The sequence below is a fragment of the Cynocephalus volans genome, chromosome 2, assembly GCF_027409185.1.
Source record: "Cynocephalus volans isolate mCynVol1 chromosome 2, mCynVol1.pri, whole genome shotgun sequence".
In the NCBI taxonomy this organism is placed as follows: Eukaryota; Metazoa; Chordata; class Mammalia; order Dermoptera; family Cynocephalidae; genus Cynocephalus; species Cynocephalus volans.
The window spans coordinates 96,843,486-96,915,574 of NC_084461.1; the positions used below are offsets into that span (position 1 = coordinate 96,843,486).

At 35.5% G+C, this 72,089-nt stretch overlaps 1 protein-coding gene and 1 pseudogene across 1 annotated transcript; both read left to right on the forward strand.

Moving 5' to 3' along the window:
- Positions 1–8,412: 8,412 nt before the first annotated feature.
- Positions 8,413–33,171, forward strand: SLC25A46 (solute carrier family 25 member 46). Its single transcript, XM_063087446.1, has 8 exons — positions 8,413–8,824; positions 11,262–11,304; positions 12,562–12,619; positions 14,712–14,789; positions 17,139–17,239; positions 25,217–25,273; positions 26,567–26,624; positions 31,214–33,171. The coding sequence occupies exons 1-8, from the start codon at positions 8,524–8,526 to the stop codon at positions 31,790–31,792; spliced, it is 1,275 nt and encodes a 424-aa protein (XP_062943516.1). The 5' UTR covers positions 8,413–8,523; the 3' UTR covers positions 31,793–33,171.
- An 8,601-nt stretch (positions 33,172–41,772) lies between these two features.
- LOC134370546 (reticulocalbin-1-like) lies at positions 41,773–54,756 on the forward strand (annotated as a pseudogene).
- The last annotated feature ends 17,333 nt before the right edge of the window (positions 54,757–72,089 follow it).

Below are 72,089 nucleotides of genomic sequence, written 5' to 3' on the forward strand. Positions count from 1 at the left end.
GCTGGGCAGTGCTTTAGGGTCTCCTCAACGTCTTAATGTTTCCTCCAAAACCTGCCCCCTAGTCCTACAACCCCCAAATCTAAATTTAAAAAATAAAGCCAGCATGCTTGCTATACAAAGGTAGCTATGTCTTTGAATCAAATTGCTGTTCGTAGCCCTTAACAGTGGATAAACAAAGCATCCAGGGTGTTCTGCGTGTGCTAACCACCAGGGGGCAACTTTAAACTCAAAAGGAGTTTATTTTTAAAGAGAGAATCCAATAAAATTGTCTAATTTAAATCCTTATAAAATTCCTGTATCTACCAAAGAGCAACTTCATATATTTTACAAATGTTCACAAGTGTTTTAGTATATGGAAGAATGGGGAAGAGCATTTCCGATTAAATTCAAAGCTAATATTCAGGGGTTGTTTTGTGAAATAAATTACCTTAAAAAAAATTAAGAACTTCTGAAGAGAATTTAACTGATGTGAACTTGAAATACAACAATCCTGAATTAAGTTTCTGTACATAAAAAGCACCCAATAAGTCTTGCTGTTGGGGGGGGGGTGTTCTTTGTTTTTTGGTGTTTTCTTTTTTTTCTTTTTTAGTACGTTTTGATATTTAAAACCGAAATTACAATATCTGATCCCAGCCTTCTTTGAAACACACAGTCCTATTAGATCAGTAAGTTAAGGGTAATAACAAAAGTGAAATTGAAAAAGATCGTAAAAGATATATATATATATATATATATACACACACAGTATATATTACAGAGAAAATCCTAGAACACCAACCCACACAAAGTGTGTTTTAAAAAGAGAGAAAAAAATAATAAGTAAAGTTAAAACATTAGTAGGAGGGTAATCTTTTGATTAAAAAAAAAAAAAAAAACCCTGAGGCAGCAAATCAAGAGTATTTACCATATTCCAAATAAAATGAACATGGAAAGACTGCAACACTGAAAAATGGCTCGGTGTGTTGTTTGTTTTAATTTCAAAAGATCTAGGAAAAGTGTTAAAAAGCATAAAAATTACAAACTGCTAGCCAGGTTATTCCCAATGAACCAAAAAGGAAGGTTGACTAAAAAATTCTCCATAATATAAAAATCAGTTGACTCTACAGTGAAAGTAAAAAGGTTTTTTTTAGAGTAAAAAACAAACAAACAAACAAACAAAACCTGAATTCTATAGGGAAAACATCAGGACATGCTTATATAAGGAAGACTTCACAAATTATTCTCCCATTTCTGCTATACTTTAAAATTAAACCACTCAGCATAAATCACTCAAAAGGCAAGATCACTTAGAAATTAATCAAACTTAGGAATTCAAAAATGTAAAAGTTGTGACTGAAAAAAACTGATGTGAGCCATGAAACCAGATATACCTAAATAATTAATTTTCCCTTGGCAAAAATAAAATGGCAAAAAAAAAAAAAAGAGATGATACGTTTATAGCTTTTATAACCCAGGTTAAAATAATGAAGTGTGAGAATGGAGTGGGGGCATTCCTCAATTTTCATAAAGGAGAGTAAAATGAAGATGTTCCTCTATTGTGGAGTAGGGGTAAGGAATTAAGTTAGATCCTCCACTCACATTATACTAAATGATGGATCTCAAAAAATAGAAAAATATAATATTTTGTTTATGAGAACATTTAATGGAATAAATATGAGCCTTACCAAATATAAATTCTTGAAGGAAACACTTCATCAAATGAAAAACAAACCTAAACTCTTAATGTTAACATATAAATATTATGTGAATACACTTCAGATCACAAAATGTGTGCACATGTGTGTGTGTGTGTTTTAGGAGAGTGAGGGTGAAGAATGAAATAGTTTTACATATATTTAGAATAATTAATGGCAGATTAGCCAAGAAAATTATGAAAAAGAAGAAATTATAGGAGGGTTTGACTTACTATATATTAAAACGTACTGTAAAAACCTTTTAAGTTATAAGTCCATATGGGTATATGTCAGTAGAAGAAAACAGAATACAGAAAAAGCATAGAAATATATATATGATAAAATGGCCATTTTAATTCAGTGGGGAAAAACGATGAAGAGTTTCAGCACAATTCGGAAGAAAACAAATTTGAACCGCTATCTCACATGATAGCAAGAATAAATTTCAAAGACATTACAACTTAAAATGAGAAATAATAATTTTAAATAATTCTAAGATAATATTGATATGACTTTAGAGTCAAGATAATATTAAGCCAATAAAATCTAAAGAAGACACAAATATTTAGAAACTTTATTAGAAAAATAAAACTAATAAAGTCATACCTCTTTTTTCTCCTTTAATCAGTCATCCACATGAAGTTTTGAAAACTCAACTTTGATATTTCTGTTCCAAATTTAAAATCCTGAAATGGCCATTAATTCGCAATTAGGAAAATCAATATGTCAAAATAGTCCTAACCACTTAGTATAGCATTATTGTGATTTCAAAAACTGACCACTGCTTACTTGCCCGGTTTTGTGCTGTTTTTTTTTTTTTTTAACCAGTCTTTTTTTTTTTAACTCCACTCTTCTCTCATACCTATCTCATAAGTTTTCTGAACAAAGCATGAGCTCTCCCATCTTAGTAACTCATAAACACTTTCTCTGTCTGAAATTATACTTGCTCTCTCAACCCCCAATCGCTGCCACACACTCACACAAACACATACCACCCCCTGCTCACTAACACCAAGCACCAGGGAAACACTCTCGTATCAACACTGAGGTATTGGATATTTGTTATCTTTTTCGCAACACAGCATCCAGTTGTCCTTCCATGCTATCTGGGGAATCCCTTGTGTAATCTGAATGGGAAGTGGTATCCCATCTTCTACTACCGAAGCCAAAAGAGGAGATCATTCTCTCTCAGAATTCTGACAACCACTGTGCTGTAATATGATCTAGGCTTATCTAGGTGGATGATCTACCTTAGGACTTTAAATTTTGAGCAAATGACACAAGATGAAAGTAGCGATAACCATGCCCCCAGGCAATGACAATAGCATCCTTACCAGATTTTCCTGCCAAAAGACAGTTGTGGTACTTCCTACTTCTTGGTCCTCTAAAACAGCATTTGTTCCTAACCGTTTTCAAGCCTGGTCTTCCAGCCCTCCAAAACCTGATTATCTTTTCAGTAAATCCCCTATTTTAGAAGATTGTTTCTGTTATTTTCAACTGAAAGAATTTTCAAACCTAAATAACAGACAAAGAGAGAAGTTCTCTAAAAGAAAATGATATTTATTCAGGAGAAGCATTGCAATGGGAATACGGTGGGCATATTCAGGGAGATAAAGGAAGTCAAAGGTTTTTAAAGAAAAAATAAGGAGGGTTGCAGAATTGTTTTGGGACAATTATCCTTGGCCATAAGGACAAATAACAAGGGGGGCATCAATTCATGGTTGAACAGAGAGTTGTTGGGCAGATGCCCTCTCAGAAGGTTTTTTTGTTTTGCTTTGTTTGTAAGGTGTGGTGGTTTTTACGTAAGGTTGTGGTTTTTGCAGTCTTTTGTGATAAATTTTTTTTATCAGCAATACATGTGTGAGAACCCTCTCTTCCTGGTCTTCAATGGCTCCATTTGACATAAGTAACTCCATTTTGATTCCGACAACTTTCATGGAATCTTAAGTGATTCATTCACCCTGGGAAGCTTTCCAATACAATGACCTTCCTCTCTCTCAGGATAACTTTGTTGCCATCCTCATATGCTTCCTTAGCATTCTGAATAAACCTCTTACATTAACACTTACCAAATTTTACCTAAGGTAATCTACATAGTGAGGGCTCACTAAAAAGTTATGAAAGAGATGAAACTATTAGAAAGTTAAATAATTTAAAATATCCATTATCTTTCCTTTAATGATATTTTTCAAGCCTTAAACTTCACCCCACCAGTTTATTTAGATCCCAAATTTCATTTTTTAAAATTTTTATTTATTTATTTATTTATTTATTTATTTATTTATTTATTTATTTATTTATTTTTGACCGTTAAGGGGATCACAACCCTTGGCACTGTGTGGTCTGCACCAAGCTCAGCCAGTGAGCACACCGGCCATCCCTGTATAAGATCCGAACCCATGGCCTCAGCGCTACCAGCGCTGCACTCTCCCAAGTGAGCCACGGGGCCGGCCCCCAAATTTCATTTTACTTTATTCTGCTTGCAATCAAGATTACTAGCATCTTCACTGCCATGTTTCACACTAGTCTGTAATTTTGCAATTAGCTTCCTAGATCAAAATTGATTTTCTAGGGAAAACAATCTGACATCAAAAATGAATCATTAAAAAAAGGATACAGCCATGAAAAAAAAATTATCAGTTTGAACTGCTACATTAAAATTAATATTGATTTTGTAATTTAACAATTTTCTAGATGACAATTTCTTACTATTTTTGAAATTCTGTGGTATCAGTTTAGGTTTACCAAGGAGTGCATAATTTCTAAGTAATTTATATTCTATATACTTTTCTTCATGCTGCCAAACATTTAGATTTCCTATTAGTATTTTTTAAATGCTCTTGGGAATAAACAGAACAGTACCTGAAATTTTTATCAGTCAAAAAGAGAAATGAAAGGTAATTAAAAGTAAAATGATTTTAACATTTGATGTGTAAAGGTACATTAGAGGCAAAAGCAGATAAAGCAAGATTTTAAGATATTTATATTGCACTTACCCAAATTATTTCTTGTGCCAATGGGTTACTTTTCACAGCATTTACAAACTTAAGAAATTTCTACTTTTATGCAAATTAGTTGACATATTTGTGATGATAGTATTTAATCCTACAATGGAAAAGTTTAACTCGAGATTCACCAATTAAGAATCTGCATAAGCATGTTAGTCAGTGACTGCCAGAATGATCTTAGTGGTTTAAAATTCAACTTTTTTTTTTTTTTTCATTCACTGTTTTGCAGGTTGGTTGGGGTTTGGTGATGCTGGCTGGGCTCACCTGGAATTAGCTTCAGACCTATGGCTGGGTTCAAGTCTGCTTCAAGTATCTTGTTCTGGACCCCAGGGAGAAGGAGCGGTGGTTACTCCTAAAGTGCTTCTCATGATGATGGCAGAGGCCCAAAAGGGCAAACCAACTGAGCAAAACCTCTGCTTGGCTTTCATCTGCTAACATCCTTTTACCAAAGAATGTCATCTGACCAAGCCCCAAATCAATGGGCAGGGAAGTCCACTCTGCCCATCATGAGGCCAAGACCAGAGTATGGATAGGATAATACTACTTCAGAGGAGTGAAAAAATGAGTCCAATAATTCAGCCCACCCTCATCTTCTCATCATAAATTGGTGTAGTCTATCAAGTGGAAAGATATTACACTGGCAATGAAAAAAAATTATACACAATTCACAACATAAATCATTCTTGGTCACTTCCAATTATTGTGTATGTCCAATTAAGTGTTTAGATATTAAATGCGTTGTTTCTAACTTCCTAACAAGGTAATCAGCATCAAATTTACTTTAACAGATTGTTACATCACATCGTTTATATATAAAAAAAATCGAAATTGCTTTATTGTTTAAAATATATTTTCTAATTTTCCCATTTCAACCTATTTTAAAAATAAAATATTTTAAATGTCATTAAGTTCCATCTTTATAGTTGCATACCCGTACATAATACAGTGACTTGTATGTAATAGACAATCAATATGGCTGGGTGAACTCTCGAACAAAAATGTAGGTGATTTTTATTTATCCTGTGAGCTGAATTAGTTCACTGTGAGTATTTGGGGGTAAAATGTTAACATAAATGAATGACTTCCTTTCTCTGTACTTTTGTTTGGCAGAGCTATAGCATTCTTTGCCACCTCTTGAAAACTATCAAAATAGTCTGCTATTCTTCATTTTTAATTTAACTGAAGTCTAACTGAATAATAATTGGACTTTCAAAAATATTTATTAAACTATTTTGGGATTGTAAGTATTTCTATCATATGATTAAAAAAAATACCTCAAATCTATTTACTAAAGAAAAAAGTAAAAAAAAACTATAATAACTGTTAATAATTGTACGAAAAGTTTTCTTATTAACTTTTGTTGCCTATAAACATCTTCTATTAATCGTTATATAATGATTTAATATTTTGGTTATTTTAAAATATGAACACAAATTTCTCGATAATCCTCCTTTCAAAAGATGGAATCATGTTCCCTTCTCTTTTAGTGTGGGGTTGGGCTTAATGACTCTCTTCCAAAGGATAGAATGTGGCCGAAGTGATGAGGTATGGTTAGGTCACAGAAGACATTGTGCTTCCTCCTTGCTCTCTTCCTGGGATAATTTGCTAGGGAAGAAGCCAGCTATCATGTCATAAGGACACTCAAACTGTTCTATGAAGAGCTCCATGTGGCAAGGAATTAAAATATCTGTGGGGAAAATAGAATAATTTGGTCAGGCTCCCTTGACCCAAGTCCAGTTGGGGATGGTGCAGCACATTTCTTTGTAAACAAGTTGTGTGTGGGTGGAGTTATGCACATATGCACCCATGTACCTTTTTAGTTTTGTTGCTATTGTGTGTTCTTGAGTTAGTGAAGCAGAGCTGGCCAGCAGAGCTCCCATCTAAATAAAAGCATGTTTACTCTGCCCACAGCTGCTCAGTTTTCCTGTGGACTTTGCAGGTAGCAGTTGGGTTTTCTCCTTGTACTGCTTAGCCCATAGTGTGTGTGCTGAATAAAGACTCCTCTTTCTTCAACCAAGGCTCCAAGGACCTTTTTGCCGGTTACCTAGCTCATAGACCTGTGTGTGAAAGATTTGTGGCCCAGTCTGGACAACAGGCTTGAGGGGTCTGTGAGCTCCAGCCCTCGCTCTACAACTACGTTTTTTTTTTTGTTTACCACACAAAAATTTAAATTTTATACGGTAAAATTGATTATAGTCTTTTGCTTATTCCTTAAAAGTTTTTTGACTTTGGGTCTCTCTTAGAAAGTTTTCCAAATTACTGTTTAGGAAATATTCACCTATTATTTCCTTCTAGTATTTTTTTGAAAAATAAAAAATACAATATATTACAGCTGGAATTTATTTACGAGTAAGCTGTGAGGTAGGGCTATTATTGCTTTTATTGCTTGACTGGCTACCCAGTTGTCCTCCTTTTAATTCATCTCTGATGTGGATTTGAAATTGTGAGATGCCACTGTTTTTATATTAAAAGTAAATACATACACACTTGCACACACAGAGGTCCATACACACACACTTAGACTTTCTTCCTCTTCTTCTTTCAAATAAAATGAGTTTAGGACCTGAGACAATCCCTTCCTAAATAGATCATTCCTAAGGAATAGACAATTATTATTTTTTTAATCTTATGCCCAGTAACTAACATTAGTGGTCCAGTAATTTGGTATTAGTATTCCAGTAATACTGGATACAATTATTGAGACTCAACACTTTTGCCCTAGCCACATCAAACCCAGTTGGATTTAAGAATGGATGCTCAAAACAAAGTTGATTATCCCCTTAAATAAAGGTTCGTGTCTGGAAGACTGAGAACTGTACGTCAGGGTTCTCTTCTGAAAGCCCTCAGAATCCTGGAAGTCCATAGGGGAAGAAAGTACACAGGAAGAACCCATGGAAGACTCGGTCAGATCTGGGGAGAGAGACTCAGCCCTAAAAGTCCATGGAGCTAATGGAAACAGGTAGTAGGGGACTCTTTACAGAAGTCTTCTCAATTGTTCAACTAGGGGTCCCGATTTTGAACGATATTGCTGGGATTTACATACCCTGAGTGGTTTAGATGCGTCAGAAAAAAATACGTCAGAGAACTATTTATAGTTGTTTGATGGACTTGGAAAAGTAAAATACTTAATTCTTAAATCCCAGAGGGCAATTTGTACCCGTGCGTCTGAATTCCTTTCTCTTTCGACATTCCCTTGAACTTTTCTAATGCTCGCTTTGGTGGTCCATAGCACCTTCACGTTCTCCGGGAGGACACATCTCCCGATAGATTTTATACAAAACCTGAGAGCAGGAGACAACGCTAGATGGAACTTCACTAACACCCCCCAGCTCTAACCTCTAGCTTGTAGCAGGCGAGGCACCAGCCCAGTGAGAGGAGAAAGTCGTAGAAGTGGGGCGTAACAGGAGGGCGGAGCATTTCCAGCAGCGATCTCAGCGGGTCAGCTCCACCCGCGCCTAGTCAACTCCCCGGAGAAACATCTTTATTTGACCTCCTCCCATCCAGGCCGCATCTCCTACACCAGTTCCCTTTCTGGTATCTCTTTGGTATTGTTTTTCATAAACTCCAGAATCATCTTTCAACCTCCTCCCTAACGACTACAAGTTTTAAGGTTTGACCCTAAGTTACAGTCGCGTCTCCCTAGCAACGTGCCTCTAACAGTCGCCGGAAAAGATTCCGATCACGTGCTCTCAGTACTTCCGGGTTTTCAAAGTGACTTCCGGTTGTCAGAATTCCCCCCGAGACAGCGGCGGCCAAGGAGGGGAAGCTGTCCGGTCCCAGGTCGCAGTGGCCCCGGGGGTGGTGCGCTCCCGGTGGGCTCGCCTCATCCTGCCCCGGCCGCTATGCATCCGCGGCGCCCGGATGGATTCGATGGCTTGGGCTACCGGGGTGGTGCCCGGGACGACCAAGGCTTCGGCGGCGCTTTCCCTGCAAGGTCCTTCAGCTCCGGGTCGGACCTGGGCCACTGGGTGACGACTCCGCCAGACATCCCGGGCAGCCGCAACCTGCACTGGGGCGAGAAGAGCCCGCCCTACGGCGTGCCTTCCACCTCCACCCCGTACGAGGGTCCCGCGGAGGAGCCCTTTCCCAGCGATAGCGGCGGCGGCGGCGGAGGCGGCGGTGGTGTGCAGGGGCAGAGCAGTGGTGAGGGCGTGGGGACCAAGGCAGGGGTGGGTAGGGTTGCGGAGCCGTGACTCGCGGCCTGCAGATCCCGGAAGCCGTGCGAAAGATCCCGCCTCCGGGTCCTTCTCGGCCTATCGCGCGCCACACCCTCTGCCCCCCTTTCGTCCTCTGCCCCTGCAGCGGGCCTCCCCCTTCCTCACACAGACGTATCCTCCAGGATCACCTCCAAAAGGGACATCTGCCTTAGCTATGGGGTGCATAGTAGGAATTTTTAGGGGGGTTGGCATGTTACAACCCATGGCCAGAGTCAAGAAAGAAGGAAATTGGATTATTTACTGTTCCCTAATTCGTTTTGGCAGCTATATTTTCTTGATTTAATCAATTTATTAGTTCATTTACCTGTAGCTTTGTGTTGTGGAAAGAAAAGCTTTTCAGCGTAGGAAGGTTTAGGTTCAAACCCAGCTCTACCACTTAAGCTGAACGACTTTTCTTGACCTCTGTGAGCCCTTAGTTTTCTCATCTTTAAGATGCGCAGAAGAATCATAAGCTTTTTACAAGAGTTAAATAAAATGAATTGTAACACCTAATATAGTATGGGACACATAGTAGGCTAAAAAATATTCGTTTCCTAACTTTTCTCTTTTAATCTTAGGAGTGGTATCTATCTTTTTAGATCTCTAGTCAAGAAATTTTCCTCCCTATAATTTTCCCTTTTCCTGCTTTCCTTCTTCTGACCGAAAAATAACACTTAAGAGCTAGAAACACTAATACAGTTTCGAGATTGGATTTTGGAATCAGTACAAAATTATTCTCTGTAGGATGTCAGAAGACCTTGTAACACTGCATGGTCTAGCTATTTTCAACATCCTTTTTATTTGTAAAATGTAAATAATGGCTGCCTCTTTCCACTCTCCCGGAATTGTTAGAATAATAGATTAGTTATATCATTAAATATTACATATATTCTAGACTGCCCTATTCTCATTTCCTTGATTTTGTCTTGGACGTACAATAATATTTGATTTAAGTTGACTGGGAGTTATAGACTTTTAATGATTACGTGATCAGCAAATGGAGATGTGACGGAGGGTTAGTGACTTATCCAGTGTCATACAGTTAGGTTTTTGACTCTCACCTAGTTTTCTTTCCATGTGTCATACTGGCCCCAGAAGAATATTGGAATGCTTTTATAAGTCATAAATTAAATAATTCAGAATGCATATATAATTGCTAAACAGTTAACTTCTTAGGAAGTAAAGTTTGTGATTTTATCTTTTCATAAATTAAGCTTTGATGATTATGGTGAGGAGGAACTCCTCAGCAAAACCAGAGGTTCATTGTAGCAGTTAACATGTAAGTGAATGTAACCTTGCAACGAGGATATAGACTCCTGAGAGATTTACACAGTTAAGAATAAACCTTCCTAACACCTTCCAGAAAATGTCAGTGGCATTTTCTGTTAATATTTGGGGATGGTCTGTACACACAAAGAGGGTAAAAGCTGACAGGAGGAATGTACATTAACTGGGCAAAAGAAGTTTTTTACTGTAAGGAAATAGTGAGGACATTTGCAAGAGTATGGTGTGAGGGGGAGTTATCCTTGTGAATATTGTATTATAGCTGAAATTTAATGTCTAGTCCCTTGGGGTGGTGATAGTTCACCATTATGATTTTTGGTTCTTTAGTCAAGGAGAAAGGCTTTTTTTTATCTTTTGACACATGCATAGAAATGTTTGCAGCTATAAACTTTTCCAGTAACATTACAGAATTGTCATCAGTAGTAGCACATATATGTACCTACTAACCGATCACAGAGACTGAATTAAACAGCTACTCTAGAACTGTTTAAAACTTGAGAAAATATGGAAGAAGAAAGCTGCTTTTACCCATTTTGGTTACCTTGAATACTCATTCAAGTTAATAATTTAAAGGTGCTTTTCTTGCAACTATTGTTTTAACAATGTGCTCTCCATCAATAACAGTGGATTACAGCATGGAGGGTAAAGCTGTTTGTGGAAGTATCATGATGGCAGGGCCATCCATGGAAAAGTTTTTTAGTTGATTACAATCAGAAGTTGAAAACTGGTAACCCTTATCTGCATACTTGTTTGATTTGGCCCATACAGTGTTTTCACACTTTTTGAAATAGTTGCTGATACTTAAAATATGAAGATTTTATACACAAATGAATTTGAAAATCACAGCTTAGAAAACCTGGGCCCTGAGCATAAATAAACTGGAGCTAAAAAGCAGTTGCATCCTTAAGAAGTCTACATTGGAACTTGCCACATAGGCCCCAGCAGAGTCCTTCAGTCATTCAGGTTAACTCCCTGGTCCTTATCAGAATTTGACTTAGGACTTTAAATGAACAGCATGTTAATAAAAGAAATTTTTGTTCGTTCTTTTTAAAAGTAAACCTAAATATTGGTTATGAGTAATTTTATTCCTTTTATTTTAGAACAGTTGAATAGATTTGCTGGATTTGGTATTGGACTTGCAAGGTAACGTTTTTATCTAAAGGTTTTTAAATTTAAGTTTTTATTTAGTGTTTTTTCTTTAATAATATTAATTTAAATTCCTTTAAGTTGCTATCTTCATGTTGTTTCTTTGGAACACCACATTAAATATTGAATAATATTTTACAGAAAAAAAGAGCGTTATTTAAAATCTATAAATTGATTTTCTTTTTCCAGTAAAGTTAGAGACTATTCATTTGATTCTAAACACAAAGTAATTTGCAACGAATATTTTAACAACTTTCATGGGTCTATCCAAAGAATAAAGTCAAATGTAATTGTATCTCCTTCCCCATCAAGAAAAGAGTAATTGTGTGTTGAAGCTTCTCTCTAAGCATTCAAATGCTAACAAGATATTTAGCTGCATAGCATCTAGATTTTGCTTATATTCAGCGTTTGGTGATCAGCATTACATTTTTTTATTTCTAATGATAATTTTATTTTAGAAAATTGTTCAGTCTCGATTATTGTCATCTTTAGTGAATACCAGTTTCAAAAACATTGAAATTGCACAGGCTTACATTTCATGCCAGAATGACCATCATCATTTTAAACATTTTAACCAAGAAAAAAGACTTTATTTGCATAATTAAACCTGAGGATGTTAATGTCAGTATAACTAAAATCTGTGTTTTTCATTCTGCTCCTGTCAATTTTTTTAGCCTCACTGTTTATACTTAAATCTTTTGTTCATTTGACACAATATTAATATTTGTGTGAATGTATGTATATGTCACTGTTAGAGATTAAACCCACAGCTGTAATTATTTCCTGGGGAATGTTTTCAAAAAAATATTACATGGTTGTTAAAAATCCTGTAAAAATCCTATAACTTAGTGCAAAAGTACATCAAAACCAAAATTTGCTGATAGGAACTTTGTTCATAGGGCATTTTCTGGGAAAAAAAAAAAATAGCATTCAGTGGTGCCATTTAATTGAAGTGACGTTTCCCACATCAAACATACAGAGATGTAATTTTATCTTTATGCTATAGTTATTAATATTACGTATTATTTTCCTTATTTACCAGTTTGCAGATCTGATATTCATTCTTTTTGTATTGAATTTTGTTATTGGTGGAATCATTTGCAAACATGTCTAGACATTTTAAAAATTTCCTTTAAGAATACAGAACATAAATTAATGCATGGTTCTTCAGGCAAGAATAATTCGAAAAACATATGTGGTAAGTTAAAGTTGTCTTTATATAGACACATATATACATAAATTATTTTTATACAGTCTCTTTACAGAAAATGTACTGGCCCATCCTTGCATTGTTTTACGCCGCCAATGTCAGGTAAGTGTAATTTCTGTTACCTTCTGAAATAATAATCCTGTCCCTTATTTGAAGTGCAGAACTCAGATAAGTGGCATGAGACCATGTAACTATTACTGTATGTTAAATGTTCCAAAATCGATACTTTACCAGTTTCAAACTTTTTGGTCTTTAAACTTCTTTAAAGTCTTAAAAATTGGTGATGATATTAAAGAACTCTGGTTTATGTTGGTCATATCTGTCAATATTTGCCATTTCAGAAACTAAAACTGGGAAAATGTTAATGTATCTATTAATTTAATTCATTAAAATAAACTCATTAGATATCAACAAAAATAACATTTTATTAAAAATAACATGTTTTTGCAAATGTTGTTAATGTCAGGCATAAGAGGAGAAAGTCAGATTCTCATATCTGCTTCTGCAGTCAGTCTGTTGTGATACATTGTTTTTGAAAGAAACAAGAAAATCCAGCCTTGTACACATATGTAGTTGAAAACAACAGTTTTTGATATTGTTTTTAGAGAATTCCAGGTATTCTTCTTTGAAATTAAACCAAAACTCACTAAATGGTAGTTTCTTAAAGGTTATTTACAATGTGAAATCTAAAACCACATCAATGAACTTTTTATCCTTGTTACGTAAAAATCCATTCATCCATACTGCATCATAGATGGATATTTTTATCCATGTATGATTCCATATCATCATGCACTGGTTATTTGAAAAATATTGATTCATGCATTATACAGATCTTCCAGATCTTAAAACATTTGATTATACACATCAAAAAATCATTTAAGTATTAGAAGTTTTTGATGGTGGATACAGATTTTCCAAAATTCTGAATTTTACTTGAAAACTCATATTTATCATTGACAGCAAATACTGTCAGCTGTTTTTTTTTTTTTTTTTTTTAATCAGCAGCTCACTTTTTTGATTTTCAAGACCATGTTTCAAGCAAAAATGGTGTTCCTTGAAAAAAGTGGCAAGTTCAACTTGCAGTTCCATTATACAGGTGCTTTTCCTCATGACAACCATCTTACTTCCTTATGCAACACACAGGATATTAATTAGAAAACTGATGTGTACTCAAAGGTCAGTGTTTTGTAAAATTAACATTTTTTACTGCTTCATCAAGGATATTCTTAAGTGAAGTTTGCTTTTTACTTCCTGTGAGTAAGTGGGGTGAAGAAAACAGTAAGTAATAAAGTATAGTTTCATGTCACTGCCTTAATTTCTGCTAAAGAGCTAGCATTTTGACCACCATTGCTTTTGCACTATTAGTGAAAATATCAACACAATGAAAAAGGCAACAATAATTTTAAATTTGATCCCCTAAAAGAGTAATGGGGCTTTTGGGGGTCAGTGGACCACACTTTGGCAAACAGTGTTATACTATAACTCACCTCCTTTGCAAAGTAATTATTCCCGTATTTATTTACTGTTAAAATTTGAAACAATATAATAAATCATTAGAAATTAATCTGTTCATATTTAGCACTGAAAAATTAGTATGCATAGAGAAATAACCACTTAAATAGCATAACAGTGAATATGCCCAGAACAGTATATTTCAGACATGTATTTTACATTGTGATCCAGTGTATACATAATGAGTAACAAATATGTTATTTTAAAAAATATTTTATTAAATAATACCATTAGAATGTATGATGCATTCTAATATTTTATTTTTTATTATTTCACTTAATGTATAGTTTTTTGATCCCCTTAGCTGATTTCATAATTTACCAATCAGTTGCAATCTATAGTTTGAAAAATGCTTGCCTAAAATGAGCATGAGTTGGGATATATAATTCTAGTGTTTAAGGAAACAAATATCAAACAATAAGACCCTCTTTATTATATAGTCTACATTACTGTGTATATTATGCACTGGTCTCCAGATTGTATTTATGTAACCATATATACTGTACTTTTAATAGGTTATTTAAAGTACTTTCAAGAATAATTTTGCTTATGTATAATTTATGTTGACTTTAGAATTTAACTTTTGTTAATGATGCAGCTGCCCTGTATATCTTTCATGGCCTTGTTATTTCTTGACGAAACAATAATAGAAAAAAATCATAAAATATCTTCTTTACAGGTTAATTACCATGCTCGGCATTACCATCTCACTCCATTTACAGTCATCAATATTATGTACAGTTTCAACAAAACGCAGGTGAGAATTAGTCTGTGAATTCTATTAAAGATGTATATACGTGTCATTTGGGCTTAGTAATCGTGAAAGTAAGAATAATACCTTTTAACTTGGTGAATAAAAATATCTTAAATCTTATAGTAAAACAAATATAGCATAGTAATGATATCTTTTTTGAATCTTTCAGTATTTCATTAATTCAGCAAAAACTACTAAGAACAGCACTAAGCTCTAAGAACACAGCAGCTAATAAGAGGCTTATAGTTCAGTCATGGAGACAAAAACTTAAACAGAAAATTGCAGTACAATAAGATAGATGCAATGTTAGAAGTATAAAATGCTGTCAGAGTTCTAAAGAGAAGTACCTTATCAAAACTAGGATTGGGCACAGGCTATCGCGTGGAAAAACTTTAGGAAAAGGGACACCTGCGTTGTATACTTATTGTCAAGAAGTCTACCTTTTAGTGATGAGGATAGAGAAAAGGTTTTTTAAGTTGATGTGCAAAGACAGAAGAGAATGAGAGGTTATAATGTTTGGGAATGCATTTAATGCAATACAGTGGGAGCTTGGAGCAGGGGTTGAAGAGTAAGAGAAATGAAAAAGTAGCTGGAGAAGTAAGCAGGATCCAGATCATAAAGGCTTTCTAATTGCACCCTTGATCTTAAAAGCTGCGAGAGTATCATTGAAGATGTTTTAACAGTGACCAAAGTATCTTGAGCAAACTTTGGTTGTCTGGCAATATCCATCAAAATTTAAAATATACATGTTCTTTGACTTAATAATTTCATTTCTAAGAACTTATGCCATGTAGATGTATACATAAATATACAAAAGTGTATATATACAAGGATATCATGGCATTGCATGTGTGTGTATGTATATATATGCAAAAATATATATGCAAGGATGTCATTGTGGCATTGCATATAATAATGAGATTGGAAATGATTACATGTCCATAAGTAGGGTACCAGTAAAATAATTACGGCATATCTATATGGTGAACACCAGTTAGCCTTTAAAAATAAGAAGATACCTTTGCGTGTACTGATACAGAATGATCTCTGGGATATTATGTTATGGCTCAAGATAGTACCGCCTGTTAAAAATGAGCAAAACAAAAACATTTCTCTATCTGTACATATACACAGAGATGTACTTGTATATGCATGGACAGTCTCTGGAGGATAAGTAAGAAATTGCTGCTAGGGGATGGGGTGAAAAGGAGACAGACTTTTTTACCTGATACCCTACTGCTTCTTTTTAATTGTACCATGTCTATATGGTATTTATTAATAGCATATAGATAAGTAATAAGAATAGGAATATCACTGATGGTATTGTGGAAAGGGGCAAGACTAGAGACAGTGAAACTTGTAATGTCAAATTGATAGAGTGTAATGGAGTAAGGATGGAACAAAGAGCATAGATTCGTAAGAGACTAGGAGTAGAATTTATAGAACTTGGTGACTAATTAGATAAGAAGAGTGAGAGAAAAATGTCTTCTGGATATACAATTTGGAAACTAAGATAATGAAGCTGCTATCTAGGGAGACAGGAAGTACAGCAGAGAAGTATTGATGTGATCTGAGTGCATATGATTGGGATAAGTTGTGGATATATAAATTTTGAGAGACATGTGGGTCATCCAAAGGGAAGGACTAGTAGGGACTTGAATATATAGATAGTAGGGGTATTTAATAAGATAAATTAACTAGTTAATCATTTGGGTTATTTAATTAATTGGAATGTTCATCTGTGCCTAAACCTAACAAACATTAACAAACATTAAACTAATGATAGGAAATTAATTTAGTTGTAGTTCTCTAGTAAGATTTCTGTTAGAATAATGCCTTATTGGATAAATATCAGTAAATATTCAATATTAAGTTCTATTAAGACCTTCTTTTGTGTTTCTTAATTAATTAATTAATTTGTTATTCAAATTATTTTAACATTTACTTGTACCTATTTTGGGGTACAGTGTATTGTTTCAATACAATGAATGTTCTGTGCAGTGATTCACTTAGGGTTGATAGCATAGTTTTGTACCCATTAGTCCACCATTTCTCCTCCCTCCCTTCCCTCACTTCTGGTAACCATTATTCTACTTTCTACTTCTATGAGAACCACTGTTTCGGTTTTTTTTAGATTCTACATATAAGTGATATCATGCAGTATTTGTCTTTCTGTGTCTGACTTACGTCACTTAACATGATGGTTTCTAGTTCCATCTATGTTACTGTAAATGATAGAATATCTTTTTTTTTTAAGAGCTGAATAGTATTTCATTGTGTATATATACCACAGGTTTTTTTCATATTTAGGTAGGCATTAACAGAAATAACAATATATTTTGTTTATTTTAGGGACCAAGAGCCCTGTGGAAAGGAATGGGAAGTACATTTATTGTCCAGGGAGTCACACTTGGAGCAGAAGGCATAATTAGTGAATTCACATCTTTGCCAAGGTACCTTTCTGGCATTTTCTAAATATTAGTTTTATATTAGATTTTAATAAAATATGATAGTTTCTAAAAATATCTAGAACCTGAAAATTTGTCTGAAGTAGATAAAAGAAGAAATAGGATAAAATTATATTATTACATCTTATGTAATTAGTATGTGATAAAGTGCTTCTTGGTCTAGCATATATTGAGATGTATCTTTTAGCTGTGACTGCTGTGTGTCAGCAACTGCCAACTAAGGAACAAGTATGAGTGAGCAATTCATAGTCTTTGAATAGCCAGTTTAGGGGAGGAGACTCATGTAAGCAAGTTATAGTAGATTGTGTGACTCGTGCTATAATTAAACTTTTTTGAGACCCCAAGGAACACATTCCCTCGAGTTATTGGCAAGGATTTCAAGAAATAACTGAAATCTGAGCTAGATTATGAATTATGAGAAAGAGTTGACTTGGCAGAGGATGTCATTCCAATAGGAGGTGACAGCATGCCCAGAGCTATGGAGGTTGGATGGTTTAGATAATAAAAAGAAGTGTCTTGTGCTTGGAATACTGGGTGTGTATGGGGTGGAATATTAGGAAAAGAAACTGAGGTGCTAGATTAATGTATGATTGTGCCTTTGTAAGGCTAAGGTTTCTTTTTTTTTCTTTTTTTAATATATGGGTGTTTTGATCAAGGATATACTCAAGTGGCATTGTTTAAAAAAATGGACTGGTATAGAGTTTGTGGAGAGTTATTGTGATAGTCCAGGCCAGACTGAGAAGGTTCTGAACTATGGAACAGAACAGAAAGGACTGAGCTGGATGGACATTTCTGAAGGATAATTGATGATAATTGATGTTGGTCTGGGATTGGGGGTATAGGAGAGTGAGTTGTCAGCAACTGCGTTTTCCAGATTGGAAAACGTTCACCAAGATGGAGAATTCACGAAGAAGAATAAGTTGGAGTGGGAACGAAGAAAACAAATTTAACTTTCAGGCAACGAAGGTTGAGATTCTTGCAAGACATCTGGGGGGACATGTCTAATAAGACATGTTGGAACTATCAGAGTCAGAGAAAATTTGAAGTACAGGCATAGCTTTGAGTGTTGTGGCATTAAAGTAGCAGTTAAAGCATTAGAATGGATGAAATCACCTAGGGAGAAAGTATAGATTAAACAACATAAAGTGGACCAAGGATGGAATCCTGGGCAACTTGTGTATGTACATGTGTGTGCCATGCATGTGTATGTATGTGTATATGTGTATGATGGGAAAGGTAGTTGAGGGAGGTAGTTAGAGATGTCCTCAAAACAAGTTGAAAATAGCAGAAAAGCAGTCAGATATAGGATAGTAGAGTTATAGAAGACAAAGATGGGAGAATTAGAATTGTAGATGCGCTGAGGCCGCAGGTTTGGATCCTATATAGGGATGGCTGGTGCACTCACTGGCTGAACGCGGTGCGGACGACACCAAGCCGAAGGTTATGATCCCCTTACTGGTCACAAAAAAAAAAAATTAAAAAACAAAAAAAAGAATTATAGATACACTTGGAGGTAAACGGTAGAGAAATTGGGAAAATTTGCTTCTGCATCTCTATTTTGTCTTTGAAACAAGATACAAGGTTATTTGGTGGGAGAAGGATAAGTATTGAAGTCATAGTAGAAAACCATGAGAAGAATGATATATGTTTGGGACAATCACAATGCTGAGTAACAAGGGAATCTTACAAAGAATATACTATATAAAAGGAATGTTAATAGATATCAGAAATCATAAATATCAGCCCGTGGATAGCATTAAAGGCTTTAAATGGTTTGTTAATCCAAAGTTAGCCCCTGGCAGGGTGAATTTTTTGAATTGTTAAGGAAGTGAAGATGTTGAAGGTATGGCCACTAGTATATTACATGTGATCAATCTTGAGATTTAGTCTTTGTAGGGAAGGAAATGAAGGCAAGAGAAACTGATACCAAGTTTTTTTCAATGTCATTGCTTTCAAAGGACCTCATAATTTTCAAGTTCCCTTAACACAGCTTTGCTAGAAGGTTAGAAACAAAACAGCGATTAGAAAGTTTAGAAACATTTAGCCAGCTAAAAGTTTCTTGTCTCATACTTAAAAATCTGAATGTCTGCACTTGGCTGACCCTATTGCTTTTTATATTACAAGACAAAATCAAAAGTTAGTACCTGTAGCGAAATATTCTTGTGGTTCTCCCACAAACATAATTCTATAAAAATTTAACAAACTGCAGGAAATTCCATTTGTTAGAGTGGGAAAAAATCAGTACTTGCAATCACAACACTATTGGTTCAGGTCCTGGCTACACCACTTTTAGTTTTGGAACTTTAGGCAAGTAATATTGCCACTCTAATGCAGAGATGGAGTAACATAAACTTCAGGTTATAGAGAAGGAAAAAAGAAACGGGAATGAGAAGGCATAGAATTTTATAAAATTTTATCATCTAATTTTCTTATTCAATAGACATAAAGACCTGTTAATTGTGTGGGAATGTGTTTTCTCTTCATCATTTTGAATCTCACTAAAGAAGACACAAAAGTTTATTTTTATTGCATTGTTCTACTTGGATAATTTTGGTGATAAATTCCACTCATTTATTCAATTATTTACTTAGGTTACATTTGTTTGAGTGCCTACTGTGTTCCAGGTCCTGTGCTAGAAATCAGGATTACAATGAGGAAAAGAAACAAAAGCTACCTGTTCCCACAAAGCTCAGAATCTAGTGTTAAGGACATACATTAAGTAAAATAATTCCATTAATGAATAAATAATTACAAATTGAAATTTGTTCTCTGAAGGAAAAGAATATGAGAGTTCTGTGAGAGTATTAAAGGGTTAGGAACAATGTCCTTAGTAATGACATTTAAGCTGACATCTGAGTGGCGAGTAAGAAGCACAAGCAAGTTTGTGGAAAAATGCTGCAGCAGTGGGGAGCCTAGAGAATTCAAGTAACAAAGAAGGATTGTGTGACTGGAGGCCAGAAGGCAAGGTGGAGAGTAGTGTGAGACAATGCTGAAGTACTAGATGAGAGCCAGACCATGCAGGGCCTGTGTATTAGTCTGTTTCTGTTGCTTATAACAAAATGTACAGAACTGGGTAATTTGTAAGAAAATGAAACTTATTCCTTATAGTTTCGAAGGCTAGGAAGTCCAAAGTCCAGGGAACACATCTGGTAAAGGTCTTGGTGGTGGCGACAGTGACCCAGGGATCTCATATGGCAGAAAATGGTGGAGAAGAGAAAGACTACCTCTCATGTGCTCTTCTTTTAAAGCCTTCAGAACCAAGCACATGGCCGCTGTATTAGTTCATTTTTGTGTTGCTATAACAGAACACGTGAAACTGAATAATTTATATAGAAAAAAGGTTTATTTGGCTCACAGTTCTGGGACAGCTACATCTGGCACGGGCCTCAAGCTGCTCCTACTCACTGTGGAAAATGGCAGGCAGCTGGTGGGTACAAGTAGATCATATGGCGAAAGGACGCAGAGAGAGGGGGCAACCAGCTCTCGTGGGACCTAGCAGAGCAAGAACTCACTCGTGACACCCCCTTCCCCCCAGGGTATTAATCTATTCATGAGGGATCTGCCCCTATAAGCCAAACCAATCCCAACATCGCCAAGTTGGGGATCAGATTTTGACATGAGCTTTGGAGGAATGACACATCCAAATTATCAGCCATCATTATTAATCCATTCACTAGGTCATGGTCCTAGAATCCAATCACCTCTTCAAGGCCCCACCTTTCAATTACCATAATAGGATTTCCCAACCTCAACAGTTACAGTGGGTATTAAGCTTCTAATATATGAACTTTGGGAACACAATTTAATCAATCCACAAAAGCCTGGTAGGGCACCTTAAGGATACTGAGGAGTTTTAAGCAAGGCCAATGACATCAGATTTATGTTTTCAAAGGGTTATTGTAACTGTAGATGAAAAGACTGCAGGAGATCCAAAGTGGATAAAAGGAGGCATCTTAGTAAGCTATAACAATAATTGAGGTGAGAAATGATGGTAGTAGCTAAGACCAGGGTAGCTTCTTTCGATATGGAGGTAAATGGACAGTTTTGAAATATACTTAGGTAAAATTGATGAAAGTTGGTGATGAATTAGGAGTGGTAGATAAAGGAGAAGGCAGTATCAAGGATGACTTCTAGGATTTGGGCTTGTATAACTGGGTTTCAAATGAAGCCATTTTCTGAAGTAGAGTGTAAATATCTTTTTTTTTTTTAAATTATTTATTCTTCATTGGGCAGAGTTGACCTTTCTTGAGGTAAAGCAGTCATGGCAAACAAGGCAGCGAAGTCATAACTCAAAGCAGTTCATACTAGAAACTACCACATGAAAAAGATGAGCTCTGAGGTCTCCTTGATTGGGCTTCTTAATTGCACAATGATTGCTAGGTAGAACAGGCACAACAGTATGGATTTGCTGATATTTACTTTTTTATACTGATTATCACATCAGAGAGAAAAACCACAGACATCTAGTGCCCATTAGGTCATCAAGCTTATAGTTTCTCAGTATTACTTTTTTTTAAAGAAAATGTATGTGACCCAGGACCAGCATCTGTGTGACCTCTTTGTCTACTGTTAGACCCTCTCCCAATCCTCTTCCTAACTTTCCACTGGTTGGAGTGAGTTAGACCCTGTGATGTTCTACTCCAAAATATGCTTTGCTTTATTTACATGTGGCTTTTCATGTGTCATTACCATGAGGTAGGAGCTCCCGTAACCAAGGCTACCTGTGTGGTTCAGTCTCTCACAAAACCCATTTGGTTAAACTCCAACTTAGTTTTGACTCATCTCACATTTGTGGTTGTACCAGTGTAAACAATCTGCAGTTTTCTCCCAGTGATTTCTCTGAATTCACTTACTTTATACACATGCTATTTTTAGGCTGGCCAGTTAGCTCAGTTGATAAGAGCATGATGTTTATAACACCAAGATCAAGGGTTCAGATCCCTTTATTGGCCCACTGCCAAAAATAAATAAATAAATAAATTCATGTTACTTTAAACACAGTGAAATCTTTCACTAATTCAATAGATTTCCTTTCTGATTCAACAGTTCCTAAGTAGGAAGCACTAAAAGAGTCTAATTAGGAAGAAAGATTTTTTATTGGATAAGTTCATTTTCGGGTCATTTATCATATCCAGGTTGAGTTGTCAGCAGGTAGATCATATGAGGCTGGCATAAAGAGGAAAAGTCTTAACTAAAGGTAAATAAATTTGGGAGATTTTGAAGCCATTATTTTGGATGAGAGTGCCTAGGGAAGGAGAATACCATATGCAGTAAGAAAAGAGGGCCTAAGACTTTCGGAACTCTAGCAATAGGTGGCTGGGTTAAGGTGATCCCGCAAAGGAGACAGAAGGAGAGACCGGAAGGGAGGATAAAAACCAAAAGAGTATGGGCTAGTGGAGTACCTTGTGCAAAGAGTTCTTCAAGAAGGAGGGAGGAACACAAGTGCACGCCTGATGGCTGCTGAAACGTCAAATAGGGTACAGACTTAAAAATGTCCATTGGATTTAGTGAAGTTATTGGGTATGTTGGCAAGAGCTGTTTTTATAAGATAATGGGGTAGGAGCCAATTTGGAGTGGGTTCATAGGTGAGTGGAAAGTTAGGATGTGGATATAGCAAGTTTACAAAGTTGGCTGTGAAGAGAGATGAAGACAGGGAACTGGAAGATGAAGAGTTTGGAGTGGGTTGAGGGAAGGTTTTTTTTGTTTGTTTTGTTTTAAAGAGGGAAACTATTGCACCATTTGGAAATTAAGACTAGTTATAGGGTACTTTTAGAATTCTGTTGCCTTTGTGTACAGATTATGCATAGGAGTATGTATTTTAATCTGTCAAATGGAAAACTAGACTATTTTGAGAAAAACAAGGTATTCTAATCAATTTTCTTCGTTTTGTTGCTCATTTACAAGGGCAGTTTTTGCTTGAAAATAGTGAATTAAAATATCTTCACACATATTTGGTATTTGATGATGAAATATAAAAAGATTTATTCACAAGTAAGTTTTTTACACTTACCCTCTTATTGAAGCATTCACATATGCTAATTCAATCTGTTTAATAGTTGTTTTAAATCTTTTTTTCTCCTCTTTTACCTTAATGAACTTAAGAATTGGAGTCGTAATTAGCACTGTATTTAAAGGGGTGGTGGTTCTGCCCTTACAGAAACTCGGGTCACAGACCCATCTGTCCATAGTGTTGATGATAGTTTCATGCTTAAAATCAATGTCATAATAACGTATAATATTACTTTCTGAGACCACAGTAAGAGTAATAGCAGTGCCAAGATGATTTACAAAGTATGTAGCATATTTTGTTTTATGATCATTAAGTAACTGTCAGTTAGATGCGAGGCCTAAACTGTTTTTTACATTTTTTGACTTAATCGTTGAATACCATTCCAGCTATATTTTGTGTTATCAAGCCAAATAAGTATCCTAGTATTAATTTCATCAGAGTTTGGCCCCGGAGGCTCTCTGAGGTCTTATAATCATGGGCGGTTGTTCTATTGGTCTCATAGAAAAGTGTAGGAACATTTGCATACTACCTGTGCTATAATTGTACTGAGTTTTTTTTTAGGGCATTTACCTTTTTAATAACTTCATTTAATATTATTCACCCTTTTAATATAAAAGGAAATTTTTTCTTTATCTCTTTATATTTTTCACATTCATTTATTTCAAATAGAAAGTGTTTTTTAGGTTTCTTCTGTGTCCAGGGTGAAATGGGTATCAGTTCCATCAGAGGAACTGGTGGCAGCAAGTCTCGTCTTTATTTTGCACTTCTCTTTTTCTCTTATTCTCCCCACTCCCTTTTCTTTTCTTTATTCTCTTCTTTATCTCCTCTCTCTGCCTTTTCACTTTTTTCTGCCCTCTTATTTACCTTCCTTTTTATTCTCCATATTCTCTCCTTTTTCACTTTTCTCTTGATAAAACTTTTTCCCTTTTATCACCCTTTTGTTCTATTTCAGCTTGCCTCTCTTCATTTTTCTTTCTTTCTCTTTCTTTCTTTCTTTTTTTTTTTCTGATTTCCAAAGGGAACCTAAATAGCAAGAAGCACATGGTCCTGGACCCTCGTTCCAGATCTGGCATTTTGCTTATTTCTTTTAAACATACTCTGTGATCTTTTTTACCTTTATTTTTCTCATCAGTAAATCAAACAGGACAATACCTGCTTTACTTATCTCACAGGATTTTTCTTTGTATCAAATAAGGTGAGAACAAGTGCAGCCAGGGTGCAGACTTATGTCATAGAGGCCAGGGTTTAGAACCCACTTCCACACTAACTAGCTGTATGGCTTTCAGTAAGTTATGAACCCTCTCTGATCCTATTTCCTCATCTACGAAATGGGGATAATAGGGTCATTGTGAGGATTAGAAATAATTCACGCAAAGCACTTTGCACAGTGCCTAGCATATACTGGGTGTTCAAAAAGATAATAGAATATAATAATGATCACAGAATTAATGTCATCATAATGAGTAAAGGCACTTTGGAAATTAGTTGCTGTACAAATGTAATGTGTATTTCTGCATTACAGTTACTTGATTTTGTTCTCTTTTTAAACCTTTATTCTTATATACTTTGTAAAGCCCTTTTTCCTTCCTTTATCTTGTTCCTTGTTTTCCTTTCCTTTCCCCATTCATTCTCTTTTTTCTAACCTATTATTTTTATATTTATTTCTTTAAAGTCTTATCATGTTCATTTTTATAGTTTGTTGTACCTCTTCCTCCTCAGTCAGCTCCTTCTGTTAGCATATACAGAAACACCTTGTGTGTTTTCACTCTCTTCAAACCACCATAATAGTTCGAAATGTGTTCCAGAAAGGAAAATGTTCACCATTAGAATATATTTCTCCTTCAGATTAAATGAAATATTAGAAATTGATTACCTTTTTGAAAATTGGGCTAAGTCAAGATGTTTTAAATAACATGGTTTTCGTTTTATTTAAATTTATCTTTACATTTTAGGGAGATTTCACACAAGTGGAATCCTAAACAAATAGGAGAACACCTTCTACTGAAATCGTAAGTGTCAAAAATGGAATTTTTATTGGAAATTTTTATAGTGTTAGAATTGAAAAAAATCTTATTAAATAAGTATAGTGAAGGAAATTATAGTAATGAAATATTTGTAGGAATAGAACTTCAAAAGACAAGTATCATAGAGTTTAGGAATAAAATTCTTAAATACATATTATCTTTAAAATAAATCTTACTAAATTTGAAAGACCGGCATCACAGCCTAATGTATTCCTATGGTCTTAGGAAGTTAGAAAAGTTCTTCAAATTGTTTAAGCCAAATTTTCAAGAAAATTATCATTTTATTATTAAGCAGAGATACAAATGTATTTGTATGGTAATGAAGAAAACCAAAACCTTAGTGACATTAAAATACAGTCCTAAAGGCACTTGGTGATTTTTACAACAGTAACAATTTTTGTATTAGGATTTTACTCTTCACTTTTTAATTTTTTTTGAAGATTGTGAATTGGAAATCCTCCAGCTTGCTGGCTCCCTCTATGGGACATTCCAGCATATTATTACTTAGTGATGTTCCATTCACCTTGAAAACCACTATTTGCCAGGACTTGGCCCATAAGGGTTAGGTAAGTCCCACCTTGATATTATTTTAACTAACTATACAAGGGTACTTCAGAAAGTTCATGAAAAAACATAATTAAAATATAATATGAATATTTCCATGAACTTATTGAAGACCCCTTGTATTTTGCAAGATTGCAGAGTTGTAATATTACTATGTCTAATTATTGGTGTTAAGAAACAACTTTGCAAAGCTATATAATATTGTTTTTGAAAATAAAAGGGGACTTCACTCACCACTGAAGTCTGGCTTTGCTCTGCTGTATGGGAAGTCTGGGAATAGATAATGATAACAGGGTAATAGCAGAAAAATGTACTTGTTCAAACATCACTAAATAGGCAAGCTAAGGAATGGATCCTTCATCCTAAATATTTAAGTATCATAGGCTTCATTTAGCTCTGTGCAGGTAGTTGTCCAAACAATGAATCACAAATGAGCCTACATTTTATTAGTTTAAAATAAAATCTGTTTTCTTTGCAGGCTGTCCCTGTATTATTATTAATACTTAATTTTTTTCATTTCCCTTGAATAAAACATCCTATGTTACAGGTCTCAGAAGTTAATATCTTTAGGCCATAGGTATTAATATTTGAAAACCTTAAAAACATCATTCTAGCTTGAATGTAAATTATGTTGATATATAAAAGCAGATATTAAAAAGTTTAGTGTAACCATCCTGTTTCACTGTACCGATAAATTTATTTTAATTTCTACAGCCTAACTTATGTGGTAGCAATGCCATTTTATTCAGCAAGTCTAATTGAAACTGTACAGGTGAGCTATTTTTTATTGTCTTTTTGTAGTTAAGAATATTTTTTTGGAATAATCAATATGTTATGTGTATCTGATTTTGTAGCAGGAAAAAGTAAGAAAGTATCCTTTTAAAATATTTATTTCAGAGGCACCACACATAAGTTCCACATTGCTGATATATATATTTCCATTGCAAATTTAGGTCACACTTCCAGTTTTAATTATTTTTATTCCTTCCATAGGCAACTATAATCTTCATTCAGATATTTCAGAACCCAGCCTATGACTCTCTCTGAATACAAAGAATCTATAAACTTTTTAAGGCCCTTATGTACAACTCAGATGGTTATGGCTTGTCATAGGACAAGACAGTAAATTAATATTTACTGGAGCATAAACATGATGAATAATCATCCTGACAGTGAGCAGGTGGTCCCCATAGGTAATTTACTAACAACATTCTTTTTAAATATGCCTTTTAAGGAATATTTGATATTATTGTTGTGGTAAGTACTAGAAAGCTAAAGCAATTCCTGCTAGCGTTTTAAATTCTGTGTGCTTGTTTTACTATTCCTAGGCACATGGTGGCGCTTCAAGTACATTGAATTAAATGACTCTCACTATACTGTTCTTACTTACACTTAAAACTGTAAGATGAGGTAGTTCTAACTTTACCTATACACAAAATCCAACTATTTGTACACCTTTTCTCTGTCTCCAGCATTAGATCCTCTAGCATATTTTTTCCCCCAGTATGTATAAGTGCCCTCTCTGTCTAAAAACCCCCAGTGGATCAGCCTTTCCTCTTCTACTTATTCTTTTCAACTTATTTTCTTTTCTGGCCCGGTCACTGATCTTTGAATTTTTTTGCTGCTGTTAAAGCTAACTTCAGTCAACTGAACTTAACATCTGGTGACCCAAATGTACTTTCCTTTTCCCTTGCATTTGTCATTGTGTTAATAAATGATGTAACCTTTGTATGGTGCTATAAAATTTACAGAGTTATTACTCTATACCATATTGTCATTTTAAAGATAAGGGAAACAAAAGTAGCAAGAAGGTAATTATATAAGGAAAAAAACTAAGCAGAGTGATGATTAATTTTCTCATTCATGAAATGGGAATAGTATTTTAATAACTGAGTTATAAAAATTAAATGGGTTATTTATGTAAGTGCCCAGCTCAATATATGATAAGGGTTTTTTTTTTTCCTGTGTTTTTTAACCTAATGTCCATCCTGCTCCAGATTCCATCTGCTAACTCTCTCCTTTTGACGCCTTTTGTCTGCTTTTCTAGAACTCTTTTTTCCTTCTGAGATTTCTACTTTACTCTACCATCCCTCTTTACTCTACCATCCCTTCTGTTGTACCTTAAGGCTCTCAATCCTTGACCCTTTTTGTTTTTTATCCTATATTCATTATCCTGGGAGAGCTCATTTACTCACATGAATAATTTTAACTCTACTCTTTTTGTAAATTAAATCTTCACCTCAAGCTCAACTTATAAAAACAATCTCATCTTGAACCTCTTCTCACTTTCTATATTAAAGGCAGTATTGTTATCTTTACCCTAAAGATTCAACACTGTAGTTCTAGTTTTAGGAAAGTTTTTGGTTTTTATGTTTCTTTCATCCTTCATAGCTAATGAGTCATCATGCCTTCTTAGTTCTAACTTGAATAAGTTCTAAGATTTGTCTGTTTCTCCACACCAATAAGCCTCCATTCTCATCCCTTCTTTACCACATACTCAGCTTATTACATTATCTTCTTTCCTCCTGCTTCACACTCAGTGGTTCTTTGCCCTATCGGGAGCTCAGATCTCTTTGAGACCTTTGTTTCCCTTGAAAACCACACATTTATTCATAGATCTCCTGAAGAACACCTACTGAAGCCCACGAGTAGAACTTTCTAGTGATCCATTTCTTCATTGAGGATCCTTGTTCCAGTCCCTTCATTTGTACACATGCAAGATTGGTGTTCTTAAGTTGCAGTGCTTATATCTTTGCTGATTAAGGATCCTTATTGACTCATATTCCCTAAGATCTTCTCAGCATAGTATTAAATCAAGGTTTTGATTGACTTCAATTTATCTTTTCAGCTTGTCTTCTCTACATGCTGAACATTTTTTTAATTCACTAAATATTTATTGAGTGCCAACCTGTGTCAAGCACTGTTCCAAACCCTGGGGATACAGCAGCAAACAAAACAGACAAAAACACTCTGCCCTCATAGCACTTATATTCTTGTGGGATGATAGACATCAATAAGATAAATATAAGGTATATTAGATGCTAATAAATGCTAAAGAAAGTGAAAATTAAGCAAGGAAGGTAGATAAGATGTGAAGTGGGTAGGAAGAGGCAGTTAATATGTTTTTAAGAATGTCAGGACAGGCTTCACTAAGAAGGTGACATTTGTGTAAAGGTCTGAGACTAAGAACAACACGGGTATTTGGGAGGACATTCTAAACAGAGGGAAAGCAAGTACAAAGGCCCTCAGTTGGGATTGTATCATGAGTGTGTGAGGTGTAGAAAGGAAACCAGTATGGTTTGTGCTACCTAAGCAAGGGGTAAAACAGGAGATGAGGCCTGAGTGGTAAGTGTGGACCAGATCATATAGGACATTGTAGATCATTGTAATAATTTGGCCTTTACTTGGGGAGAGGTGGAAAGTCTTTGGTGGGTTTGAGAAGAACAGTGAAATGATCTGACTTCTGTCTTTATTAGGATCTCTTTGACTGTTGTTTTAAAAATAGACTGGAGTTGGAAGGGTACTAGGGTCAGAAGTAGGGAAATGGATTAGTAGGCTCGGCAAGTTCATTTTAGTCTCATAGTTTTAAATATCATCTATGTTGGGAAGGTGGAACAGTTTGGTCAGGCCCCCCTCGCCTCGGAGCTGGTTCAGGGTCGTTCAGTAAACATTGTGTGGGTGGAGTGAGTGTGCCCGCATAGTGCTGCTTTGGCTGGTGTTTTACTGCCTTGGGTGCCCGCCCTGTGTGGCCGTGTTTTTCCATACCTGCAGCTTCCAAGGACTGTGTGGCCGTTTACCTAGCTCATAGACCTATGTGAAAGGGTCTAGTGACCCAGCCTGGCATAGAGGGGTCTGGTGACCCAGTCTGGCATGTGAAGGGTTTGTGACCCAGTCTGTGAATGGGCTTGAGGGATCTGGGAGCTCCAGATCCAGCCCTAGCTCAACCATCGGCCCAGTCGGTGCAGGATTACCAGCAGGTAAAAGAGCCGTGACAACTAGCATGGTCGCCTAGCTTTACAGTTGGTGTCATGAACAGGATTAAGAGCTAGACAATTGGTGCTGTGAGGATTCCAGACCTTAGCCATAGCTTAGCAGTAGCCAGACAATCTATTTACTGAAAACTCCCACAATTGCAAAATGTCCACTTAGACCTTTTTGTTATAATCTTGATTGTAAACTTCACTTGGAGTTTATATACTTAGCATTTCAGAACTCTTCATCTTCTCTCCAAATTGCTGCTCCAGCGATATTTCCCAGCTCAGTAAAAGTTAGTGCTCTTCCTTCATTTCCTCTGGACAACCAACTTGGGGTCACCTTTGACTCCTCTCTTTTATGTCTCCAGTGTAATCCACCACTAATTCTTGTTGACTGATTTTAGGATAAAAGCACAATTGAACCACTTTACTTCCTCCTAGTCCAAGCTACCATCTTCTCCTTACTGGATAATTGCAGTGACTTTTTAACTGATTTCTCAGCTTCTGCTCTCATCTTCCTCTGTACAATTGTCAGTATTATTTTAAAGTGTAAATTGTTTCATATCCATCTTCTACATAAAATCAATCAGTTATTTCCCATCTGACTAGAAGCCAGAGTCTGTACAGTGGTGTATGAGGCATGGTATGGCCCCTGGCTACCTTTATTACTTCATCTTCTACTCTTCTGCAGTCATTGCTACAGCTAAATTAGCCTTTTAGCTGTTTTTTTTTTTTTTTTCTTTTTTCTTTTCTGCCTTTTCGTATCTCTGTTATCTGTATCACAAACTTTTTTGTTCACATCTCCAAAATTATAAAAAGGCAGATGTTGGGGATGATGATAAGACTAACATTTATTGAGTGCCTACTGGGTACCAAGCCTTTTTTCATTCAACACTCACAACAATTCTGTACATAAAAGGTGGGTAGTACTAGTTTTTATTTTTATGGAATGGTAAACTAAGGCTTTGGAGAAGTTAAATAACTTGCCAATGGTTACATAAGCAGTAAGGAACGGAGGCAGGATTGAAACCCGTGTTTAAGAACTCCAAGCACTATACTGCCTCCTTAGCCATCATGGAGTTGTTGCTTGTTCAAATGAGTTCTAAGGAGCTTCTGAAGGTTGGGGAAAACTGATGTGTTCACCTCCACATCTCCCCGATCTCCTTTCCCCAATAGGAATAGCTCCTAACTTCATAGTACGTGTTTTATAAGATTTCATTTGAAAAAAGAATTGAATGCTTAGGTAACAGTTGAAGTATGCAAAACCGTTGATGTTTTCCCTCTTTAGTCAGAAAACTAGTATTTAAAAGGGACCAAGTAAGAGTCTCTTTTTTATGGCAAAATAAGCAAATTTTAAGTTTTACGTTTTTCATCATTTTTATTTCAGAGTGAGATAATTCGAGATAATACTGGCATTTTGGAATGTGTTAGAGAAGGAATTGGAAGAGTGATAGGCATGGGAGTGCCTCATAGCAAACGACTTCTTCCGCTTCTTTCCTTGGTCTTCCCTACGGTGCTGCATGGAGTTCTTCATTACATCATCAGCTCAGTCATTCAGAAGTTTGTCCTACTAATTCTAAAGAGAAAGACTTATAATAGCCACCTAGCTGAGAGCACTAGTCCTATGCAGAGTATGTTGGATGCTTATTTTCCAGAACTTATTGCTAACTTTGCTGCCAGTCTTTGCTCTGACGTTATACTTTACCCATTGGAAACAGTTTTGCACCGCCTTCACATTCAAGGAACACGCACAATCATTGACAATACAGACCTTGGCTATGAAGTGCTTCCAATTAATACACAGTATGAGGGAATGAGAGACTGTATAAATACCATAAAGCAAGAGGAAGGAATGCTTGGTTTTTATAAAGGGTTTGGTGCTGTTATAATTCAGTACACACTGCACGCAGCTGTTTTACAGATTACCAAAATTATTTACTCTACACTTCTTCAAAATAGCATTTGAAATTTAGGTTCTATCACTGGTTAGTATAGAAGACATAATTTGGATAATTTGCTATGAAATTATGAGGGATAAAAGTGAAATACTGGGGGGAAAAGTGGATTGGAAAGTGAAACTGGTAGAAAAAGCCCATGCTGATTATATTGACTCTTCATCATTTTTTAACGCATAGGTGTATATTTTGGATCAAAACTATTTCAAATCTGAAAACTCAGTAAAAATAACATATCAACTAAATTCTAACTAGTGTAGCACTCTATATGCTGAAGAAAGAGTGAACCTGGGCAGAAGCAAAAATTTATCATCAAATATAAAACAAAATTTCAGAGAGTCGAATCTATTCCATCTGACCTTAGTATTTATTACATGGTTTTTTTTACCTTCTAGATTGACATTGGTATATTATTCTTAATACAGTGTATAGCATCAGGAGGTTTCATCTCTAAGGAAATAAATTATGTCATCATTGAAAAAGACTAAAAGGGTTAGATTTGGCTATCTGTAAACAGGAGTTGAAGGGTTTTAAATTGCATTGTCCTTATATTGTCCTTATATAACTATTTTAATGGCTATATATATGTGTGTTATATAAAGCCATTTATGTACACACATGTAACTTGGAATTCCTTCATCCCTACAAATTCTGTACTCTTAGATAAGCTTATTAAATAAAATGAAGTAGTGCACTTTCTGCTTGAACATCAGAATAAAACATCAAAAGCCAACGTAACCCAAAAGATTTAAGTCAAATATAGCATACTTGTCCATATCCAAACCCAGTGTTTCAGTGCCATCAACTTAAAACTTGTCATATGTGTATAAAGTTTGGTTTGCTTATCTAGTTTTGTGAATTGTCAGGCTATTTTTAGAACCACACTTAAGAGAGAATATAAAATAATCATGGCAACTATAACTGTTTTCACATTTACAAATTGGGTACTTAAAGGAACTTCACTTGCCTTTCATATCTGAATGACTTGTCTTACAGGAGACAAAATTAAAATTTACCTGGGAATTTGTGCCTCTTGTTTACCATATAGTCATCATTGAATAATGGCTCCCATTTTTATTTTCTTTCAGTTTTTGCTTAAAGTTTTATTCTTCAAGCCAGATATACATAAAGGGAAAAGCAAGTTGTCTTTATCACTGTTTATTTAAACTGTTTGGTTGAATACTGAAGGAAAAATACAGACCCTAAAGGAAATTTGTTCTTGTGTTTTATGGATGAGGGGGGCAAAATTATATTTCAGCATATAGCAAGCAAAAACATTGTTTATCAGTTTAATAAAAAAATTCTGTTTCTAAATTTAATTTGGTGGATAGGCTCTATAGTAAAATGATATGCATTTGACTGATCCATCATTAAATATTTTAAAGCTTTATTTCTTTGCGTGGATGATCACAGTTTTACCACAAACCATTTAGCTATCTAAAGTGCAGCGACTTGGTACTGATTTTGTCCAACCTAGAATGCATACAAATTGAAATTTCTTGTTCTTGTTAAAAGTCACAGAAATGGTTACTTTTTGTGATTAATAGTGTTGGGACAAAAGTATGATATCCAAAAAGTGTGAAAAAATACATAAGTAGCAGCTCTCTACTGTTTTTGTGTGTGTTTGTATGTGTGCATGTGTGTGTTTTAATTACTGAAACACATAAGTTTTCCATTTTTTAATTCTGCCAAGGGGGGGAAATAAAATTAAAACACCATTATCACATTCTGTATTTTATGGTCAGTCTTTTAGATTATAATTTGCATTGTCCAACCTATGGCATTTAAATTGCTTTCATTGCATTTGACCTAAATAAATTTTTAGATGTTTATCTAAACTTCAACTTCCTAAAAACCCTTTATTTTTATTATAATCATGGCTATTTCAGATCAAAATAAACCAGAAAAGTTTAAATTTCAGAAATTTCTAGAACAGAATTTGAATGGAATCAAGTATTTACTAGTGAAAATCTATGGGGTCTTTTATCTAGCTAAAAATGAGATATTTCAAGATTATCTGTTAAAAGTTAGCATGAAAATAAAGTTACATAAATCTGTTTCACTGTGGAATCATAAGGATGATAGGCTGACATATAACCACACACAAGTTAGGTTGGTCTATTTTCTGTCTCTTTGGAGAAAGAATACAAATTAACATTAAAACTAAAATTGAAAATCAGAAAGTAAAATACTAATTATTTTTTAGTTCCATTCTGAATTAGTTGAAACATAAATCTTTAAAAGTCAAACACTTAAATTTAGGCTGGATGAATATGTTTCACTGTATTTAGAAAAAATAAGTAAAATTACCATCAGACACACTCTTCCTCTTTTTAAAATTGCTATTTTTCTTTAACCTATGGGTACCAAAATCAAATACCCATGGGTTACATCTCGTAAGATAATAATAGCTCAGAATAATACTTTTTAACTCATTATGACTAATAGCATTGTGAATAAGATTCTATTGAAATGTTCCAAAGGCCCAGTGGTCTCTCATATAAGCCATATTTTGGCCATGGAACTTGTGATATGCTTGCCTTAATTAAGCTAAGGGTTTCTTAATTTGAATTATATAGAATGAAAGTGATTGAATTAGAAAGTGGTAAATATTAGCATAGTATGTCAAATGAATTCTTAATTGATTTACTAGATATATGTATATAGACTTTACAGAGCTGCCCTTCTCAATTTTATTTTAAGGGCCCTTAAAAAAAACTCCCTAGGATAACAAGGTTATTTATTCAAGACCTCCCTCAAACTTAGAGCACTAGATGTTATAAATATGAGACAGTAGAAACAAGCTAATTTGAAAATTGTGGAATTAATACCTTAGCCAGTGTTTATAGAAACATAAAACTGAAGGAATAAGAGATCTTGCTCAATTTTGCACATGTGCCTGACTTTCACAACTATTTTTTTAGGACTGGCTATGTTATAACTGCTCAAAACATTGACTATTGGTTGGGTACAAATGCTTCAGTATTTCTATCCAGGTATTTATCAGTCTCCTCAGAAAATAAAAAACAAAACATAAAATCACTGTTTGGATGTTTGTTTTATCAACTGAGATTGTGGAAGATGTTTGCTTTCAGTTAGCTTACTAATCTGTCAGAGCAGAAAAGGCCACTCAGCCGGCTCTAAAAAACATCACCAGGTTTGAATTATTTTCAAAACTTACGTTGAGCAAATAAAATCTCTTGGTAGCAATTCACATTGCACTAGAATTTCAGTGATACTTAAAGTTGCCATTTCTGCTTTCTCTTCTCTTTCAAGTAGTTGTACATAATCTCTCTCTCACTTATATAAACTGAGTGTGTGATGTCTTACTTTTGAGTCATTGAGTATCATTGATATGGTACCAAGTTATGTCGCAGAGTAACAAAAACTTGTGATTTGACAATGAATCTTATACAATATTACCTCAGCTAAAAGAGGTGTTTGGTTTGTATGTCTTTTTTTTTTTTTTTTTTTTTTTTTAAGTTTGTCTTACTGGTATGTTAAATATTTTGGGTAAAGTGTGTAAGATAAAAAATTCAATAAAATGTTGAAATAAAACCAGTACTTTTCTCTAGTTGATTCTAGAGAACTGCTCCGGCTGGTAAAAGGTAAGGTATATTTTTTAGGAAGAAGTAAAAATCAAGAAAAACATGTATGTAAAATTAACTATTTTGCTCACCATTTAAAAGTCCTTCTCTAGCATCATAAAAGTGATATAACTGATGTAGTTCATAAAACAAGTAACATGTTTCCTAAAGTATGTTTTTTTGCTTTTTGTTTGCATTATATTTTGTAAAAGTCTTACATGTTACTGTATTTAATCCTCACTACAGCCATATTGCCATTTTTGTAGTTGTGCTGTTTAACTAAGGAGCAAATAGATACAGATAGGTTGTGACTTGTCCCACACTAAGCAACTGGGGAGTGATGACAGCAAAATGGCAAGTAGGAAGCTCTACATTCCTGTCCCTCCATAGAAACGGGGGAAAAAAACACAACAACAAATCTTCAGAACCAACTTTGTCAGAATTCTGGGAAACTGTCAAAAGTTCATGGCAAACAAGTGAGTGCTGAATCAAGAAAAAGGCAACTTGATGGTAGAAAACCTCTGTAGCTTCACTTGCCGTTGTTCCCATCCCCTTCTGGTATTAGTGGCAGTCTTAAAAACAGCAGTTTTTTGTCCTTGGTTCCAGAAGGAATAGAAAAGAAATTACTCAGCAGAAGGCAATGGAATGATATATATACACATATATATGTATATATATATATAAATAGTGCTGGAAATTAAAGACAAACAGCAACAAAAACTGTTAGGCGAGATTCTGTATCTAGCAAAACTATCCTTCAAGAGTGAAGGGGAAATTAAGACATTTCAGATAAATAAAAGCTAATGGAGCTTTTTACCGGTAGAACTTCCCTACAAGAAATATTAAAGGGACTATTTAAGGCTGCAAAGAAAGGAGAGTAGACTATAACCTGAAGCCATATAAAAAAATAAAGAATACTAGTAAAACTAACTATATAGGTAAGTATAAAAGCCAATATTACTGTAGTTTTGGTTTTTAACTCCTCTTCTGTATAATTCTAAAGACAAAAACATGCATCAAATTAATTGTAAATCTATTTTAATGGTCACACGATGTATAGAGATATAACCTGTGACAAGATCAACATAAAGGGAGAAGGAAATGTATAGGAGCACAGTGTTTGTATACTATTGAAATTAAAGTGGTATTATTTAGACGTAGTTGTTAACATGTTTAAGATGTTAATCGTAACCCCTGAGGTAAACACTAAGGAGATATTTTTTTAAATATACAGAAAAGGGATGAAGGTAATCAAAATTGTACAATACAAAAACATTACTTAATGCAAAAAAAAAAAAGTAGTGCAGGAATTTAATGAAAAGCATATAAGACATACAGAACTCAAATAGCTAAATGGCAGAAGTCTATACTTATCTGTAATTACTTTAAATGTAAATGAATTAAACTTCCTATTTAAAAGGCAGAGATTGTCAGAATGAATTAAAAAACATGATACATCTGTATGATGTCTCCAAGAGACTCAGTTTAGATACAAAGACACAAAGAGTTTGAAAGATAAAGATGGAAAAGTATATTCTATGTAAATAATGAAGAGGGTTGGGTGGCTATATTACTATCAGAGAAAATAGATTTTAAATCAGAAGGGGTTACAAGAGACAAAGAAGGACATTATATATTGATAACAGGTTCAATCTATCAAGAAGATAACACAATTATAAACCCATAGGCACCTAACAACAGAGCCCCAGAATATAGTAAGCAAAAGTTGACAGAATTGAAGGGAATAATAGACAATTATCCAATAACAGCTGGACATTCAATACCCAATAATGGATAAAACAGCCCAATAAAAAAGAATGAAAAAGATCAATTAAAAAAAAAGGACTTGAACAACTCTGTAAATCAATTAAGCCTATCAGACATATACAGAACACTTCATGCAACAAAAACAGCATACAAATTCTTCTCAAGTACACATGGAACATTCTCCAGAATAGAACATAGGTTAGGCCACAAAACAATTCTTAATAAATGTAAAAAGATTGAAATGATACAATGTATCTTTTCTGACCACTGTAGAATAAAACTAAAACTAATAGAAGAAAAACTGGAAAACTCAGAAGTTTGTGGAAACTACATGAAGTGCTTAACCTATGGGCAAAAGAAAAAGTCACAAGTGAAACTAAAAAATTCTTTTAAAAAAGATAAATGAAAGTGAAAACAGCATAACAAAATTTATGGGATGTAGTAAAACCAGTGCACAGAGGGAAATTTATAACTGTAAATGCCTACATTAAAAAGGACAAAATGTCTCAAATCAATAACTATACACCTTAAGGAACTAGAAAAAGAGCAAAGTAAACTAAAAGCAGAAGGAAGAAAATAATAAATATGAGAGCAGAGATAAATGAAAATAGAGAATAGAAAAACAATAGAGAAATCAAAAAACAAGTTGGTTTTATGGAAAGATCAATGAAATTGACATATAGCTAGACTGACTTAAAAAAGAGAAGATACAAATTACTAAAATCAGAAATGAAAAGGGGGCCCTTACTTCTGATTTTACATAAATAAAAAGAATTATAAGAGAATACTATGAACAACTGTATGCCAAAAATTACATAACCTAGATAAAATGGACGAATTTCTAAATACACACAAACTACCAAAACTGACTCAAAAAGAAATAGAAAATACAAATAAAAACCTCTCAACAAAGAAAAGCCCAAGACTAGATGGCTTTTCTGGTGAATTCTACCAAAAATTTAAAGAAGAATTAGCATCAATTCTTCTAGAACTTTTCCAAAAATTGAAGAGGAGAGAATGAGTTACTTTCTAACCCATTTTATGAGGACAGGATTGAACTGATACAGAAGACAAAGACACCATAAGAGAAGAAAACTACAGACTAATATCCCTTATGAATACACATGCAGAAATCTCCAACAAAAATACTAGCAAAATGCATTTAGCAACATATTAAAACATTTATACACCATAGCCCAGTGGGATTTATCACAGGAATACAAAGGTGGTTCAATACATGAAAATCAATTGGTGTAATCTACTACATTAAAGAATGAAGGGAAAAAATACACAATCATCTCAATTGATGCAGAAAAATTAGTTAACAAAATCCAACAGCTTTTCATGATAAAAACAACAAACTAGGAATCAGAATTTCTTCAACATGATAAAGCTCATACATGAAAAACCTACAGCTAACATCATACTTAATGGTGAAAGATTGAAAACTTTTTACCCAAGATCAAGAATAAGACAAGGATGCCCACTGTCACCACTTCCATTCAACATACTACTGGAAGTTCTAGCAAGAGCAATTGGCAAGATAAAAATAAAAGACATTCAAATTGTGAAGGAAAAAGTAAAACTATCTCTATTCACAGATGACACAATCTTATATCTAGAAAAATTTAAAGACTCCACAAAGTTTAGTGACTAATTAAATACAAAGCTCGAAATCCGAATTAGGTAGATAGAACTACCATATGATACAGCAATACCATTACTGGGTATATAATCAAAGGAATGGAAATCATCATGTCTAAGGAATCTCCACACTCCCGTGTTTATTGCAGCTCTATTTACAATAGCCAAGTTACAGAACCAACCCAAATGCCACCAATGGATGGCTGAATAAAAAAAAAAAAAAAAAAAAAAACGTGGTAAATATACACAATGGACTCCTACTCTGCCATTAAAAAGAATAAAATTCCGCCATTCTCAGCAACAGAAAGAGAAATATTGCATGTTCTCACTCATTAGTGGGAAGAAAGAAAGAGAGAGAAAGAAGGGAGGGAGGGAGAGAGGGAAAAGAGAGAGAGAAACAAACAACAAACACAATAATACACTGAACTCTCAGAAGGAGAGAAGAGAACTGTGGTTATTAGAAGTGGGGAAAGGGGGAAGAGAGGAAGGGAGGGAGAAATTGGTTAAATGCCTACAAAGAATAAATATGTTTTGCAATGACAAATATGCCAACTATCCTGATTTGATCATCATGTACTATAACAAATACTGATAGTCAATTCTGTATCCGACAAATATGTGTAATCGTTTCAATTAAAAAAGAAAAAGAAACATGAAGAATTAGTCAAAAATACTTAAAAAGTAGTCTTCTTTAGAGCTTAAAAGCATGGATTCTAGAGTCAAGTTATGCAGATTCAAATCTTAGATTTGCCACTTAATTTATGTGGCCTTGGAATAATTATCTGTCCTCAAGATGCTTAGTTTCCTCGTATGCAAAATGGAAATAATACTTATCACTTAGGGTGTTGTGAAAATTAAATGAGAAAATCCATGTGGTCTCATTGCATAAATGGTCTCTGAGGAGGGAGAGAGAGAGAGAGAAATAAAAAAGATGATAGATGATAGAAAGATAGATAAATAGATAGATTAATAAAAAGAAAAAGTAAAAGAAATCTAACCTAGTTCTCATAAGCTTGTTTAGTGTTCTATCATAATGGGACCTCTCAAAGTCAGGAATAAAAGGTCTAATAATATACAGTTCAGGAGAAGAATGATACTAACATTTAAAAGAACTTAGTACAATGCCCAGACCATTAAGAGCTTAAATACATTGTCTCTTATATTCCCTACAGTAAACTTGTGATGTACGTGTTAATAGTATCTTCATTTTACAAATGCAGGAACTAGAATTGGGAGGCTAAGAACTTTGCCCAAGATCATACAGTTAGTAAGTAGTATTGCTAGAATTTGACTTAGACCTTGCTCAAATATTGTACTACTAGGCTGGTGACATCCAACAGGACTAAAGGGTACCACTCTCCTCACTGAAAAACTGCTCCTCAGCTTAATCTATACTGGGGCCTACAATGGAAGGTTTCTGAGAGCTCTTTGGTAGGCACTCCCACAGTCCTCTCCGTTCCCTTCCCTTCTTCAAGTTAGAAACAACCTCTCTCTTAATTCTTTCTGTGACAAATGGGCCTTGTAGTTATCTGTGAGCATCTCTAAAGTTCTCTAAATTTTATATTAGGGATCATGTTTTCTCCCCACTTCCACTACACATGCAGAGACAGACAAGTAGATTACAGACGACAAATGTTGAATGAATAAATTATATAAAATTGTGCACCTGTCCTTGTCTACATATTTTGAAATTTGTTGCCACTAAACTTAGAATTTTAACACTTTTGAATGACAAATGAACTTTGAAAGTCATTTTGATTCAACCTCTCATTTCACAAATTTCTAAACTGAGTTTTAGAGAAATTTGACGATTTTGCTAAACTTACAGAATAACAGAGCTGGTGCTGCCGATCAGGTCTCCCCACACTCATACTAGTCTTTTCCCTACATAACCTGCCTCTTATCTTTCATCTACCACTGACACCTTTCTATTTCCATGCATCTATATGTATAAACACATGAAACTCTTTGAGCTCTGGGACTCTACTTTAAAACAAAATAAAACAAAACAAAAAAAGCTACTTGTAAATTTCTTATTTCATTTGCTAATTTATTTTTACTTTCCATCTTTTGTCTTCATTACTGGTTTCAGTATCTGATACTGTCCTTAGAATTTTCCAAACTCTTTTTTAAGTCTTTACTTTTTTGTACCTAGAACATATGTATCATCCACTACCATTGCTTCAACTGACTTGTGAATGTTTATCATCAGTCCCGATCTCTCCTCTAAGCTCCAGATCCACATCCCTAATTATTTTATACACATTGGCACTATGTTTGCCACTTTTGCCTCAAGTTCAATGTATTGAAAGCTAAATTCATTACCTTTTGTAAACTGATCTCCCTTCTCCATAGTGTCATCATTTTCCAATCATATACAATCAGAATTTAAAATCATCTTCAAGGTGGGGCAAAATGGCAGACTAGAAGTGCCCAGGAAGTAATCCTCCCAAAGAAAGAGACCAGAGCAAGGAAAGGACAGCTACATATAGGTGAGACATCAGTGGAAGAGCATAATGGGAGGGCAGCAAGAGCCTGGTGAAGACTCTGTGGAGCATGAAAACCAAGCAGGATGGTGTAGAGAGAAAGAGGCATGTGGCTTCAGTGGCTGACATATCTATGACACACTAAGATCAGTGCAGGAGGAATTCTCCTCTGTGGGAGAAAGAATCTGCTTGGCCCTGAACACTTCCCAGTGGTGACCCTCCTCTTGCTCCTGCCCCAGCTCTCTCCCCCCACCACCACCATAGTTACCTGTGCAGTTGTCTAGCCCAAGAGCCATGGCCATTCTCCCTACACAGGAGTTCACCCTATGCAGCATACTCCACTACACCCCTCATGCCACTCATGCAGCCCCAATCACCAACCACGTGGCCCAAGCACCCTGCATGGCTCCAACCTTCTACCTGCCTGCATAGATCCATCAGCCCACATGGGCCCTGCCATCTGGCCACCTATGTAGCCCAAGCCACTCCACCCACCCAGCTGCCCTCATGGCCCTGCACACCTGTGTGGGCCCCACCATCCAGCCACCCACAAGCCCCAGCTACCCCAGCTGCCTGTGTGGCCCTAGAAATCCAGCTGCCTGCATGGTCCCAGCTGCAACAGCTGTCCACACATCCCCACCCACATGCATGGGCCCAGCCATTGAGCTTCCTGTATGGCCCCACCTTCCAGCACAGCCTCAGCTACAGAAGTAGTTGCCAGTTTCCCCTGAAACTACTGAGTCTACCTAGAACTACTGAGTCTATCCAGAACAACTGAGTCTACCTGGAAATACTGAAACTTCTTGGTCTACCAAAATTAAAAGAATCCCACCCAGTGGGCAATATATATAAATCTATGAGAAAGAGTCTCTTTCCATTAAAGACACCTCAGAGCAATAGAAGGAGCAACTGCTCCACCAGATGGCCAAATGTCAACATTAGAATACTAGAAACATGAAAAAACAGGAAAACATGACACCACCAAAGGAATACAATAATTCTCAAATATCAGACCCCAAACAACAGTCAAATCCTTGAAATATCTGAAAAGGAATTCTAATTAACAATCTTAAAGAAACTCAGTGAGATACAGGAAGACTCAGATAAACAAAACAACAAAATGAGAAAAACAATCCAAGACATGAAGGAGAAAATTTAAAAAGAGATACATACCATAAAAAAGAGTGTAGCAGAACTCTTGGAATTGAAAGACTCATTGAATGAAATGAAAACTACAATTGAGAGCATGAGCAGCAGGCTATAGCAAGTGGAAGAAAGAATTTTTGATCTCAAAGACAGTCTTTTCAAAATAATCCAGGAGGACAAAAACAAAAACAAACAAAAAGATATTTTAAAATTAAGAAAATCTAAGAGCTAGCCGACAATTTAAGCACACAAACATCCAAGTCATGGGTGTTCCAGAAGGGGAGAAGAAAGGAAAAGACATTGAAAATATATTCAATGAAATAATAGGAGAAACTTCTCAAGTATTGGTAGAGATATGGACTTCCAGATCAAAGAGGATCAACAATCACCAAACAGATTCAATCCAAAAGGTCCTCTCCAAGAAACATTGTAGTCAAACTGTCAAAAGTCAAAGAAAAAGAGAGAATACTAAAAACAGCAAGAGAAAAGTATCTAGTCACCTGCAAGGGAGTCCCCATCAGAGTAACAGCAGACATCGCAGCAAAAATCCTACATGCTGGAAGAGAATAGGCTTATATATTCAAAGGACTAAAAGAAAAAACTGCCAGCCAAGAATATTAGGCTCAGCAAGGCTATCCTTCAGAAATGGAGGGGAAATAATGCACTTCTTAGACAAACAAATGCTGTGGAAGCTCACCACTACATGACCAGCTCTCAAAGAAATTTTTAAGTGAGTCCTGTACCTAGAACCCAAAAAACTATAATCACCACCATGAATTCATGAGAAAGAACATACAACACTGGTAAAACAGATATGCAAATGATAAAGAGAAAGAAACTATACCATACCACATCAAAGAAACAATGAGCACTGAAGACAAACAATAAAAGGAAAGAAAGGAACAAAAGATATCTAAATTGACTATACAAAGAGCAGTTAGATGACAGGAGAAAGATGATAGCTTTCAATAACAACCTTAATTGTAAATGGATTAAATTCACCACTCAAAAGACACAGACTGACTGATTGGATTAAAAAGCTAGACCCAACTATATATGTTCTTCAAGAGACTCACCTTACCTGTAAAGACTCATACAGACTAATAGTGAAGGGATGGAAAAGATATACCTTGCAAATAGAAATAAAAAATGAGCAAAGGTAACTATTCTCACATCAGACAAAACAGACTTTAAATCAGAAACCTTAAAAAAAATGACAAAGAAGGCAATGGCCTTCTATGATGATAAAGGGATCTATATAGCAGAAAGACATAACCATCATAAATATATATGCATCTAACATTGGAGAACCCAGATATGTAAAGCAACACTATTAGACCTAAAGAAAGAGATAGATCCCAATACAATAATAGTTGGGAATCTGAACACCCCTCTCTCAACGTTGTACAGGTAATCTAGGCAAAAAATCAACAAAAAACACAAGATTTAATATATACTTTAGACCAATTGGATTTGGCAATATCAACAGAACATTTCATCCAACAACCACGGAATATGCATTCTTCTCATCAGCACATGAAACTTTCTTCAGTATAGACCACATGTTAGACCACAAATCAAGTCTTAACAAATTTTCAAAATTGAAATCATTTCCAGTATCTTTTTAGACCACAAAAAATTAAAACCAGAAATCTATAGCAAGTGAAACTCTGGAAACCATACAAACACATGAAAATTAAACAGCATGTTCCTAAATGACCTATGGACCCAAGAAGAAATTGAACAGGAAATCAAAAAATTTCTTGAAAGTAATAAAAAAAAAAGGACACATCATAACAAAACCTGTGGGATACTGCAAAAGCAGTACTAACAGAGAAGTTTATAGTAATAAGCAATAAATACTTACTTAAAAGAACAGAAGTATTTCAAATAAAAAACCTAATGCTACAACTCAAAGGACTAGAAAAATGAGAACAATCCAATCCTAAAATAGTAGACAGAAAGAAATAATTAAAATCAGAGCAGAACTAAATGAAATATAGACCCCCCCAAAATGATACAAAAGATTAAAGGGGGAAAAAAGTTGGTCTTTCGAGGAGATAAAAAAAATAAACAAACCATTAGCTCAGCTAACTAAAAAAGAAAAGAGATAACCCAAATTTTAAAAAAATCAGAAATGTAAAAGGAGACATAACAACTGACACAAAAGAAATACAAAGCATTAAAGACTATTAAAAACAACTATATGCCAACATATTTGAAAACTTGGATAAAATGGATAAAATTCTGGATACATAGAAACACCGAGACTGGACTAAGAAGAAATAGAACACATGAATAAACCAATAACTAGCAACGAGATTGAAGCAGGAATCAGCAGTCTCCCAACAAAGAAAAACCCAGACCAGACAGCTTTACTGCTGAGTTCTACTAAACATTTAGAGAGGAATTAATACAAATTCTCATCAAATTATTTCAACAAATTGAAACAGAGGCCATTCTCCTGAACTCATTTTATGAGGTCAGCATTGCCCTGATGACAAAACCAGACAAAGACAGAACAAAAAAAGAAAACTATAGGCCAATATCTTTGATGAACACAGACACAAAAGTCCTCAACAAAAATATTAGCAAGCAGAACACAGCAACACACCAAAAAATTATACACAATGATACAGTGGGATTCATCTCATGGATGCAAGGATGGTTAGACATACACAAGTCAGTAAATGCAATACATAACATCGACAAAGTCAAGCAAAAAAAATATGTGATTATCTCAATAGACACAGAAAAAGCATTTGACAAAATTCAACATCTGTTCATGATAGAGACTCTCAGCAAATTAAGCGTATTAGTCCATTTTTGTGTTGCTATAACACAATACCTGAGACCAGGTCATTTATAGAGAACAGAAGTTTATTTGGCCTATGATTCTGGACCAGCTGCATTTGATGTAGGCCTCAGGCTGCTTCTACTCATGGTGGAAAGCAGCAGACAACTGGCGAGTACAAGCAGATCACACGGCAAGAGGAAGCAAGACAGTGAGAGATAGGGAAGTTCCAGGGTCTTTTAAACAACCCGCTCTTGTGAGAACTAATAGAGCAAGAACTTACTCACTCCTCCCCACTCCTCCAGGGAGAGCATTAATCCATTCATGAGGGATCCTCCCCTGTGACTCAAACAGCTTCCTGCACTGCCACTTTGGGGATCAGATTTCCACTTGAGTTCTGGGAGGACAATACATCCAAACTCCATCATTCTGCACCTGGCCCCCCAAAATTCATGTCACTCCCACATACAAAGTAGAATCATTCCATACCAACAGTCCCAAAAGTCTTAGCTTGTTCCAGCTGCAACTTAAAAGTCCAAAGAAGTCTCATCCGAGACCAAAGGCAAAACTCCTTCCAGCTGTGAAACTGTAAAAACCAAAACCAAATTTATCTACTGCCAAGATACAATGGTAGAATAGACATTGGGTACATATTCTCATTCCAAAAGGGAGGAATAGGACAGAAGAAAAGAGAAATGGGCCCCAAAGAAGTCCAAAACACAGCAGGACATACATTAAATCTTAAAGCTCCAAAATAATCTTTGACTCCAAGTCCTGTTTCCTGGTCACAATGGGGCATCTGAGTGCCCAAAGCATGGGGCAGCCTCACTCCCACTTGGCTGCACTGGTACCTGTGGCTTTTCGAGGCCAATGTTGCACATTGTCAGTGGCCCTACAGTTCTAGGGCCCTAGTGGAAACCCCGCTGCCTTGGCTCTACTAGAAATTTCCCTGATGGGGGCTCTCCGTGTGGGCTCCAACCCCATTTTTCTGCTCAGCATTGCTCTAGTAAATGGCCTCTGCAGCAGCTCCACCCCTGTGGCAGGTCTCTGCCTGGGCCCCCAGGCTTTTTCATATATCCTTTGAAATCTGAGTGGTGGCTGCCATGCCTCCAATGCTCTCATGTTCTTCTGGCCTGTAGACCTAATACAATGTAGACACCACCAGGGTTTCTGGCTTGTGCTCTCCAGAGATGCTGCAAGAACCACACTTGGGCTGCTTGAGGCAGGGCTGCTCCAGCCAGAGCAGCTGGCATGCAGGAAGCAGGTTCCTGAGGGAAGTCGTGCCCCAGGTCTGCCTCTGGAACAACTTGGGCCTCTAAGGCCTCCAGGTCTGTGATGGGAGGCTGTGCACTTCCAGACTTCTGAGATGCCTTTAGGGCCTTTTTCCCATTGTCTTGGCTATTAGCATCTGGCTTCCTCACTGCCAAGCTAATGTCTATAATAACTAGTCAATCAGCTTCACCCTTGCATTTTTCTCCTGCACTCTGCTTCTCTACCACATGGCCAGACTGCAAATTTTCCAAATCTTTATGCTCTGCTTCCCTTCATGCCTTTGCTGCCATAACTCAGCATAGGCTGTTACAAGTAGCCATGCAGCTTCCTTAATGCTTTGCTGCTTGGAAATTTCTTCCATCAAACATTCTTGTTCACAACTCTTAAGCCCCAACTTCCACAAAGTCCAAGGGCATGGACACAATGCAACCAAGTTCTTTGCTATGGCATAGCAAGGGTGATCTTTTGTCCAATTCCTGATAAGTTCCTCATTTCTGTCTGAGACCTCATCATCAGTGTGGCCTTTACTTCCACATTTCTATCAGCATTCTGGTCACAACCACTTAACCAATCTCTAAAATGTTCCAAATGTTCCCTCATCATTTTGTTTTCTCTAAGTCCTCCACACATCTGACTCTCAATGAAATTTAGCCATTATTATGATGGAGTTACAGTTCTGTTGGAAAAATAATAAACATAGTTGTTAAATAAGAAACCCATGACACTTACCAAAAAGCAATTGTTTCTATGAGACTTCAAAGAAAGAAAGATAGATGTGAATAGAAGCAGCGGGGGAAAACTTGGCTAAAAATTCCTTGTGTATATGATAGTGTCTTCTTCATAGCTCCCCTCCTGCTATGTTGTCCATGTACTTAGCATATAAAAAATGCTCAAGAACATTTGCCCTTTGAGTGACTTAGGATTTGAGTAAGGAACCCCAAAGATGGATATAGCATTTGTATACATAAGATGAGAGTATACATTCCTGGTGGGAGCAAAAATTTAGCAAAGATGCAATAGCAGGAATAAGAGTGTCATGAATACTGAGGTAACATTGATTAAACTAGCCACTGCTCATGAAGAGTGTCAGTGAGAGTAATCAGATAAAGACATAAGCACCTGGATGAATATTATGAACTTAATAACTTAATTTATGGTCACTGAGAGTAACTGAGCAGGGAAGCAATGTTAACAAAATGACAATTAAGAATTCATAGCAGTGTAAAATTATAAAAAAAAAATAAAAGGTAAGGCTATGGGGAAAAACTATAAATCACATATGAAACAATAAGAACTTGAATTCCAGTGGTAAAAAGGAGATTAGAAAGGGAGAAACTTTCAATATTATAGATTATTTACAGACACTATTTTACTTCAGTGAGGTAGGCCTTATCCTCATTTACACATGAGAAAACTGAGGTTGAGAGAGATTATTAGTGTGCCATGTAACCAGAATTCAAAACCAGGTTTTCCAGGCTTCAAAAGCATAGTCTTTTTGAAAGTCTTTGATAATTGACTGACTATGAAAGACCTGACAAAGAACTAAAGAAGACTTTATTTTATTTATTGAAACATAATTGATTGTACATATCTGTGGGGGTACAGTGATTTATTATTTGCAAATTTTATAAATATTATTATTATATAATTAAATATACTAATCCCTTCATGGGATCCCATGAGGTAAGTGTTATTATCCTCATTTTATTTTATATATTATTGTATCAGTATTATGTTATAATAACTATAATTTAATATTATAATTATAATAAAGCAATTTATCACCTCGTTCCATTCTAGCACCTAGCACATTTCTTACAGATAAGTATTCAAAAATACAAATTGAATTTATTTACTGCAAGCAAGTAGTTGGTTAAGAGAAGATTATGATTTAACAATGTAGAAGAGGCTCTTTTGATAATCAGATTCTTACATCTAGAAAATGAGTTCGGAACTCTTAGAATTGTCAGCCTGAAATCCAATCCTAGACTAGAAACCATCTAGAGATCTGTCTTGATGGATGGCTCACAGCCTCAGAGCAAACCTGAACTTGTAAAACTACTTAGAGAATCTCTCTACCCCAACCCACCTCCCATTCAGATTCTCCTGGAATCTGATTGAAACTATTTTTAAACAAATATATAACGTGTGCTAAACAAAGCCCATCTCTGGCTATCATAAAATCTTACTCATCTGGCCTACCCTGTTGGTAGAGGGAAAATGTCCATGCTCTCCTCCAATAAGTGTGCCCAGGGAAAATATGCATTTCAAATAGTAAGTGACTTTTTAAAATACTGGCTCAGTCACAAGATTCCTGCATCCAGCAATGAAAACCTAGGGCCAAGGACATTTTATTTCTTTAAAAAGACCTATGATATGCTCCAGCTCATGAGCATATGACTTCTTTGGGCTAGCTGAAGTAGTTCTGAGCCAGGCAGAAAGATATATCTATGACCTAGATCTTGTGGAAAAGGTAAACTTGGCATGATTAAGCTTTAAATAATAATAAAAGGTTCATTCTCAGTTACAAAATTTGCCATTATCGCTACAGAAAAATCTACAATGCTTACATCATTTGCAACCTTTTATAAACTGAAGGGAAGGTAAATTTTAAAAACGATGTCTGTTGAAGAACTTTGAAGGTAGCATTTTCTTAAATTAGATCCTGCAGCTAAATTAAGGTCTTTCCTAGAACAACAAAAAGGCTCTATTTGTGATGGCTCTTTAAAAATACCTAATCCAACTTAAAATTGAAATATTTACAATGCCATACAAGGGTACTTCAAAAAGTTCACAGAAAAAGGGAATTAAAAGATAATATGAATCTTTCCATGAACTTCTTGAAGTTCTCTCATATATCGATGTACCCAGATATAGCCAAACAGGGCAACAATTGATAATTCTACTATCTCTACTTTCCATTGAAATATTCACCTTCAAAGAGTAAGGTAAAAGACAAGTCATATTGGGATAATTAACATTGTGAAAATGTCTATACTACCCAAAGCAACCTATAGATTCAATGTAGTCCCTATGAAAATACCAATGGCATTCTTCAAAGAAATGGAAAAAACAATTTCAACATTCATGTGGAACAACAAAAAAAACCCAAATAGCCAAAGCAATCCTGAGCAAAAATAATAAAGCAAGAGGCATAATACTACCTGACTTCAAATTATGCTACAAAGCCATAGTAAGCAAAACAGCATGGTACTGGCATAAAAAGAAACCCTCAGACCAGTGGAGCAGAATGGAGAACCCAGAAATCACCCCTCATGCTTACAGCCATCTGATATTTGACAAAGGCAACAAAAACATACATCAGGGAAAAGACTGCCTCTTCAGTAAGTGGTCCTGGAGAAACTGATTATCCATATGCAGAAGAATGAAACTAGATATGCACCTCTCACCATATACTAAAATCACCTCAAATGGATTAAAGACTTAAGTGTGAGACCTGAAACTGTAAAATTACTAAGGAAAAATATAGGTGAAACACTTCAGGAACTAAGTCTGGGCACAGACTTTATGAACATGAGTCCCAAAGCACAAGCAACACAAGAAAAAATAAACAAATGAGACTATATCAAACTAAAAAGCTCTGTACAGCAAAGGAAACAATCAACAGAGTGAAATGACAACCTACAGAATGGGAGAAAACTTTTGCTAACTATGCATCCAACAAGGAATGAATATCCATAATATACAAGGAACTCAAGCAATTACACAGTAAAAAAATAAATAACCCAATTAAAAAATGGGCAAAGGAACTGAATAGGCATTTTTCAAAGGAAGACATACAAATGGCCAACAGGTACATGAAAAAATGCTCAACATCACTAGTCATCAGGGAAATGAAAATTAAAACCACATTGAGATGTCATCTCACCCCAGTTAGAATGGCTATGCTAAAAAAGACAGAGAATAACAAATACCGGCAAGGATGTGGAGAGAAGGAAACACTCCTACACTGTTTGTGGGACTGTAAATTAGTACAACCACTATGGAAAACTGTATGGAGGTTTCTGAAACAACTACAGATAAGACCTTCCATACGATCTAGCAATCCTACTCCTGGGTATATACCCAAAGGAATGGAAATCATTATGTCAAAGGGGTACCTGCACTCCCATGTTCATCGCAGCTCTGTTCACAGTAGCCAAGATAGGGAACCAACCTAAATGTCCAACAGTGGATGATTGGATAAGGAAAATGTAGTATATATACACCATGGAATACTACTCTGCCATAAAAAAGAATGAAATTCTCCCATTTGCAACAACATGGATGAGTTTGGAAAAACTTATGTTGAGCGAAATAAGCAAAGCACAGAGGGATGAATACCACATGTACTCACTCATAATTGGGAACTAAGAGAGAAAGAAGGAAGGAAAGAAGACTTCAGTGTTGTGTTGGACTTACAGAGGGAGAGAGCATACCTAGGGATACACAGTGGCGTGGGGAAAGGGGCAGGGGGTGGGGGGGAGGGGATAATTGGGTGGGGACACAGGGTATAATCACAATTTGTGGTAATGGTCATGCTGCCAGTATGGATCTGGCCATCACATCATAGGCATGAGTGGTGACAATTGTTTTGTACCCCATGAATATTCATAACCAATAAAAAAAAGAAATTTCAAAAAATAATAAAACAAAATAAAAGATAAGTCATAGACTGGGTGAAAATGTTTACCAAACATTTATCTGATTAAGGTCATGTATTCCAAATATACCAAGAACTCTTAAACCTCAATAATAAGGAAATAAACAACCCAATTAAAAAGTGAGCAAGAGGTCTGAGCAGACACCCACAAACCTCAAAAAGAAGATACACAAGTGACAAATGATCATATGAAAAGATGCTCAATATCATTTGTCATAGAGAATTGCAAATTAAAACAAGAAAGAAATGACACTACATACCTATTAAAATGGCTAAAATACAAAATTCTGACAACATCAAATGCGGACAAGGTTGCAGAGCAACAGGAATTCTCACTTATTACTGATGGAAACATAAAATGGTACAGCCATTTTAGAAAACAGTTCAGCAGTTTCTTACAAAACTAAACATGGCTTTATCATGCACTTCAGCATTTACCCAATTGAGTTGAAAACTTATGTCCACATAAAAACCTGCACGGGAATGTTTATAGCAGCTTTATTTATAACTGCCAAACCTTGGAAGCAACAGTGATGCTCATCAATAAGTAAACGGATAAACAAACTGTGGTATATCCATACAATAGAATATTATTCAGTGATGAAAAATAAGAGTTATTAAGTTTCAAAAAGACATGGAGGAACATTAAATGCATATTGCTAAGTGAAAGAGATCAGTATGAAAAGGCTATGAACTATATGATTGCCTATAAGGGTAGTACAAAAAGTTTGTGGAAAAATGGAATTAAAAGATAGTATGAATCTTTCCATGAGCTTTTCAAAGCCCCCTCATATATGATATTCCAGAAAAGGCAAAATTGTAGAGAGTGAAATAGTCAATGTTTGCCAGGGGCTCAGAGTGGGGGAGAGAGAGAGGAATGCATAGGTGGAACACAGGATTTTTAGGACAGTGAAACTATTCTGTATGATACTGTAATGTTGGATACATGACATTAAGCATTTGTGGAAACCCATAGACTGTACAACACAAAGAGTAAAAGTTAATATAAAGTATGGACCTCAGTTAATAATAATGTGTAAATATTGGTTTATTTCTTGTAACAAATGTACCACACTAATGCAAGATGTTAACAGGGGAAACTGTGGCAGGGAGGGGGGCATTAGATGGGAACTCTCTGTAGTACCTGCTTGATTTTTCTGTAAATCTAAAACTGTCCTAAAAATAAAGTCTATTAATATTTTTAAAGTTTCCTTTTATCTCTCAATACACTTCTTCTAATGCTAATGTCATATATAACCATAGCAAAATTCACAAGAACAGAAAATTAACATTGAAAATATATTATTAACTAAACTATAGACTTCACTTGAATTTCACCATTTCTTTTTCCCATTAATGTCCTTTTTATGTTCCAGGATCCTGTCCAGAAACTCACATTGCATTTAGTCGTACAAGTCACACAATCTTTCTTTCATGACCTTTACACTTTTGAAAAGTACTTATTAATTATTTCGTAGTTTTCCCCTCAATTTGGATTTGTCTAATATTTTCTCATACTTGTAATGAGGTTATATGTTTTTGGCAAGAATGCCACAAAAACGTTATTGTGTCTTTCTGTCAAGGGATTCATACTGTTGCCATGTCTTATTACTTGTGATGACAACGTTGATCACTTAGTTAAGGTGGTGTCTGCTGAGTTTCTCCTCTGTAAAGCTGCTATCTTTTCCTTGGAAGTTAATATGAGCACCTTGAAAGAGATACTCTGAAACTATTCAAAGTCAATTTATCCTCAAATTTTTACCCACTAATTTTAGTATCCATTGTTGGAGCTTGCCTGCAAGAATTACTGTGGTGTTTACCCAGTGGTAAGTCTCTATTTCTATCTTTCCTTTTAAATTTATTAGTTTAAAAACAGTAAGAAAGAAATTTTCCTTGTCTGCAATTTATTTACTTACTCAATTATTTATTTATACTAGTATAAACTCACAGATAGAAGGGTACATTTAAATATTGAGTTAAACTTCACAAAAAAGGTATTGACATGGATATCTGTGCACCAAATAACACAGTAACCATTTATAAAGCAAAAACTACTAGAGATGCAAAGAAACAGTTAGAAGTTAATGACAGAATATTTTAATATGCCATTCTCGGTATAAAACGAAGTGGATATAAATAAATATTGATATTAAAGCTCTAAACAATATAAACGATCATGTAGACTTTATGGGTATATATCAAATTCCATATTTTGATAATAAAGAACAGACCTTCTCAGTATATCATTGAAACAAAAGATAATAACGGAATGCTCACCAATATCGATCGTATATTAGGCCACAAAGTCAACATCAGTAAGTTCCATAAAGGAGAAATATAAGCAGCATTCTCCAACCATCATAAGATAATACTAGAAACGATTTTTTAAAAAACCTTTAAAAGGCGCTTTTACCTAAAAATTAATAAAATTCTCTACTAAATAGCTCTCGGGAGGCCCACGCCACCACCCAGGTTGGCTAGTCGGCCTCAGGCTCACCCTCCCCAGGCGGCCAATGCACACCCGAGCTGGGCCGCCCGAAGCTTCCCTGCACCCGGAGGGCACGGGCCGCTGCCATCACCCACAGTGCCCCTGTTCCGGAGCCGCCGCTCTTGTCGCTCGTGGGTGCCTCCCTCGCGGCTGTCCTGTCCTAGGGACGATGGTGGGGGGGTCGCAGCCGTGCCTCGGGCTCGCCCTGTATCTGCTGGCGCCACAGACGCAGCGGGCCAAGTCCACGGTGCGCAAGTAGCTGGTGGCGCAGCGGCACTCGGCGGCCGCCCAAGGACAACCAGAACTGCCAGTGAGACCACGAGGCTTTCATGGGCAAGGAAGACTTTAATACCTTTGATCAGCTGACTCCACACCCAGAGGAGAGCAAGTCGAGGCTGGGGATTGTTGTTGTAAGCGACAGTGATGGGGATGGATTTGTCACCATTAAGGAGCTAAAAACCTGGATCGAACGAGAACAAAGAAACATCTGCAACGATGTCGCTAAAGGCTGAAAGGATTATGACAGAAACAAACGATATGTCCCGGGAAGAGTACAAACAAGCTACCTATGGTTACTACCTAGAAAACCTAGCAAAGGTTCAGGATACTTCAGATCATCACACCTTCAAAAAGATGTGGCAAAGGGAAAAGAGAAGGTTCAAGGCTGCAGACCTCAGTGGTGTTCTGACAGCCACTTAGGAGGAGTTCGCTCCCTTTCTGCTGGATGAGGAGTTTGAACATATGAAGGATACTGTGGATTCGGAAAATCCGGAGGACATTGGCAAGAACCGAGATGGGTTTGTGGGTCAGGATGAGTATTTTGCGGGATATGTTTTCCCACGAGGAGAATGGCTCTGAGACAGACTGGGTTTTGTCAGAACAGGATCAGATTAAGGAAGGCAAATTAGACAAAGATGAGATTTGCTTTTGGATCCTTCCTCAAATTATGACCATGCACAGGCCCAGGCCAGGCACTTGGTATATGAATCAGACAAAAAAAGAAAAAGAAAAGAAAATGATGTGAAGCCAACTAAAAAGGCAATATTGGAGAATTGGAACATGTTTGTTGGAAGCCAAGCTACCAATAAAGGCCAAGATCTCACAAAAAGTCATGATAAACTTCAATAGTCCTTCATGTGACAGGGCAGGCTGTCATAAATTTTCTTTTATAATCTTGAATGGTTGCCATAATCTCTAATTGACAGCATTAGGTTCTCCACAAAAAGCATGTTTATACTTCACATAGGGGCAAAAATTATTTTTCACTCAATATTTACTGGAAAATGATCATCACTATTCTTGCAGTTGGATTTCTCTCAAAACATATTAAAATCTTGGTAAATGACAGTTCTTTACGGGAATACTTTGCTACAACGTGACTTTTAAAGTTTTTATGGTATTAAATTTAAATTAAAGGAGAATAAATCTTGAAAGAACCCTGTTATTTGGAAGTTGGGTGGATTAAGGAGGGAGGGTAGTATATGAAGTGACTGCTATGTATTTAAACTACCAGATTTTTTACATTTGCCACTGTTCAATAGTTGGTGAAGGAAAATTCTGATTAAGATAAAGTGCTATCATCTGGATAGGCTTATTACAGACCAAGTTTAATATTTTATATCCTTCCTTCACGACCTTATACTCTGAGCTGTTATTGTAAGTGATACATCAAACCTCTGCATTTTTCTGTACAGACCTACTAATGTGCACTGTGAATCCACATATTTGGTTTTTGTTTTTACAGTAAGAAGCAATCGAGAAAAATAATGTGTAAAAAAAAGAGAAATTTTAGAGGTGGGGAAAAGATAAATGTTAGGCATGTGAAGAATTATAGGAAAATGGATACTTTTATTACTTGAGAAATTTTTTTTGATATGTAAATAAGGTAAGGTCTCCATCCTTGAAATAGTGAATATATAATGTATTTCCTTGCTGATCACTGATTGGAATGAGGTTGTGGGATCCTGGGGAAGCCAAGCACAGTGGCGTTCTGAAATGTGTCCCATCAAGTTCAGTTAATCTAAGACCCTCAGGCCTGCCCCCAAGGATGGTTTATGTCATGGAATTAGGACAAAGTTATGTTCTGAGCCATTAATTGAGCTGGCAAAAACAACTTTAACAGGTTAAAATTCAACCTTTTAAGTAGAAAGAGGATGAAATAAAGAATCCCCGAGAAGGGGGAAAAAGCTCTTGGATGAAAAAAGAAATAAAAACTGAAATATTGATAACAAAACACTACTTATCAGAATCCATAGGATACATGGGAAGCAGTGATCAAAGGAAAATTCATAATTCATAATAAAATTCATAGTTTTATTCATAATATTATGAATAAAATTCATAATAAAATACAATATTTAAATTTAATACAATTCTAAACTTAAAAAGCAAGAAATATCACAACAAACCCAACATAAAGCAAGCATAAAAAGGAAAATATAGTTACAAAAGCAAAATTAATGAGGTAGAGAAAAGAAACCTGATTTTGAAAAGATTAATAAAATAGACAAATCACAAGATAAATTGAAAAAGAAGCAAAAGGAAAAGTAAGTAGAAACATATAACATAAGAAATGACAAGAAGCAAACAATAAAACAGTCGAAATATTGGAAAATATGAGAGGCCACCTTGCAGAGCTCTATGCAAATGAACTTGAAAATCTAGATAAATTGACTAATTTACTAGAGAAAAACAGATTAACAAAAGTAATCCCATTTGAAAATGAAATGTGAATAGACTAATTATAACAGACAAAATAAAGAATGTTATCAAGGAACTGCCATACAAAAGCACAGGCCAGATGGTTTCAAAGGAGAAATCTAACAAATTATTGAAGACCAGAGAGAGTCCCAATGTTCCATAAATTGTTCCAGAGCACTGAAAATGAAGGAAAACTTCCAAATTACTTTTGTATATCAAATATAGCTGAATCTGATAGACAGTATCAAGAAATTACAGACCAATATCACTTAGGAATAAGGAAGCAAAGCACTAAATAAAATATTAACAAAGAGGATCCAATATCACATTAAAGAAATGAGACACTATGATGTGTTATTTATTACATGAATGCAAGGTTGGTTAAATATTAGAAAATCCATTAATTTAATAGATGATATTAATAGATCTAAGAAAAAACATGCAACTATCTTTATAGATGTTGAGCAACTCTTTGACAAAATTCAACACCAATTTCTGACAAAAACTATCAAGAAAATAGGAACTGATGGATGTCTTTTAACATAAGATATATAAATCTTAATTAAACTTAATGTGTAAAGTCTTGTCGTGGGTTGAATGTCCCCCCAGAATTCATTGAAGCTTCATCCCCATTGTAACAGTGTGATGGGAAATCTGACTATGGTATCTGAAGGGTAGGGTCTTTTAGAAGTGATTGGATTGCAAAGACCATGATCTCATAATGGATTAATCTGGTCAAAGGCAACCACTCCACTTTTCTAAATTATTTTATATCTTATGAAGAAAATATATTTATATATTGCTTGTGTGATTGAATGACAAAAATTACTAATCGTGCTTCCTCCTTTCTCCCCAACACACACCAAATGTTCTGAAAGAGGTTTGGATTTTCAGGAAGATTTCCAGGTAAATTAGAACTCATTCCATTGAAACATGATATAAAACCACCATTAGATTAAGTTATTGTGATAAGATATTAAAAATGGGACATTTTTTGCTAAGGTGATAAGTATCCAGAATAAAATAGCATGTTGGAAGGATTTCTATATTCCAAAGTGAGGCATTGGGCTATATATACAAGACTTGTAAAGAGTATGGTCAAAAATCAGTTTATCAGACCTTGGCCAGCGAACTTTTCAAGATTATAAAAGTTTTAAAGCTGTAATAAAAGAGTTGGAAATTGGATAGGATTTCCTTAAAAATAACTGATGGTAAGCTATGTGTCATACCACCACCATCGGAGAAAAGGGGAGATATTTCTCATCTCCTCTGTATATATGAGAGGAATTCAAGCACAGTACATGCCAACCTACATAGGTGTCTCCTGGCACTTGGGAAATACAGTGGACTTAGGTCTGAATCACACCTGAAAGTTCTAAAGAATGATATTTGACTGAAGCAGTCTGTTGCCAACAAATTAGAAGACCAAGGTTTGGGAAGTGTCTGTACTTTCTTCCACTGATGTTAGACCAAAGATGCATACATATAACCAAATGTAGACAGTGCATATGTAAGAGTTGTAAGAGTTTGCTTGGAGGGACAATGGAACCCCAATCCAACATATCTCAGAGACATTCTCTTTTGGATTTCAGAAAAGCACTGTCCACAGGGGTCATTGAAGACAGTAAGCCAGAGAGTACCTCATCAGTGTCAAAAAATACATATGAATGATTCCTTAGTGATGGGATATCTCTAAAGAACCGCAAAGCATCCTATGCCCTCTGCCAAAGTTAGAAGTCCTTTATATGTACAATTCAGTCAAAGTCATTACTGTTCCTTTCCTTCTTTCTTTCCCTGCTTTGACCTTGACAGCAGCAGAGGCAGCCTAGTTATTGGGAAGAGAGAAGACATACAGCATGGGGGAATGGAGGAGCCAAATGTTAAGCATTTTCACTCTGTAGGCTTCAAACTTACAGTGCCTCTCAGCTGGAAGAGGAGAAAAACCTTAACATTTTCTTTTCTTTCCTCTTCTTTTATTTTCTTTATTTTTATTTTCTTTATTTTACTCTGATAAGAACACTTAACATGAGATCTATCCTCTTAATAAATTTTACGTGTATAATATATTATGGTTGATTATAGGCACAAGGTTGTACAGCAGATTTCTGGAACTTATTCATATTTCCTAACTAAAATTTTATGTCTGTTCAGTAATAACTTCCCATTTACAACTTCCCCAAGCCCCTGGTAACAACCATTCCTGGCTTTGATTTTGTGAATATGATTATTTCAGATACCTCACATAAGTGGAATGATTCATGCAGTATTTGTCTTTCGGCATCGGGCTTATTCCACTTAGCATAAATCCTTGCAGTCCATTCATATTGTCACACATTGCAGAATTTCCTTCATTTTAAAGGCTGAGTAGCATTCCATTGTGTATATATACCACTTTTTTCCCCATCATTAATGTCCATTTAGGTTGTTTCCATATCTTAGTTATTGTAAATAGTGCTGCAGTGAACATGGAATTGCTAATATCTTTTTGAGATCCTGATTTCAATTCTTTTGAGTATATATCCAGAAGTGGGATTGCTGGATCATGTGGTAGTTCTATTTTTTAATTTTTTGAGGAAACTTCATAGTGTTTTCTGTAGTAGCTGCACCATTTTGCATTCCCACAAACAGTGTGCAACTGTTCCAATTTCTCAATATCCTTACCAGCACATTTGCATCAAAGGAGAAATCAAAAGGAAAATTAGAAAATACTTTGAGATAAATGAAAATACAACATACCGACAACTTTTGGATTCAGCAAATGTAATAAGAGGGAAGTTCATAGCAATAGACACGCTAAAAAAGAAGAAAGATTTCAAATAATCTAATTTTACACCTCAAGAAGCTGGAAAAAAGAAACCTTAACTTTAAGTTAAGTTAGAAATTTTAATTACTACGTTGAAATGAATGTATATTAATTACTGGACGGAGAATGTATATTATCTAGAAGACAGCAAATGAGCCCTCCTGAAGTTTTGCCACTTCCTGAACTAGCCACACAGAATGAATCTGAAAAGCAGCTGTAAAAGAAAGATCAAGTTGGTTTTTGATTGCACCCTACTACTTCTTCTCCTTTAACATATTAATCATATCATAATTGAAAAAGATTAAATATGTGTGAGAAAGCAAATGTGTGTCTGACAGCTTTTAGCATCAGGATGAGATAGTTGAATTTCTTCTAATTTTGTTTTTATATTTTATAAGTATAATGGCTAGTAAAATCTATGTTTGTTCTCTTCATTATTTTCTCTCTCACCTTTTATTTATCTAGGTGTGAAACTTAGCCTCTTCTTTGGGCATTTATAATTACTTATAATTAACCACTTAATGCTAGTCTACAGGGGCCTTTTTACCAAAATTTTGGGAGTCATGGATGGGGAAGAAGCATGTAATTACATTGCAGCAATAAGCAACTCCATTTGCAACATTAGGTGTCTCCATTTCTGGAATGTTGTTCAGCCATCTCTTCTTCAGGAAATTTCCATGGGTCTTTCAGCCAAATCCCCAGCCTTATACTGTTTTCTCCCTCAGCTTATTCTCCCACGTTTTTCTTCCCCTCATTATCCATAATGAACAAATTATTTTCTTTATCATCTAGCACAATGGGAACATCTACCTATTGTTCAGGTTCCTGTGGGACTCCCAGAGGTGAATCCTGTCGTCCTTGTTTTATAATTTACCAAATTTGAGAATGTCTTGCCTCTCTGGACAATACTCTAGTTTTTTTAATTGAAGTGCAATGGAAATTTCAAAATGCCAAAAGACTAAGACCAGTGCAAGGAGACCATATGTCTTTGTTCTCTGTTCATTTCAATACCTCTGAAAAGTACAGATATTCTTTGCAGTGTTTTCAGCCCTCTGTCTAAAGAAGGGAGTTCTGGGCTGTAGGAACGGCTTTCTTTCCCCTTAGTGATGAGGGGCCGCAGCAACGGAACGGAATGCCTTCCTGTAGTAGAAATCTTGAACTGATGATGTAAGCCATTTACAATTTCCTTTTGCCTTGTATATACATAGGAACAAGGTATTATCTAATATCTCCTTTTAGCCAGCCATAGGAAAAAGAGAAAACAGGATTCATAACTGAATAGAATTTTAATCAAAGGAAAGTTGGCAATCACTCATTTCCCCATGATATGACCTTGAAAAGGTATAAGGATATTTAGTCTACCATGATTCAAGCAAAATCTATCAATCTTCTCTCTTCCCATAAGAATAAAAACATTTTTTGGTTTATGTGACTGTGCCATGGGATGTATTACAGGGGGATTTTCTGAGGATCCTTTGTCACAGGGGTCAGAAACCTATGGCCTTTGCATTAGCTGCCTGTTTCTGTAAATAAAATTTTATTGGAAAGAACCAAGTCTTCTCACTTACATATTGTGTATGGCTACTTTAGTGCAACAATAACAGAGCTGAATAGTTGCAACAGAGATCCTATGGCCCACCATATAAAAAGATGTACTATTTGGTCCTTTAACAAAAAATTTGCCAACTTGTACTACGCAAAAATCTTTTATGTCAAGCATTTTATGAGATACTTTTTTTTCCAAAGACAGTTCCCACCCTAAGCTGCTGCCAGCCCTTAAGATAAAATTTTGCTTTGTTTCATATAGATACAGAACATGTTAGAATCCCATTCAGGCAGCAGGACTGCCTTTAATGTGTAAATAAATCACTAGGAGGAACTTCTTATAATGCAGATTCTGATTCAGGACTTGTATAAGAGCGTTCTCAGTTAATCCTCTCTTGGTTACCCTGCTATTTAGATATGAGGTAAGATCCAGCAGAGCTTAGCACTAATAAACTATATATATATATATATAGTTAATATATATATATATACTGTTATATATATATAACAGTATAAATAAAATATCATATAAATTATCCATATTTTAGAGAAGTGAGAAGAAAATGTTTGAGAGATATTGTCTGTGACATATCAATGGCATCATAAACATGTCTTAATAAGAGATGACAGAAAAGTGTCATGGCAGTGAATACCTTTATTAAGATGTTTCTCCTAAGGATAATGTTGGTTTCATTGTTAGAGTTTATCTATATTCTTGTAGAGAAACAACATATCAGAATCCCATTCAGGCAGCAGGTCCTCTCTGCCTTTAGTGTGCATATAAATCACTTGGGGTTCTTACAATACTGGAACAGGACTTGAGATTCTGCATTGCTAACAAGCTCACTTGTGGACCACATTCTGAGTTGCAGAACTCTATTGATCTTTTTCCTACTTTAGTGTGGTAGTCAGTCTCCAAGATGACTTCCAGTCATCCCACCTTGAGAATTCACCATATTGTGCCAGGGTTGGCCTGTGCGACCATTGCCATATATCTGGTCTGTCACTTCTGAGATTAGATTAGGAAAGACTGTGGCTTACCTCACGTGTGCACATTCTCTGTCTCTGTCTGTCTCTCTTTTGATCTCTCTCTCTCTCTCTCTCTCTCTCTCTCTCTCTCTCTCTCTCTCCATCATTCCCTGTGGGGGAAGCCAGCTGCCACATTATGAGGTACTAGTATAGAAAGATCCATATGGTGAGAAACTGAGTTCTGTGGCCAACAGCTACTGAGGACCCAAGGCCTACTGACTATCATGGGAGTGAATCTGGAAACAGATCCTTCACCTCAAGCTGAACACTGAGGTGAATGCAGCCCTGTCTGACAGCTTGACTGCAACTTTGCAAGAGACCCTGAGCCAGAACCACCCTGCTAAGCCACTCCCGGACCCCTGGCCCTCAGCACTACGTGAGATAATACATATTTGTTGCTACTTTAAGCTGCTAAAATTGGGGGTAATTCGTTATGCAGCAATTGGTAGCTAATACCATTAGTTAATGATTTTACAATATCTTTATGGAGAGTCTGGTCTATTGAAAAAGAACGGTAAATTTGCAGTTATTTGTGGTAAGTTGAAAAAGAAATAACTAACACCTTCTAACTACAATGTCTTCTCACTTTCATCATCATACTTTAGTCTCACTATGCTCATAAAAGGTACAGATGGAGGGACCATCATTCCCTTTGCACAGATTTGGAGTTGGATAGATCCAGAAAGGCTCACTGTTTGTCCAATATCATATAGCAAGCAAGTCAGCCAAGCTTGGACTGGACCTCCGCTTTTTCATATTTCTACCCCCATTGTCTCCTTGTCCTAAGACTACTCAGTCTCTGCTTCCCATTTCTATTCAACAGTTGGTTGGTAGCCAACTAAATAGGGAAGCTGAGAAGCATTTAAGAATTTACCTTTAGGCTATAATACCTAATATAAGAGTGGGAACTGTAATGAAAGCTACCAGCTGGTGTATCACTTGTGCCATTATTATTTTAAAAATACTTTATTAATCCAGATAAACTGTCATATTTTGAATAGCTCAATACCAAATTGGCAGGTCTTCTAACAACTCTTCTTGTATCAGCTACTTGATGAAAACTGTGTCTGATACGATTGTATATTAAAAGAAACATTCAGAAGTGAGATGGAATTCTGACTTCACAGTTTCTTTAGTGTTTTGGAAGGACCCACTTAGAGCTTATAAAACTTTATGATTTTGGAGATCATCTGGAAAAAATTAATAGTCTGTTGAAAAGGCTTATAAACTAACAAAAAAGATGGTGTGGTTTCCACATTCAAGAATGCACCTATTCAGCTGAGAATTACTGGTACCTGGTTATCTGGGATCTATGTTGATTTGTGAGTCACTAGAAATATTTCTTTATGACTATAGTTTTAGTCTTATCCTTAGATATTTGGACTAAAGAAAGCATGAGACTTATCATGATGTTGATGTATTTGGCATCATTTTATGAACTGGAAAAAATATTTGGGGGGAAAATTATCACTCTTGAGCTGAGAAAATATTGAAATAGCATTAAAATCTTAAAACAATGATCCTTAGAGGATTTATACTACTATTTCCAATTTTTTAGTGTTGAAATTAGGCAGCCTGGCCAGGGTCCTACTATTGCCACCCACTAGCTGTGTGAGACATGGTGGCAGTTGCTAAACCTCAGTCTCTCTGTGTTATTAATGTTACATTCCTTATAGTGTTTTAAAAAGAATTAAATAGCTCTATACTTGTAAAATATATAGTATAGTGCTTAAACTTTCAGCAAATGCTACATGTTATTGTTTAATAACAGTTTTTTCAATGATAACAACCAGGGTATGGGACCATGTTTTTTTTTTTTGCTTGCTGTAAATTCCTGGAGAAGAAATCTATAAAAATGATAGTGAGAAGGAAAAGGGATTTGAAAAATTAAATATAAAAAATCAGTTAAATTTATTAAGTTTAACTCACATTGTCGAGGAATAGGTCATATCAAACTTTTGGAGGAGACTATATATCCTATAAGGTACATACCAAGAATATTTCAACATTCTTTGTTGAAACTACATTGAAATGTACTTAGTCCATAAGTACATTTTCCAAAATATTCACTAGGTACTTAATATATGTACTTTTGAGAGCTAGTTTCCTCATTTCTTTATTTAAGTTGTAATGAATACAATAATCCTTCCCTACATGACACTTTGGAATATGAAGCCTGATTTCCAGTTTTATAGCAGGTTTATATTCCTGTTAGAATATCTGAGCCTTCCATTCAGAAGGATGCAGATGAAATGTGATGTCTTTGGTAATGCTTTACTCAAGTTCTTCAGGCAGACTCAGGTTCCCCTTAACCTTGTATTCCCCCAGATAACATTTTACAACTGTTCCTATTACACCATATTCTAAACATTTATTTACATACTTATTTCTTCCACTAGATTGTAATCACATCAAAAGTACAAAGTTTAAAATGATCTTTTTATTTCATTTTTTGCAGAGGGGGTATATAAATATTACAAACTTAGTGAATGAGGAAAGAAATGAATTTGATTCCTTAATATGGAGTGGAGTACATAAAAATAAAGAGTATACTGATACTCTACCTATGGACTTCTCTATTATGAAATAAGGGCCGAGCCCGTGGTGCACTCGGGAGAGTGCGGCGCTGGGAGCGCGGCGACGCTCCCGCCGCGGGTTCGGATCCTACATAGTACTGGCCGGTGCACTCACTGGCTGAGTGCCGGTCACGAAAAAGACAGAATATATATATATATATATATATATATATATATATATATATATATTATGAAATAAGAAACACAATGGAGAGCTTGGGCAACAGGCTAGAGCAAGCAGAAGAAAGAATTTCAGATCTTTAACATGGTCTTTCCAAAATAACCCAGGTGGACAAAAAAAAGGAAAGAAGTATTTTAAAAAGTGAAGAAAATCTAATAGAGCTAGCAGACAATGTCAAGTGCTCAAATATCCAAATCATGGGTATTCCAGAAGGGGAAGAGAAAGGAAAAGACATTAAAAACCTATTCAAAGAAATAATAACAGAAAACTTCTCAGGTGTAGAGAAAGACACAGACCTTTAGATCCAGGAAGATTAAAGTTCTCCAAGCAGATTCAATCCAAAAAGATCCTCTCCAATACACATTATAATCAAACTGGCAAAGCTCCAAAAAAAAAAAAAAAAAAAGAGAATTCTAAAACCAGCAAAAGAAAAGCATCAAGTCAACTATAAGCCCTATAAGCCCCCCCCCCCCCCATAAAACTAACAGCAGACTTCTCCACTGAAACACTACAGGCCAGAAGAAAGTAGGATATTTTCAAAATACTGAAAGTAAAACTTTGCCAGCCAAGAATTCTATACCCGGCAAAACTATCCTTTGGAAATGAGGGAAAAATAAGGTATTTCCCAGACAAACAAAAATTGTGGGATTTCACCACAACACGACCAGCCCTGCAAGAAATTCTCAAGGGAGTCCTGCATCTGGAATCTGAATAATGATAATCGCTATCATGGATACACAAGAGAGAGCAAAACTGCCATTAAAAAAAAATGCAAATGAGAAAGAGAAAGAAGCTAAAACATACCACATCAAATTCCACCAAACATTGAAGATGAGAAATAAAAGGAGAAGTGAACAGAAGATATATAAAACATTTAAACAAAAAGCAATAAAATGACAGGAGTAATACAATACCTGTCAATAACAACCCTAAATGTAAATGGATTAACACATTCAAAAGACACAGACTGATTAACTGGATTAAAAAGACCCAAATGTATGCAGTCTTTAAGAGACCTACCTCACCTGTAAAAACACACACAGATTAAAAGTGGAAGGATGGAAAAAGATATACCATGTAAATGGAAACTAAAAATGAGCAGGAGTAGCTATTCTTGTATAGGATAAAATAGACTTCAAAACAAAAAACCATAAAAAGAGAATAAGAAGGCCATGATATAATGATAAAGGGATCTATCCAGGTGGAAGACACAACAATCATAAATATGTATGCACCCAAAACTGGAGCACACAGATATATAAAGCAAACACTCTTAGACCTAAAGAAAGAGATAGACCCTACCTAATAAGATAGGAGTGGGTGACCTGAAAACCCCTCTCTCTGCATGGGACAGATCTTCCAGGCAACAAATCAAAAGTGAGACAAAGGATTTAAACTACACCTTAGACCTACTGGACCTGGCAGATATCTACAGAACATTTCAACCAATGACTACAGAATATACATTCTTCTCATCAGCACATGGAATATTCTCCAGGATAGAGCACATGTTGAGTCACAAATCAAGTCTCAGCAAATTTAAAACATTGAAATCATTTCAAGTATCTTTTTAGACTACAGTGGACTAAAACTTGAAATCAATAACAAGCAAAACTCTGGAAACTATACAAATGCATAGAAACTAACAACAGGCTCCTGAATGACCTACAGATCCAAGAAAACATTAAACAAGAAATAAAAAAATTCTTGAAACTAATGAAAATTAAGATATATCATACCAAAACCTGTGGGATACTGCAAAAGCAGTACTAAGAGGGAAGTTTCTTACAATAAAAACTTACATTAAAAGAAAAGAATGGCCTCAAATAGATGACCTAATGCTACAACTCAAAGAACTAGAAAAACAACAATCCAATCCTAAAATTAGTAGATGGAAATAAATAATTATGAAGAGAGCAGAACTAAATGAAATAGAGAACCAAAAAATGATGAAGAAGATCAATGAAACAAAAAGTTGTTTTTTTGAGATGGTAAGTAAAATAGACAAACCAATATCTAGGTTTACCAAAGGAAAAAAAAAAAAAGGAGAGATAACCCAAATAACAAAAATCAGAAATGAAAAGGGAGACATTACAACCAATACCAGAGAAATACAAAGAATTATTAGAGACTATTATGAACAACAGTATGCTAACAAATATGAAAGCCTGGAGGAAACGGATAAATTTCTGGACACATATAAACTACCCAGACTGAACCAAGAAGAAATAGAAAACCCAAGCAGACCAATAACAAGCAACAAGATTGAAGCAGTAATCAGATCTTCCAACAAAGAAAAGCCTAGGACTGGATGGCTTTTACAGCTGAATTCTATAAAACATTTAAAGAGGGAGTAATACCAATTCTCAAAATATTACAAAAAATTGGAACAGAAATTATTCTCCCAAACTCATTTGATGAGGCCAGCATCACCCCAACACCAAAACCAGACAAAGCTACAACAACAACAACAACAAAATTACAGGACAATATCCCCTATGAAGATAGACTCAAAAATCTTCAACAGAATATTAGCAGTCAGAATACAGCAAAACATCAAAAACTTATACACTACGATCAAGTGGGATTCATCCCAGGGATGCAAGGATGGTTCAGCATGCACAAGTCAATAAATGTGATACATCATATCAACAAAACCAAAGACATAAACCACATGATTATCTCAACAGATGCAGAAAAAGCATTTGACAAAATTCAACATTACTTCATCATAAAAACTCTCAGCAAATTAGAAGGAAATTATCTCAACACAATAAAGCTATATATGACAGAGCAATCACCAATATCATCCTAAGTGGGGAAAAGCTGAAAGCTTTCTCCTTAAGAACAGGAACAAGAAAGAGATGCCCACTCTTACCACTCCTATTTAACATAGTATTGGAAGCAATATCTAGAGCAATCAGGCAAGAGAAAGAAATAAAAGTCATCCAAACTGGAAAGGATGAAGTCAAACTGTCCCTGTTTGCAGATGACATAGAAAATCCTAAAGGTTCTACCAAGAAACTCTTGGAGCTGATTAACAATTTTGGTAATGTTGCAGGATAAAAAAGCAACACCACAAAATCAGTAATGCTTTTATACTCCAATAATGAACTAGCAGAAAAAGATATCAAGAAAGCAAGCCCATTTACAATAGTCATCAAAAAAAGAAAATACCTAGGAATAAATTTAACCAAGGAAGTGAAAGATCTCTACCATGAGAACTATAAAACACTACTGAAAGAAATTAAAGAGGACACAATATGGTGGAAAGACATACCATACTCTTGGATTGGAAGAATTAACATTGTGAAAATGTCCTTACTACCCAAAGAGATCTACAGATTAAATGCAATCCCCATCAAAATACCAATGACATTCTTCAAAAAAAAATAGACAAAACTATCCTAACATTCATATGGAACAACAAAAGACCATGAATAGCCAAAGAAATTTTGAACAAAAAAAATAAAGCCAGAGGTATGACACTACTGAACTTCAAATTATATTACAAAGCTATTATAACCAAAAACAGCATGGTATTGGCATAAAAACAGACACTCAGACCAATGGAAACAGAACAGAAAACCCAGGAATCAACCCAGATACTTTCAGCCAACTGACCTTTGGCAAAGGCAACAAAAACATACATTGGGGAAAAGACTGCTTCTTCAATAAATGGTGCTGGGAACGTTGGATATCCATATGCAGAAGAATGAAACTGGACCTGTAGCTCTCACCATATTCCAAAATCAACTAAAAATGTATTAAGGACTTAACTATAAGACCTGAAACCATAAAATTACTAAAGGAAAACATAGGGAGAACACACCAGGAAGTGGGACTGGACAAAGGCTTTATGAATAAGACCTCCAAAGCACAAGCAATGTAGTGGATTGAATTGTGTCCCCCCAGAACTCATTGGAGCTTATACTGTGTTCCCCAAGTTTTACATATTAGAAACTTAGCCCAACTGTGACTGTTGAGAGGGTGGGAAATCCTATTATGGTTTTTGAAGTGTGGAGCCTTGAGGAGGTGATTGGATTATGGGGCCATGCAGCAGTGAATGGATTAAAAATTGTGGTCAGAGTTATAGCTCTGAGGGTTTAAAAGAAGAGAGAGGAGAGTCTGTCTGTCTCTCTGCACTCTCTGCTTCCACCATCTTGCAATGGGAGACCCATGGATCACTGTTGCTACCACCACGTGGACTTTGGACTTCCCAGCTTCAGAAATGGTAAGCAACAAATTTTATTTTCTTCATAAGTCACCCAGTTTCAAGTATTTTGTTATAAGCAACATAAATGGACTAATACAAGCAACAAAAGAAAAAATAAACAAATGGGTTTATTTCAAAGCTCTGCACAGCAAAGAAAATAATCAACAGAGTGAAAAGACAACCTACGGAATGGAAGAAAATATTTGCAAACTATATATCTAACAAGGATTAATATCCAGAATATATAAGGAACTCAAAAAACTGTACAATAAAAGAACAAATAATTAATTTTAAAATGTGCAAAGGAGATGAATAGACATTTTTCAAAGAAAGATATCCAAGTGGCCAACAGGTACATAAAGTAATGCTCAGCATCACTAATCATCAGAGAAATGTAAGTCAAAACCACACTGAAATTGCATCTTACCCTAGTTAGACTGGCCACTATTAAAAAGATCTAGAATAACAAATGTTGGCAAGTATGCAGTGAAAAGAGAACACTTCTACATGACTGGTGGGATTGTAAATTAGTACAGCCATTATGGAAAACAGTATGGAGGTTTCTCAAACAACTACAGAGAGAACTGCCATATGATCCAGCAATCCCACACTGGGTATATACCCAAAGGAATGGGAATCATCCTGTCGATGGGACACCTGCACTCCCATGTTCATCACAGCTCTGTTTACAAAAGCTAACCTAGGGAACTGACCTAAAAGTCCATTGACAGACAACTGGATAAAGAAAATGTAGTATACATGGACAATAGAATACTACTCAGTCATAAAAAAGAATGAAATTCTGCCATTTGCAGCAGCATAGATGAGCTTGGAGAAAATTATGTTAACTGAAATAAGGCACACTCAGAAAAGGAAATACCACATGTCCTCATTCACAACTGGGTACAAAGAGAGAAAGAAAGGGGGGGAGGGAGAGAGAGAGAGAGAGAGAGAGAAAGAAAATATGACAATAGTACATTGACTTTTCAGAAAAAGCAGACAAACCTAAGTATACTAGAGATTGGGGGGACGGAGGGAGGTGGGTTGGGGAGTGATTGACCAGGTAAGGAGCAAAAAGAATAATTGCGATTTGTAATAATGAATTTGCTAATAAAAAATAAATAATAAATAGTGTTGTTACTATAAATAACTTTGCAGTAATTATGAGGTACTTGCGAGTGGCCATGTCTCTCCCCTTGTGTAACATAAGCCTTGGAAACAATGTCTGGGTCCTGATAGCATATTGCAGTTTTTGTTGCAAGTGGAATGCCCCTTGTTGGCTGCTTGATCTGGATATGGTTCTCAGGGAAATTCTAGTTAAGAACATGATACTTACATGATCCAGTTGGATTTCTGTAGAGTATGCATAAAGCATATGTACTTCACAGGGCCTGGTTTTCCAAAGCCTTGCAGTTTCAAATATTGACCTTACAAAAAACAGGAAATTTTACCCAGGCTATTTAGTCTCTGTTGTAAGATAAAGAGCTGTAACACAGCAAGGTTGCTGGCTCGAAGACAGACAAGTTACTGATTGATATGTAAAGATACTGGGAATCTTTTGTAGGGAAAAGGAATGTTTGCTAAGATCAAGCTTTTGTTGGTGGATCACTTAATTGCCTAATGGAATGTCATCTGACTTGTTTTTACTGAATGTTACCAGCTTCTATTGTTAAACTTGTTAAAACTATAACCCCACCTAAGTCTCTTCCTGTAACTTACTGGGCTGGAAAATAAATGCAGGAAGAGAACCCCAATTTGTGGTTAATTTCCCAAATGGAAGGAATGCCTTTATCGTGAGGGTTTGGGGAGATTAACCCCTTTCTGGGGCTTCTCACTGCTCAGAAGAGATGGGCTTTGAGTAATCCTTGGTGGCTTCATCACCCAGGGGAAAAGGGGTGACAAATCTGTGGGAGGCAAAGCAACAGATTTCTATAATAAGGCCCCCATTTTCTCATTATCTAGCATTTAAGGTTTCAGAAAAGGCCCAGAGTAAGTAAGAGTCACTTACTTACTCAAGAATGAGTTGTGGTGCCAAGAGACAAGCTTCAGTCTGTCCTGGGAAGTCTTTCTAGATCCAGTCATCACTCTTGGATGATAAAAAGGCTCAGAGAAGGACAAGAAGAACCTAGAAACTCCTCGTTTCAACCACTCATTTTTCACATCAATACATCAGGCTTCAGAGAACTGCATTGTCACTAATTTGTTGCTATAATCCCTTGTCTTATCTTCTATCACTTAATCCCAAATTCTGTGGCACTCGGGGTACTAAGCATGATTCATAGATGCAATTTGGTTTTAATAATCACATATTTAACTTGCATATTGATAACTATAACTAACAAATTAAACTTCTAATTTCAGCAATATTAATACTTTAAAAAAGGCTAAGTTAAAAATAGTAGAGAGAGTTGATTTAAGGTAGTTTAAGGAGAAATAAAACATTACACATGATAGGCATGTGGTTATGGCCCCAAATTATGAAGGTGGTGTAAAAATAAATGAACTAGGGAAAACAATTATCTTCATAATGTGTGGTATGACAAGATCTGTATACTTGTATATTATGTAATAGGAAAAATCTTACAAAGGTGTAAACATGTAATAATTTTGTCACATTTTGAGCAATTGATTTTATTGAAAATAATAAGAGGTTATGAAAACACAAAGCAGAAAATATGCATAAATATTTTAAATTTTTCTAATATTGAAGCTCATTTTTTTCAAGAATTCCTTTTTTTAAAAAATTGTTCTTTTTGTGGTTTTTTTAATCATGTCTTTGAAAGAACGAATAAATTGTTTGCATAATTAAGAGAAATTAAACTTATTCATTAGTGATAGTTTTTCCAACCCCAATTACTAATCTACTTATTTGAAAAGTAATTATTGTGTATAAAATAGGGAGCAAAAATTTTTTTTTTAATATTGTTATTATGGTGTTTACATTAAAATGGAAGAGAAAGACAATAAAGAATGGTCCCGTAATATGTTAAATAGTGGTAAGTACTATCACGAAATACAAAGAAGCGTAAAGTGATAGAGATTGACCAGAGGAAAGACTTCTGTAGTAAGAGTATCCTCTTCGAAGTGGTGACATAGGAACATAGGCCTCAGTGAAGGAGAAAGTGAGCCTTACTAACACATTGAGAAAGAACATTCTGTGTAAAAGGAAAAGTAAATGCCACTTACTTCATAAATCAAACCTCTCTTCTCTACCCTTTAATCAGTGTTCTCTTTAGACTGTTCCTATGGGTCTCACTGACATATACCAAACAAAACTTCCAAACAGATATGTGGCATTGATGGCCACTGCCTAGTTACAAAGTCCTTTTACATTCACCGTCGTATTTAATGCACATATCCTCCTTGTGAGATGAAAAGAGCACTTTTCATTATCCTTACTTTACAGGAGGA

Bases quoted from the DNA above. Each gene is read 5' to 3' on its own strand.
- SLC25A46 (XM_063087446.1), top strand. From the start codon at position 8,524: ATGCATCCGCGGCGCCCGGATGGATTCGATGGCTTGGGCTACCGGGGT. The intron at 12,620-14,711 runs GTAAGTGTAATT...TCTTCTTTACAG, and splicing joins TTTTACGCCGCCAATGTCAG to GTTAATTACCATGCTCGGCA. The intron at 14,790-17,138 runs GTGAGAATTAGT...TGTTTATTTTAG, and splicing joins ACAGTTTCAACAAAACGCAG to GGACCAAGAGCCCTGTGGAA.